The sequence below is a fragment of the Ranitomeya variabilis genome, chromosome 8 (assembly GCF_051348905.1).
Source record: "Ranitomeya variabilis isolate aRanVar5 chromosome 8, aRanVar5.hap1, whole genome shotgun sequence".
Taxonomy (NCBI): Eukaryota; Metazoa; Chordata; class Amphibia; order Anura; family Dendrobatidae; genus Ranitomeya; species Ranitomeya variabilis.
In genome coordinates, this window is record NC_135239.1 from 200,180,955 (window position 1) to 200,253,043 (window position 72,089).

The window sequence follows — 72,089 nt, forward strand, 5'->3', positions numbered from 1 at the left end:
TAAATACTTTTATTTTAAATAATTACAATTTATTTTATGATACAGACATGGCATAATATCAGACCGACAGGTTGTGTAAGGAATATTTGCCGACAATTTACTGACAACGAATTATTATCTAACGCTGCATTCTTTTATGACAGAGGATGAATGTTATAAAAGTTGATTTGATGAAATAGAAAAAACCTCGAAGACCTCACTGAGTAGAAGCAGAAACGTAGTTTCTTATGAAACTCTTGCATAACTTTAGTAAGCTATCCAAGCTTAGGGCAAAGAAATTGATAGATCAGAGAATTGAGTGCAGTTATTAAGTGCACATTTTGCATTAAATTAAGTTTTTCAAATGTACCCATGAAATCCTTCCCCATCTATGCTCTACGCACCGGTGGGCTCCAATCACCTATTATGGATTTTTTTTCTGCACCTTCACAGTCTATTATGGCTTCTACACGACTTCTTCACCCATAGATGCAAATTTCAGTGTTGCAGGTTGCAAAATACTCTTCCCAGAGTGGCCAACAAAGTTCCAAGTCAAGTTCCAGCCAGAAAACTCTACCGTGACTTTAATCATTTGCTTCTAAAGTGCAGGAGGAGGAAGGACTTACTCATACTCAAACTCATTCTCGGCCAACACACTCTTGACCCCACCAGTCTTCTTACTGTGCAAGACCAGGTTGGACAGGTTTCATCATATGTCTCAAATTGGCCAATCTTTAAGCATCCTACAGTTTCGGGCTGGTACATTCTCAGATCTCACCAAATAGGCAATGGCTCCTAAAGTCTCTGAGTTTCTTAACCAGTTTAGCAACTTTATTAATGGCAGCTCTACCTCTCTGTCTCCTCTTTGCATCCCTTTCACTCTCTCCTCTTATGTTGTCTATACTAGTGTCCTTTTCCCCAACTTCACTAAAACTTTTTGAGTCACTTAACCTCTCCATCGATACCCGTACTTAGACTAACTCCACTGACAATCTTAGCAGGTCCACAGTCATAGTTATCAGCATTCGTGTTAGGGACATTTTAGTCCCTTCCTGGAGCAACCTCAAGGATGTCCAAAATGCTTATTTCTCTGGGTTGGGTTAGTACAAACCCAACCTCATTAATGAATGTGATGGGATTGTCACAAATTCGAGACAGTTGGTATATATGCACAGGCTCTCCACATGGTCACTGCCACACTCCTTGCTCTACCACCAAAGGCTCATTACACCTCTTCTGACTTCTCATGTCAGCTATGCAGTGATAAATGTCTCTGCCACCTACTGTTCCCCTTTACTTTATAATGTCTTCAGTACTTTGTATCCAGTCTCCAGTCTTCTTCACAACACCTTATGTTCTCTTTTTCCATCCCTCCACAGACACCCACCACTTTGTGTCCTCTTGCCCAACCCTTCAAAAAAAATAACCCTTGATGCCTTCTGCATCTCCACCACCGGCTCTACAAAGGCTCGTGAACCTTTATTTTTCACCCCTTTCTTAAAGTTACATAAATAAAATCACAAAACCTTTGGGTTTAAAAGAACATACATTTTGTTGGAAAGTTCGAGCTGAATTCAATTGGGCGCGAACTGATTCGCTCATCACTCTTCGGAAACCATTACACGTGCGCGCTGTTGAACTTGGATGGAAGGCAGCTTTCTGTTTTACATAGAAGGCGAAATGTCCAGGAAAAGTAACATCATCTTCAGCTTTTACTTTCTGTTATCAGGTGTGTATATTCTATAGATCATATTGCTGAACTCTTACACACCTTTAGATGAAGTTATTAAGAAGCAAGGCTCAGGCTTGTGAGGTGCGGGGCTATGTAACACTCATTTGGGCAGGGCGTTCTGCGGGCTTGTGTAACCCTAGAGATGTTACATAAAGCAGGAGAGAGATGAGCTGACTCAGCACGTGCACTGGAGCGACTGTACAGTGCAGACCTCACTACCGTACACCAACAGGGCACTCCGCTACATATATTGTAGGTCAGCGGGAGGGGGTTAGGATTTCTTGTCCAGGCACATTTCAGCTCATCCTCTTGTCACCTAAAGCCATTGTACGACTGAAGACCTACTAAGAAATTAACAAATTCTTTTAACTAAATTCCAAACGCCTCGTACATCAAGCAGTGAATCTTCTTGAGCAGACGAGGAATACGAGGGGATACCATGGAAAAATCCCAAGGTACGTGTCCTATAGTCTCTACCACTGCGCCAATCTGCAACATGCATCCAGACGCCGGGGGAACATTCACTCATCCGAGAGGCTTCAATTTAATAAAATATTTCAGACTTTAAATATTCAAAGAATTTAGTCCTTGTAGCAATGTAAAGTTATATAAAATAGGAAATATACTCCAGAATGCAACATTATGAACTTCTATGTAGCTTTGTAATTCTTAAAAAATCTTGCAAAATTTTATTTATATGTAAAAACAGAAATCACCATCAACGTATGTTGAACAAAGTCACAGCACTGTGAAAAATATGTGGTTTTCTATTCACCTTTATAAAGTCTATCTATCTATTATCTATCATCTATCTATTTATCTATCTATCTATTATCTGTCTATCTATCTAACTATTGTCTATCTATTATCTATCTAATTTTCTATCTATTATCTATCTATTATCTATTTATTATCTATCTATAGAGCTATATTATCTGTCTATTATCTATTGATCTATTATCTATCTATTATCTATATATCTATTATCTATCTGTTATCTATTTATCTATCTATCTATTATCTGTCTATTATCTATTATCTATTATCTATCTATTATCTATTTATCTATCTATCTATCTATCTATCTATTATTTATCTATCTATTATGTATCTATTATCTATCTATTACCTATCTATCTGTATCACTTTATCATTAAGCGATTTTATTGACTGCTTCACAGATCAGTAGGAGACATACAATAAACCTTTTAGCTTTCCATAAATATTTTCCAGATATTATATTGAACTGTACTTCCTTGAGTGTCGTAATGCCACAATAATAATACAGCAAATAATCTCATTTTATCTGCACCATGAAAAGATACTGCGATTATTAAAAGTTCCTTTGTGTTATCAGTCACGTGGAATCTTACATTCTGCAAGGTGACATTACTAGTTTCCTTTCCTAATTCCATGATCAATTACTAGTCAGACAGATCCCCGCCCTAACTTTGATGAAATAGACTTTTTTGACAATGATACTAGATATTTTAGGGAATTACATCTTGGTTAGTTGTCATATGATCTTATGGGAAGTTTAAAATGTTTGCTCACCTTAAAGAGGTTGTCCAGGACTTTAATATTGATGGCCTATCCTCATCTGTTAGTGGTGTCGGGGGTGGCTGGAACTGATCAGTTACGCAGCTGCACAGCTCCATCGACTGCGTAGTGGCCGCGGCCACTTGTGTTGATTTGAATAGGGGGTGGATGTGCAGTACCAGCCGAGGCCACTATACAGTCGATGGCGCTGAACAGCCACTGCCAACACTGGTAACAGCTGATTAGTGGGAGTACCAGGTGTCGCATCACCACCGATCAGATATTGATGACCTATACTAAGATTAAATCATCGATGTAAAAGGCCTGGACAACTCCATTAAGCACTAAACATCTACATTACTAGAAACACTGGCAACACTGCAAATGCTGCATTAGTCTACAGGCCCAGAAAAGGCCTTCTCTTCAGCTGTTCGCAATAAACCTAGCCCTAAATATGGCTGATTAACCCCTCTCAGTACTTAGTATGCTGGAACATTTTTTACAGGTTCATATCACTGAGGCTAACATCCTTAGTGACACATATCTCCCCTCCAAGTATTTTACCAGTGACCTTCTCACAGTTCGTTGGGAATAAAAAATTAATATAGTCATGGATAACCCCTTTAAGAGCATATGTGGGGTCTTTACATTTATAAAATAAATAAAAAACACTCAAGTTTCTTCCATAGACACCCAGCTGGACCTCGTCACAGATTACCTTTCAAAAATCACACATTTATGTAACACCAATGATGGATTTCCTGAAGAGTTGAGAAGTCACCTGCGGAGAGCTTCCAATATTGTTGGGGAGATGAAAGCGTGTCCAAAGGCAGACGATCCAGGAGAAATTTGCTGGTAACATGCCATCACTGCCGTCTTTGATATTATGTTTAGTGTTTTTGTATTTTAGGTATGGCCGCCATACACATAAATGACAATTGGATGAACCCGACGATTTTGGTAAAACTAATTTTTGGCCATTCTGACGTTCCATCACATGTGTTTGAGGGTCTCTTGACTCTGAACCCAAATGGATGATGTTGTGGGAGAGCTGGGCATTTAACATCCAATACTCTCATTTTCGGGGTAGATAAGCCATTACTGTAGGATTCTGGTTTACGCCTCTCTCCCCACTGGAAACACACACTAGACTCCGGAGAAAGGTCTCCAAAACCAATGTTCAGCTGACAGTTATCTAGTGTTTCTCCAGCTTAAGTATTACACTAGGAAACAAGAAAATTAAAAGTATTTTTGGGAAGAGTCAGGGGAAGTTGGGGGCTTATTTATGGGCTGATGGACTGCACTAACAGACCAGTTACTTACAAAGGTGGAGGCTTGAGTTCATATTGGGAAAACATGGTGACATGTTCCTTTTAAGGCAATCTGATGCATAATATGGGAAGGGTAGTTGGGGTAAAGGGGCATTTGCTCCAGGTTTTGGTTCCCAAAATTTAATAACACTTTATCTTTTCTTCACTTTAGGCGCAGACGATCAGTGGTCAAAGAATGTGAAACCTCAGGTAGGTGAACCAAGTAGGTCAATTGCTCACACATATTAAGAAAGTCTATCAGCAGATTCCTCCCATGCATAGTGTATCTGTCCCACATTGGGGGGCTCATCACATGGGAATGTCACTGCGGGGGGCCCACAGCATGGGAAAGTCACTGCAGGAGACCCACAGCAAGGGAAAGTCACTGCGGGGGGCCCACAGCATGGGAATGTCACTGCAGGAGGCCTACAGCATGGGAATGTCACTGCAGGAGGCCCAAAGCATGGGAAAGTCACTGTGGGGGGCCCACAGCATGGGAATGTCTCTGTGGGGGGCCCACAGCATGGGAATGTCACTGTGGGGGGCCCACAGCATGAGAAAGTCACTGCAAGAGACCCACAGCATGGGAAAGTCACTACGGAGGGCCCACAGCATGGGAATGTCACTGCGGGAGGCCCACAATATGAGAAAGTCACTGCGGGGGGCCCACAGCATGGGAACGTCACTGCAGGAGGCCCACAGCATGGGAATGTCACTGCAAGGGGCCCACAGCATGGGAAAGTCACTGCAGGAGGCCCACAGCATGAGAAAGTCACTGCAGGGAGCCTACAGCATGGGAATGTAACTATGGGGGGCCCACAGCATAGGAATGTCACTGCAGGAGGCCCACAGCATGGGAAAGTCACTGCGGGGGGCCCACAGCATGAGAATGTCACTGTGGGGGGCCCACAGCATGGAAATGTTATTGCAGGAGGCCCACAGAATGGGAATGTCACTGCAGGAGGCCCACAGCATGGGAAAATCACTGTGGGGGCCCACAGCATGGGAATGTCTCTGTGGGGGGGCCCACAGCATGGGAATGTCACTGTGGAGGGCCCACAGCATGGGAAAGTCACTGCGTGAGACCCACAGCATGGGAAAGTCACTGCGTGAGACCCACAGCATGGGAAAGTCACTGCGGGAGGCCCACAGCATGGGCATGTCACTCTGGGGGGGCCCACAGCAATGGAATGTCACTGCGGGGGGCCCACAGCATGGGAATATCACTGCGGGAGGCCCACAACATGGGAAAGTCACTGCGGGGGGCCCACAGCATGGAAATGTCACTGCAGGAGGCCCACAGCATGGGAATAGATACAGAGAAGACAGGCTAACGGAGCGCCAGGCTGGCGGTCAGGGTAGATGTTGATTGAGAAAGGTCCGATGCAGCTCCTGCCGGGTGCCTCAGGAGAGGAATAAACAGTGAGTTGCAAGATACTCCGGTCACATGGGAGCACACAGGACACAGATGAAAGGATTTAAAGTTTCTTTGTTTATTGAAATCCACAACGCGTTTCGACGGAACAGCTCCGTCTTCATCAGGTGGCAGTATGTACTGCACTCAACTTGTGTAGAGTTTGTCAACTCAGCTGACTAGCGGTGGAATCTGCGTCTCTGCCAGACACACCGGGACGCTGACTTCCCCGGTTACTGAAGAAGTCCGTCCATTGTGGCCAAAACGTTTAATTTTGATGATTACATTAAATCACCTACAAACTCTACACAAGTTGAGTGCCTAAGTTTATTTTCTTCTATATATATGGTGTGGGACCCTACTTAGGCACCATGTCGGGTAGTGCATACTTTATTTAGCATTTACCTGTTATAAAGTCCACTACTTGTTTAGTGACAGGAGTCGGATTACACACCTGGCTTGGGACCACCCACTGGACACTTGAAATCTAACTTGCATAATTATTAAAATTTAATTTTCCCTGCAAATCAAGGTCTACCAGTGTTGGGAAATGTATGCATATACATGTGTTTAAGTCCACAACTTAGTGTTATTATTGAATGAATAATGGGAAATCTTTAGATACACTTGCTTTAATTAAAGGGAACCTGTCACCTGAATTTGGCGCGACCAGTTTTGGGTCATATGGGCGGGGTTTTCGGATGTTTGATTCACCCTTTCCTTACCCACTGGCTGCATGCTGGCCGCAATATTGGATTGAAGTTCATTCTCTGTCCTCCGGAGTACACGCCAGCGCAAGGTAATATTGCCTTACACAGGCGTGTACTCCGGAGGACAGAGCATGAACTTCAATCCAATATTGCGGCCAGCATGCAGCCAGCGGGTAAGGAAAGGGTGAATCAAACACCCGAAAACCCCGCCCATATGACCCAAAACTGGTCCTGCCAAATTCAGGTGATAGGTTCCCTTTAAAGGGGCAGTACGAGATTAGAAAAAAAAAAAAAGAAAAACACATGGCTGCTTTCATCTATAAATGCAATACCCTCTCTGTAAGTTGTGTATGGAATTACACTTAATGCAGCTGAGCTGCAATACCAGCCACCGCCCACGCAGAGAGGTGGCGCTGTTTCAAACTAATCCCATTAACTTCAATACAGTTTTATGTACCAAGACTTTCTGTCTCTTCGTAGCTAACCAGATATACAAAATGTTGATACAACTGACGAGATCAAGAGAAATTCTATATTTGCTCCATCGGTCAAATGACGACCTTGAAACTTTACTGGACCAGTTGCCAGAAGATGGTCGCTTGGTTGCCTGCGTTTCCAGTTTGGAACAGAATCATCCTTGGAAAGAGTCTTCTTGGGGGAACAAATTATGTATCAGAGTGGGAAAATCTAAGGACATCTTAAAGGTACGTGACATGAATTAAAATATCTGAATTATATTATTATAAAGCTTCAGTGTCCTACCTAATTAACATTATAGGTTTATTATATTACTAATTAATTCAATGGCAGACTTTTTGGACTGGTTTCTCAGGACTACAGATGGCCAAGGAAATTTTTTTATAATCTAAAAATCAGTTCTGACACTTAGCTGGTCCCCACTAATCTCTACCGCCAGATCCCATCTTGACACTGGAAAAGTTTGGAAATGTAAACTTACTCACTGAGCCATTTTTGGTGTCGAGACAGGACATATATATACATATATTTTGTTTTTTTTAGTGGCTACAAAAATCTGTACTTTGTAAAAAAAAAAAATTAAGGAGGAGAAGAGAGACCTGTAACTTTTTTACAATACCGTAGACCTGTATGTAAGCTTATTTTTGACTAGCGATCTGACATTTTTATTTTACCATTTATAACATGTTTTGGTTGCTTTTTTATTGCATTTTGTTGTGGGAGATGCTTCGACGAAAAAATGGCAATTTTTGGGTTTTGATATATTGTTTCTATATTTTATTTTAGAGTTAAATAATTTTAGAAAAGAATATATCGGACTTTCACACATGCGGTGATATCAAGAATGTTACTGCATATTGTTTAATTATAATAATAATAATAATTTTATTCATATAGCGCCAACATATTCCGCAGCGCTTTACTTTAATTGTGGAGTCTGGTATATTATATGTATACGGTGGGTCATAATCTCCCTCTAGAAGTTAGCAGCAAGAGTTTTTTGCATCAAGGAAGGGAAATAATTAAATCATTTATACCATATTTTCTCCACAATTTTAGATTTTTTGTAGATGGGAAAAGTGGACTCTTGACAGATTTACAGTAATTTGCACCAGAAATTGGAGTAACTTATAGTACAAATTTACTCCGGCTCCTAGGGGGTGTAGATTTCCATTTCTGGTCCAATCGGCAGGCTTAGGCAGGAAGGGGCGGGCCACCGCTATTCAGTTTTACTGTGAAATTGTAGCAACTTCTAGAGCAAATCTATGGATTAGATATTTAGATATTAGAAGTTTATTACAAGTCTTATTGATGCAAATGATTCTAGTACTAGTAAAGTTTCGGAATGTCTATGCAGGGATCTCTTTCTATCTTTAATTAAGTGGCTTCAACTTCTCATTCATTGGACCCTCATCTGCCACACCCCCGAGGAGCTACTGTGCCTGGAGGAAATGCTCACGCCAATCAGTCTGCCATGTGCCAAATTGTCATAAAACAATAAAATGCCCTTGCCAATATTTGTTGACCCACAACGGGAATATGTCAGAGGCTGAACCCTAAATCCGGCAAAATAGTTTGCCATTTTCTGTTCTGTTGTAACGGCAGGTACAAAAAAAAAAAAAGAAGTCAAAATTAAAAAGGAAGCCCACACTTAAAAATCAAGATTCAAGGGATGCAGAGCGAGCCTGGTTGTTTTGTTTTGGCGTCTTTATCCCGCACTCATTTCTGTAGTTTATGCTCTTCAATCTCAAGAGAGAGGAGCTTTAGATCTGGCACACCGCTAGCAAAGTCAGGACGTGCTTTTACAAAGTCAACAGCTCTGCATTTAGCGTTAAACTCGGGGAATAAATTATGCATGAAATTGTGGCGAATCCTCCAGATTGCAGAATTGCTCCTTTTGATATGAAAGGTTAATTCAGAAAAAAATAATAATGTAGAAATAGCTTCAGATTTGAGAAATAGGTAAAATGGTTTTTCAATTTTAAGAGCTATTAAAAAAATTAAAAAAATTGAATAGTGTATTGATTTTTACGGCCTTTTGGAGGAAAGTGAACAGTTACGTATCTGGACTTGAGATACAACTACTAGGTCTTGGTAAATGTCAATTTTGGGTCATTGTAAATCATCGCAAACATTATGTTTGAGTTTCCCTAATTACAAATCTCTCAGACTCAAATCTTCCACAAGCCCTACTCTCCGCTAGGTGGAGGCTCCTGCAAATGGATTTTATTTGCTCCCTTGATTTTCTTCGTTCCCTTGAAGCAGGTGCCTTCAAACCAAAAACATCCTTATTTTACAAAGTCATCCCCGATATTATGCAAAACTTCACTCAAGTTACAAAATGCTCACACACATACACGTATGTCTCTCTGGATATACTGTGAGACAAGAAGATTATTTGTATCTGGCAGGAAGGTTAAGAGGCAAGATATGCTTTCTTGGCTGAGGTTTGGTGGCCATTAGCTGTTCTTGAATGTCCTAACCCAGTGTTCCCCAACTCCGGTCCTCAAGAGCCACCAACAGGTCATGTTTTCAGGATTTCCTTAGTATTTCACAGGTGATAATTGCATCACCTGGACAGGCAAGCATTCAATCACCTGTGCAATACTAAGGAAATCCTGAAAACATGACCTGTTGGTGGCTCTTGAGGACAGGAATCGGGGAACACTGTTCTAACCCAAGATAAAATCAAGGCTATTCATGAATTTGCTTGGTTTGGTTTCCATCGTCAAGTCTGATGTAGTCTTGGGGTCAATAGACAGATGACCATCTGCCCATGCAACTGCCTTCAAGCCAAAGACTTCCTTCTCTTCAATGTCTTTCCAGATGGCAAAAGGGTTGCCCGTTGAAAACAAGTTATCACCTAAGTGATAATTTTCATTTATTCTTTGAATAGATGATAATTTAATGATGGGTTCGATTCCGACCTAATCGATTTGCACCGATCTGCAGAACGGCAAATTTTCATCCCGATAGGGCACTTTTATCGTCGTTAGAAGAGAGCAGAAAGTCAGATGCTTTACCATCACTTCATTCCTTCTTTAGGGGGCTGCCGTAAAAAGCTAAAAACATCGCTGAATAGCCCCATAAGGAATGAATGGAACGACGTTCGAGCATGTGTACTGCTGCTCCATTGTAATGGGAAAAAAAGAGTCCCATTTTGCTGATTGGTGTAACCCCACCGATCAAAATCCAGTGTATATGTGATAACTTATTTTTGCCCAACATCCCCGTTAAGGAAAGGTTCAGCTCCACTTGAATTCCATGATGTCCACAAACACACACATGCATTTCTCTGGACATGCTGCAGATCAAAATGGTATCTTGTTAGGCCAAGACATTATTTATTTCTTGTAGGAAGATTAATATGTCAGATTGGGTTTCTTGGCTGGCCTTTGGTGACCCTCAACTGTTCTTGAGCATCTTTAACCCAAGATAAATTCATGTAAATTCATGATGTTTTCCGTAGTCAAGCCTGATATAGTCTTTAGGTCAATAGCTGGATGACCTTGTGACCAAAGCAAGTGCTTTCAAGACAAAAACTTACTTCTTTTTAAAAGTCTTTCCAGATGTTAAGTAAAGGTTCATCTCTACATACATACATGTACATTTCTCTGGACAGATCCAAATGATACCTCCTTAGCCTAACACTTTATATCTAGCAGAAAGGTTAATATCCCAGTTTAAGTTTCCTGGCTGGACTTTGGTGACCCTCAGTTGTTCTTGAGTATCTTTAACCCAATGTAAATTCAAGGAAATTCATGCTGGTTTCCATAGTCCAGTCTGATACAATGCTGAGGTTATTTACTGGAAGCCCTTCTTTCCCAAACATGTGCCCTCAAGTCCCAAACGTCCTTCTTTTCAAAAATCTTTCCAGATGTTAAGTATAGCTTTATCTCCACACGCAGGGCCGTATTTGCCACTAGGCACTTGAGGGCACGTGCCTAGGGCGGCGGGATGCGGGGGGGTGTGCACTTGAGCTAGGTTTTTTCTTTCTTTTTTTTTTTTTTATAAAACTCCGGGGTCAAGTGCCCGCCCCCCCTCCTCCCTCCCTCCTTCCCGCCCCCTCCCTGAAGACGTAATACTCACCTTCCTCCAGCGGTGGCTGCAACTGCGTCTCAGCGCCGGCAGCTCGTCCTGTCTTCAGCGGTCACATGGTACCGCTCACTAAGGTGATGAATATGCACATACTCATCACCTTAATGAGCGCTACCACGTGACCGCTCATACAGGAAGGAAGACGCTGCAGAGATGCTGGGAAGTTCTGCGCCGCGCGGTGAGAGGTGAGTATGACAGGGAAGAAGGATGGGGGAGCCATACACGCAGGGGAGAAGGATGGGGGAGCCTTCCACGCAGGGGAGAAGGATGGGGGAGCCATGCACGCAGGGGAGAAGGATGGGGGAGCCATGCACGCAGGGGAGAAGGATGGGGGAGCCATGCACACAGGGGAGAAGGATGGGGGAGCCATGCACGCAGGGGAGAAGGATGGGGGAGCCATGCACGCAGGGGAGAAGGATGGGGGAGCCATGCACGCAGGGGAGAAGAATGGGGGAGCCATGCACTCAGGGGAGAAGAATGGGGGAGCCATGCACGCAGGGGAGAAGGATGGGGGAGCCATGCACACAGGGGAGAATGGGGGAGCCATGCACGCAGGGTGAGAGGATAGAGGAGCCATGCACGCAGGGTGAGAGGATAGAGGAGCCATGCACGCAGGGTGAGAGGATAGAGGAGCCATGCACGCAGGGTGGATGGGGGAGCCGTGCACGCAGGGTGGGAGGATGGGGGAGTCGTGCACGCAGGGTGGGAGGATGGGGGAGTCGTGCACGCAGGGTGGGAGGATGGGGGAGTCGTGCACGCAGGGTGGGAAGATGGGGGAGCCATGCATGCAGGGTGGGAATATGGGGGAGCCATGCACGCAGGGTGGGAAGATGGGGGAGCCATGCACACAGGGTGGGAGGATGGAGTATAAATATGGAGTATAAATACTGGGCCCTATAGGGGGGACACAGTGTGAGAGGACAGTGTGAAGAGGGGGCCGATATAGAAAGGAGAGGTCAGTGTGAAGAGTATGTACCATAAGAGGGACAGTGTGGGGGTCATATTTTGTGCAGACAATATAGTGAGGGGCAATTTTTTATTCAGGAGCATTATAATGACACTTGTATCTTTAAGGGTGTTATGTGGAGACTTTCTGCAAAAGAACGAAGAAGATGGAAGTCTGCAGAGACGGCTGTGGATGAGAAAACTCATCATGGGGTCTGGACAAGATGAAGAAAAGAAGAACGGCTCCAGAGGCGACGTCATCTATAAGGTACCTGGATGTAAATGTTATTTGTGATACTGACTAACTCTCATGTTTTTATTTATGTTAGGAGCATTAAAGGGGATGTCCAGGTTTGTGATGAGTCTGCAGTCATTCTTTGTGACTGCAGACTTCTGAATTCTCACAGTGCGCCCTGCACGCTGTCAGGATTCTCTCATGCTGGGGATTTACATTAATGCGGTCACATGCTGACTAGACATGTGTGGCCTCCGTCATTGAAAATGAACTGAGTGAGGCTGGGCATGTCTAGTCGGAATGTGGTCAGAAGTATACAAATCACATGCTTGTGCTGACATGACTGTCCACCGGCAAGGGAGAATCCTAAAAGTGTGCAGTGCATTAGCTGTGAGAATTCAGAAGCTGCGATGTCAGGATTCAGCTCTGCAGGTTCTAGCAGTCGTCACATGGACACTTCACTCATATGCGACTTTTACACTTATGGTCCTGTGACACCGAGCTTCTCTTCTGCTTCTCTCAGTTTTTCACTGAACATTTGAGCATTAGCGAGAGGAGCTCGTGGGCACATGACTGAGTGTGCAAATCGCATATGTCCTTGGCGGAGGGGGGGCACCAAAATGAATTCTTGCCCCTGGTGCCAGAAACCCTAGATACACCTCTGCCGGTATGCTTCTGTGAGCGGCGATTACGGGGTCCGGTGGAGGGAGGTCTGTGCACAGCGCAGCACAGGCAGTGAGGCAGGGACTGAGGGTGTGCACAGAGAGAATGGAGACCCAGAGACTGCCCGTCCCAGTCTGCGCCGTAGCCTGGAGCCCTCATTATATGTCAATGGAATATGTCAGTTAATAAATTGTTTCTCTAAAGCTTTATAGTGTAGTTTTAGGTCAGGGAGGGATGGATAGGGATGAGCTAGCACGGTGCAGGGACAGGTAGTGATGGCTACTTGTGGACATGTGCGGCAATTGCGGTTTTGCACTTACGGTGATACAAAAAACACTGCTAGCAGTGTTTTTTTCCATTGCTGCAAGTACCGCATTTGTCGGATTGCGGCAAAACCGCAAGTGCCGCACATGTCTGCAATTCCCATAGGGAATGAATGAGGCCGAACGCAGTGTTGCCGTAAGTGATCCGTTACTCGGCAGATGCGGAAAAACTGCCGGATCTGCTGCAAAAGGCGACTTTCACATCAGCGATTTTTGCCAAAGTCACTGCCGATAGTGTCATACTCACCAAAGGGGAGGCAGCACTAAAAGTGCCTAGGGCAGCAGAAACTCTAAATACGGCCCTGTCCACACGCATCTCTCTGGACTTACTACAGATTAAAATGATACCTTCTTTGGCAAAAACACTTTATATCTGACAGAAAGGTTAATATACCAGATTGGGTTTCTTGGCTGGACTTTTGTGACCCTCAGTTGTTCTTGAGTATCTTTAACCTAATGTAAATTCAAGGAAATTCATGCTGGTTTCCATAGTCAAGTCTGATACAATGTTGAGGTTAATTGCTGGAAGTTCTTCTATCCCAAACAAGTGCCCTCAAGCCTAAACTTCCAATCTTAGTATGCCAGATTGGATTTCTTAGCTGGCCTTTGGAGACCCTCAACTGTTCTTGAGCATCTTTAACCCAAGATAAATTCATAGAAATTCATGATGGTTTCTATAGTCAAGTCTGATATAGTCTTGAGGTCAATAGCTGGTTGAGCTTCTGTCCCAAGCAGGTGCCTCCAAGCATCAAACTTCCTTCTTTTAATAAGTCTTTCCAGATGTTACGTAAAGGTTCATCTCCACTTGAGTTACATAAAGGCCAACCACACGTACGCGTACTTACTCACTTATGTAAAGCTTTGTAGGTGGAGATCTCCAAAAGATATATTGTATGTAAATATTCTTGCATGATAACACCCAAGTAGCAATTCTGAGAAAACTACATGGAATGTCATCCATTTAATTACATTTGCCTAAGGTCAAAAAACTCCGAGCCATTATTTGACTGTGATTTTTTTATTCAATCAGTGAGGCCTCTCAGTTCGGAATAATTACATGATTATGGACCTGAAGTAATTATTTTTGTGGTTAATTAGCAATAATAAATAACCACTTCATTCCCACTCCTCACCCCGCTGACCTTCTTTATCCTAAACTTGACTTTTGCTATTCTGTAATTTAACGCCACTTTAGTCTAGCGGGAGGAAAAAGAAATGATGTACGGTCTTCCTAGTGGACGTAACTACATTTCCCCGCTTTGGTTCTGCTCGCAATCTACCCGAGTCTCCTTCATTATCGCGCGGCTCTTTCCATTTTCACACTTAATCAGGGTACATCTGTATTCTGTGTCTGTTTGTTGTCTTGCAGAAGTTAGCCGCTTCGGGCGAGCAATATGACATGGTGTTTATCGACGCTACGGAGGAGAATCCTATAAACTATTACAACCTGATTATGAACAGCAATATGCTAAAAATGGATGGTGTGATTTGCGTACAAAACGTTTCTGCAAACGAGACGAGAAGCCAGGAGCACGTCAATGATGAGATGGGATTAAGGTCCCAGGAAATGACAGATGTAATTAATGCAGACACCAGAGTGAAGCAGGTTAGTGCTATCAGGCAGGAATACAGAATGCAAAGCTCGGGTGTTGGGAAAGTAATTGAACAAACAGAAGGAAATATTTAATTTTAACAATCCAGTTAGGACAGATAGCTGCCTTTATTGCTTTTTTTATAATATGTCGCTATTAAAGGGGGACTCCAGATGACTTTTTTTTATTGCTGATTCTTATTTTTCAAATAATAATAGAGTAATATTCAAATTATTTGTATTAAATTATCTAATGTCTTCTGGTAGAAAATTGACAATGAAAATCTTTCTTTCGGGCAGCATGGGCAGAAAGTAGTCACGGCTGACCATGACTTTGGCAGGAAGTCAAGGCTATTAACATTGTTTCATTTGTTTGTAATGGAGTTAACCCCTGATGTTCCATACAAGAGGATTATTTTTAAATCTTCCTTTCCAGCGTAGATTATACTGGCTATAGCATCTTTAATTAGTAGACCCTGTCCATTGGCCGTGAGAGTAATCTCTGGCAAAAGGACAGAAGCCGTAAAAGCCGCCACTTATCAGATAGCTCTTCTTTTTTTTTATTAACCATCCGATGATGAAGCCATGCCAGGCTGGCTAATCAAAAGAAGAGCTGCGGATACCTTCAGACGAGAGACGATTCTCATGGATCCTGTTTAGTTAGTATCTGATTCTTGGTCAATTCGATAGCTGGGAACCCCGTTGGTTACAAGAATGGGGGTCTTGTTTCCTAAATGTGCTTTGATCAGCAGTTAAGCATGATCACTGACGCTCCATTCACAATCCTTGCGGCTGATGATGATAGCCATTCGCTTTACTAATTTATGCAAATATCGCCTTCAGAAAGGAAGAGGGCAAGAACTCTAGCGCCCCCTACTGGAAGTAGCAATCCCACAAGTCAATATAAACTTATTTAGAGGTCCTTTATGAGAGATATGATCCTAAGTTATGTTCAAAGGACCCTTAAAAGGGTCATATTGACTTGTGGGATTGCTACTTCCTTCCGGTATGGGGCACTAGAGTTCTTGCCCTCTTCCTTTCTGAAGACGACATTTGCATGCTTGATTTTCTAGCAGCAGCGTTCATGCTTGACTTTCTATTTAAGTGGGGGACACAGAACCCTGATTCTTGGGATCAACATTCAGAAACATATAATTAATTTTGCAAATAATAGAGATAACAAATGAATTTATCATTTTAACTCTATCCACCACTAGGGGGAGCCTAGAAGAAGATATTACTCAGACTGTATAAATCCACCTTGTGTGAGCTCCCCCTAGTGGTGGCTGCAGTCTGGCAGAATTTTATAATTTTATTCTGAGTACTCAGAATATTTGGAGCTCTGTATGATAAAAATGAACCTCCAACCCCTAAATATATATTATAAAACAGCAGATAATTCTAGATACATTTCTAGGGTTCAGAATATCCCGGTCTGTCTGTGCCGCCCCCACTCTGCCGCAGGGCCGAGGGGTACCCGGTACCGGGCCTCTGAGCTTCTGCTCTGGGGTTGTCACAGTGGCTAGGCCCGGTCCGTGACCCTGCCGAGGGGCGCACAGTCAGTAATGATAGAAGTAGATAGTGGTAGCGGTGGTGAGGCTGTAGTGATGCGGTGTAGTGGTGCGGTGCAGCAAATAACGAGGACACCAGGTTGCAGTCTCTTTACCTCTTTACTGATGATCTCTGGGTCCTCAGTCCAGAATCCAGATCACCAGGCTGCGCAAGTCCGGCCGGTCCAATGGCACCTCCAGAGTTCTCTTAACAGGTGGAAATCTGTGCCTTCCTTCTAGCGCTATGTGTTGCAGTCCTTCCCTGCTGTGCTTACGGAAAGTCCCCACAACTGTTGTGTCTGTTTCTTAAGTTCCCTCACAACTCGATTAGATGATCTTCTACTAATCTCCGTCCCTCCCTGATGTTGCGGTCAGGACGGCACCCGTTTGACGGGTAGGCTCGGAGCTCTTCCGGGACCCTAGAGTCGCCCCTCTCCACAAGTTGCCCCCCAAGACTGCATAGGTGATTAAGGTGAGACAGCCCGCCTGAGACTGACTGTCCTGCCGTAGGTTCGAAGTATTGCCTGAAGCTGTCTGTAGAAATACTTCCTTCGGCGTTCCGGCCACCGGTTGTTTGCGCCTCAGTAGGATGTTGCCTCAGTCTTACAGCACGACCCCTACTGGTATTCTCCTTCTTGCTTTGATCTCGTTTCTCACTCAGCACAATCTATCTCGCTTCCAGTCCCTTCTTGGGCACCGCCGCTATACTGTGCAGGCACGGTCCCGTTACGTTCGCTCAAGTTGCCAAGCCCCTGTCAGGATCCCACCCCTGACAGGGACCCTACCGAATCTTCTCCCGCAACACCCTCTGCCACAAGGTGTTGCCTGGTTCCCATCCAGTCAGCTTTCTCTCTAACTTCCTGCCTGACCCCCAGTTTTACCTGTGTGTGGAGAGTGGCCTAGTAAATAGAACCCTTAGCTCCCCCTGGAGGCCCGGCGGTGAAATGTATTGGTGTCTGTGATACCTGATCAGATGAACTCCTTCAGTGCCATCAGACGTACCATAGCTCCCCTTAGTGGCGGAGCCACAGTACTGCAACGACCAGGACTCTGGGGCGCTGCACTCCCCCCCGGTTAAATCCAGTACTCCGGGACTGGGAAGAAAACAACAATACAAGTTAGCAAAAAGACATACATTTAGTTGAGTGCAAATAACAACAAGTATACTTGAACAGAGCTTCCCTTTATGGGAGGTGAGGACACTTGAACGTTACAAACATGGTTAAATAACATAGCAACATGCTATAAATAACTTTTCTTACCCAACCGGGTATTCTACTTAGTACAAATTCTGGAACAATAATTTAACATTGCCTTTAAAGGACGTACACTCTAAATCCACTAAAGACCTTCTTATAATCACATTATAAGGCAATTTAACTTTTACATTCTCCTTCTTTAAATCTGCAGGACCGCATGTCCTATCGGCGCCAGACCTACTGCCTCTCCTTTCTTACAGGACCGCTCCTTTCAGCCCGAGCCTTCTGTCTTTTCAACTACTATACACAGTATAGAACATAACATACTTTCAGTTTAGGAATACTGAGCCATCTTCATATGGCTCCTAGGAGGACTCACTACCTAACCCCTACGGGTTCACTTTCTGTCCTCTGTAACACATTATTAACTCTTTCTTTACAATAAACTAGCTTTCTACGGAGGACTCAGGGTTCACCTTCTATCCCCATTTCTATCAACATTATCAACATTTTCTTAGAGCATTAACTTCTATCTTTACTTTCTTGCCAACAACTACGCAGGACAGTCTGTCTACCCCAACGGGCCTACTGCACCCTTCTTCCAGCTTTCACACTTTCTTCTACTGAACATTATCGGCATTTCTTTTACAATTAACTAGTTCAATACACATAACTTCTACATGTAAACATTATCATTTCCTTCCAAAGTGTCATTATCACTTTACTGTTCTAAGGCAGTATTTCCCATAAGTACACAGATGAACATCCCCTTTAAGAGGGGATCAAGTCTTTACGAGGTAGCATATCTTCTCAGGCTACCAGTCCTTACTCAGCAAAGGCTCCGGTGCGGTATCTTCGCAAAGAGTCTCTCTTTAAGTAAAACCAGTAGGGAGCGCCTTTAAGAAGATGCAAACTATTTACAATAAGTTTGTATCATGCACTGTTCATGATGGCGGCAGTTCTTGATAACAGGAAACAAAAGTAGAAAAACAAACCAAACAATAGGGATCCCGGGTCAACAAAGGGATCCCTTTAAGAGTTAACCCTAAACGGGTTCAGCAGCAAATCAGGAAACGAACAGTTAACTATTTACATTTTCGTGGTTTCGAGGTTTATCCTCATAGTAGGTTACAAGACATCAGCCGAAAGTGAACGCCTTCCAACTGTGTAGGCTTCAATCCTTGATCCATGGCTGATGTCGCGCCAGTGTCACTGGTGGATCTTCCCGGCGCAGTCAGACCACCTGAGGCCTGAACCTGAAGGCGGATTCTGGCTGCCAGCTCAGTTGCTGCAGTAAGACGTATGGTGGCAATGTTGGTGAGCTCTGCCACACCCGGTTCCATCATGGTTGAAGCAACAGATGCCACTCCCCCAAGTTCACAGCAGCGAACATTCCGGGCGTACCATCCGTACGCATTCCGATGACGGGTGTAGGTTACCTGATCCCCCTTTTGCAAGGGGTCACTATCTCGGCCGCAGCAGGGAGTTTTCACGTTGCAACTGGTAACGAAGACATCAGTAGGTAGCCCCGGCTCCTGTATGGAACCCCATCCCCTCTTCGGGTGGAAGGCCAACACAGTTCCCCGCTTTACCATGTCCTCCTTATCACACGTAGGTGGTTGTACTCTCGGCGGGTCAGTCAGTTCTGCCTCTTTTTGTCTTTTCCAATGTAGAATCAAGCATTGTCTGTATTGTTCCCAGGTAAGCACAGCAAGGGTGAACCCTTCTTCCCGAGCCCCATCTGGCCCAATCCGGGGGGTGTCCCACTGGAGGATCACCCCGTCTGGGCCCACGTCTATGGGTTCTCCCATCCTAGTCGGCAGCGGCGGCACCAGCTTCCCCATGGCGTCGGGGGGTAACACCACTAGTTCCGCCGAGAGGAGCCGGCTCTTACTGGGGTGAGGGTCGGTCGTGGGAGCGGGATCGAGCGGGGGAGCAGGGGCGTCTTCCGTACCTGCGCCTGATGTGGTTCCACCGATGTCGATCCGGTCCACTGACGAGGACACTGGAGTCGGCTGCTGCTCGGACCGCGGCTCCTCCAATACGGTCCCCGGATGCGGCTCCGCCTGCCGTGGTTCCTCCTCCGCTGACTCCGAGGTTGGGATGGGTAAGCTCAGCTCCGCTGCCGGTCCCAAGGACTTCGGGTCCTTCCGCTGTGGTGGACGCGGGTCCACCTCCGGTGGATGAGGGCAAGCCAGGATTGCTCCCTTCTCGTTCCGGCACTTGCTGTTCATCGCCATGGTCCGATAGTCGGTGGCAGTGCATGCATCGGACTCCGCCATTTCTCCAGGGCCGAGCTTCTCCGTCACCCGCTTCCCGCCGTTGCAAATCAGGGGGCGGTTCTCCTCGGTTCCTGGGTAGATCGTCCTCTCGCAGCAGGAGTCGGAGGGGGCGGTCGCCACTTCTCGCGCCGCTGTGGTAGTCTCCTCCCATGGCACGCCCTTCTTCTCCCTCTGCGCTCCCTGTGGCGCTGCAATGGCGGCGGCTTTTGGCGGGAACTTCTGGCGGTGAATGGCAATACACAGTTCTGGCAATAAAGTACAGTCCAAGCACAGTAAATCACAGTTCCAAGGCACACATGACCTGATTCTTCAGGCTTAAGTAAATCCTGTTCGTGACGCCAAGTTGTGGCGCCCCCACTCTGCCGCAGGGCTGAGGGGTACCCGGTACCGGGCCTCTGAACTTCTGCTCTGGGGTTGTCACGGTGGCTAGGCCCGGTCCGTGACCCTGCCGAGGGGCGCACAGTCAGTAATGATAGAAGTAGATAGTGGTAGCGGTGGTGAGGCTGTAGTGATGCGGTGTAGTGGTGCGGTGCAGCAAATAACGAGGACACCAGGTTGCAGTCTCTTTACCTCTTTACTGATGATCTCTGGGTCCTCAGTCCAGAATCCAGATCACCAGGCTGCGCAAGTCCGGCCGGTCCAATGGCACCTCCAGAGTTCTCTTAACAGGTGGAAATCTGTGCCTTCCTTCTAGCGCTATGTGTTGCAGTCCTTCCCTGCTGTGCTTACGGAAAGTCCCCACAACTGTTGTGTCTGTTTCTTAAGTTCCCTCACAACTCGATTAGATGATCTTCTACTAATCTCCGTCCCTCCCTGATGTTGCGGTCAGGACGGCACCCGTTTGACGGGTAGGCTCGGAGCTCTTCCGGGACCCTAGAGTCGCCCCTCTCCACAAGTTGCCCCCCAAGACTGCATAGGTGATTAAGGTGAGACAGCCCGCCTGAGACTGACTGTCCTGCCGTAGGTTCGAAGTATTGCCTGAAGCTGTCTGTAGAAATACTTCCTTCGGCGTTCCGGCCACCGGTTGTTTGCGCCTCAGTAGGATGTTGCCTCGGTCTTACAGCACGACCCCTACTGGTATTCTCCTTCTTGCTTTGATCTCGTTTCTCACTCAGCACAATCTATCTCGCTTCCAGTCCCTTCTTGGGCACCGCCGCTATACTGTGCAGGCACGGTCCCGTTACGTTCGCTCAAGTTGCCAAGCCCCTGTCAGGATCCCACCCCTGACAGGGACCCTACCGAATCTTCTCCCGCAACACCCTCTGCCACAAGGTGTTGCCTGGTTCCCATCCAGTCAGCTTTCTCTCTAACTTCCTGCCTGACCCCCAGTTTTACCTGTGTGTGGAGAGTGGCCTAGTAAATAGAACCCTTAGCTCCCCCTGGAGGCCCGGCGGTGAAATGTATTGGTGTCTGTGATACCTGATCAGATGAACTCCTTCAGTGCCATCAGACGTACCATAGCTCCCCTTAGTGGCGGAGCCACAGTACTGCAACGACCAGGACTCTGGGGCGCTGCATGTCTCCGGTGTCACAGTAATTGTATATCTTAAGACCCTTCTTTTTTTCTCTTTGTCTTCTAAAGGTAGCACTACCAGTAGAAGGGATTACTGTCATAAAACGATCACCTCCTTCTCGCTTGGCTGACACAATGGTAAGGATAAATGTCATTTACAAAGATAACAAAATAAAATCAACCCAAAATAAACTGAAACAAAAACATAATAGAGTCCAAAATGAAAAATTAATTCATATTTGTTTCTGTCTTAAAATGTGAATATTTAAAAATATTCCAAAATTATATTATCTGTCGAATTATTTTAAAATTAGCTGCATCTGTTTCTGAAAATAATGGAAAATCAAAAGTTGGTGGGGTCCAATGTTTCCTTAAAACCACTTTCATCTTTTTGACCCCCCCAATGATGAGGGTGAATAAAGTTCATTTTTTTAACAAGCTGCAGGGGACAAGGGTTTTCCAAAAAGAGAAAACCGCTTTAATGGCTACAAAACCGTGCTCAATACTGACCGTTATCTTCTTATCCAGAAAGAGATTGTAGCCGATGATGTTTTTCGACGACTTAATGGCCGCTATATCCTGGATCGTCTGCGCTTAGATGGAAAGGTCGCCTATGTCACCGGAGGAGGTCAGGGAATTGGACGAGCCTTCGCTCACGCTTTGGGGGAAGCTGGAGCCAAAGTGGCCGTCGTAGATATGGTGCTCGAAAAAGCCGAGGCGGTGGCCCATGAATTGCACCTAAAAGGTTGAGTATGTTGGATTTACATGTACAGTTGTGTGAAAAAGTCTTTGCCCCCTTCCTGATTTCCTATTCTTATGCATGTTAGTCACCCTTAAATGTTTCAGATCACCAAACCGGAGCGTTGTAGAAGACTCATCACAAAACGCTAGATTGCAGTTGCTGCTAAGGGTGGCCCGACCAGTTATTAGGTTTAGGCGGGAATCACTTTTTCACGCAGGACTCGGTAGGTTTGGATTTCTTTTTCCCTTATTTATAAAGACCTTCATTTATAAACTGCATTTTGTGATTATTTGTGTTATCTGTCTAATATTTACATTTGTTTGGTGATCTGAAACATTTAAGTGTGACAAACATGCAAAAGAATAGGAAATCAGGATAGGGGAAAAAGACTTTTTGACACCACTCGTGGGGGACTATTTAGTAGAAGTTATTGTGTGATTACATCATTATTTTGTAGATGTTTTAGCTTTTTTTCAGTATTTATTGAGTTCAAATTCATGTGTGAAAACTGTCAGCGCGCCAATGATGACAGGTCCCGTGTGAATGCTCAGGAATGCCGGGCTCTGTAACACCCGAATATGTGATCGTTGACACATAAGATTCTAAAGATCCTGAGTAACAAATTGTCTATGTGTGAAGAGCTGGTTCCCAGTATATATTAGTTTTCTCCATGTGTTTAGTGGTTTTTCACATTCGAGCACCTTTGAGATTGGGCTTCACACTGTCATGTGTCATGTGACGGCAATTCTTGGACAAGTTTTGCAACCAAAAACTTTCTGCAACTTGCAAACACCAACCAAAATGCAGACTAGTCACACGTGAGTCTTAGTCACAACCGGATTGCATCGAAGTTCATATCAAGTGAAAAAAAAACTAATTTGGAAACATTTGGGTCTCCGCACCAGACTGAAGGTCACAATGCTAACCCAAGGGGAATTATTAGATGCAATGTCACGGTGTGCGAATACAATCTCGATGTTACCTGGCACATAGCCAGATAATCACTTGTCAGTCACACCCGTAGCTGATGCTCAGAAGGAAACCAAAATGCTCTTAAAAAGCTGAAAAAGTAAAATTGCTATTAGTAGGAGAAGATCCGTCAACAGCAACTTGTTGGTAGTTTCCATGAGATACGAGGAAGAAGTGAAAACAGCAAGAAGAGAAATCACAAAGTCTTCGGATTTTACTCTTGCTGATTATCGAAACTGTAAGAACCTACAGGTAGCCAGCAATGTCTGATGCGCCTTCAGGTTCTTGATGCTACCTAGTGGTGGATTCAATAGTAGGGATGAGCGGACCAGTGGATGTTCGGGTCCGTCGGGTTTGACCAAACTTTAGTCCAAAGTTTGGTTTGGGTACCAGAACTGAACCTGAAACCTCATAGAAGTCAATTGGGACCCAAACTTTGCGGCTGTGAAAGGTCTTTGTTTCTCTGAACATCCAAACTCTGAACGCTAAAATGGACTTCCGGGAGAAGTCCGTGTTCGGAATTCAGCCATTGTCACGGATTGTTTGGATGTACCCCAAACTTTGCAGTTCGGGTTCGATCATTTCTATTCAAGAGAACAAGTCTCAGATGTTTCTGGCTTTGACTTCAAAAACTGCATCAAAAGCCTGAACATGAGAATAAACCCCAAAAATTCCAGTGATGATTGACAACCAATGGTGAATCCCCAAAGAAGGGAGTCCAGGCAGTTTATCCGGGGCTGAACCGCTCAGTCCCTCTCTGCGGTCAGCCAACTTCTTCCAGCATCCTACACAGCATTTTACACAGCAGACGCCACCAATAACGTCTGTGATCGGAGCTAAGTCTGACCACGGAAGGTTAACGTCTTAGATGCCATCATGACCAACAACCAAAGCATCTAAAGTGGTGGTTATGAGGCTTCATAGTAAAAGTCTAAACTGGGTGGTGGTAATTCGTACTTTTACTTTTAGTTCTCGTAAATTCTATGTCGACAATGTCGCTGCAACTTTATATTTCCTTTAATCTGACATCTAATAGTCTGAAAATTCCAATTCTGTGCAACACGCTTTGGAACAAAATTGCATGATTACTTGGAATACATTATGTTAATATTTTAATTTTGGCTCATATCTTACAAATACAAATTCTTAACTTTGAAAAATGTATAAACCATTTCATAATCCAGAATATTTGGTCGTCCAGAATCTGTCATTGGTGCCAGGTTAAAGTAATATTACTTTACCGCGGAATTGCTATTTATGCATTGATGTGTAGATCCATTGAATGCCTCCAATTGATCCATCAGAGCAGAGACCAAGATCATCCATATACTGATGTTTGCATGTGTCTCCTTAGTTTGCCTCTGTATGTCTGATAGTCTTCAATTTTCTAGACTTCTGAATTTCTAAATAATCTGATTCTAGGATTTAATTGATGGAATATGTAGGCTACTTAGCGTACCATTTGCTCCAACTTCTACATTTCTACACTTTTATGGATCATGCAATATTCAAACTTGACCACAAGGGGGCGACATTGCTCAATAAACTAGCTTTATATTTGCACATTGTTTAGTCAGAATAAAAAATAAGGTTAACCCCGTAAATAACACTCAGAGCGGACGCATGTGATAAAGTTTTATTTGACCATAAAGACGATTCTATACATATTTATGAATTATTGTTTTGGGTTTTTTTCCCGGAACTTTTCAATGCACCTAATTTCCTTATTTTGCAGGCATCCAATCTGTTGCTATGACAGCCGATATTAGCAAAGAAGAAGACGTGAAAAGAGTGGTGGACACAATTGTGACTAATTGGGGGAAAATTGACATCGCATGTAATAATGCGGGAATTAATATGAACTCGGCCAGTGAAAATACTACATTGGAGGAATGGGATAAAACATTTGATGTGAACTTACGTGGTTTGTTCATGTGCTGCCAGGTAAGAGTTAAAAATTAAATAACTTATTAATCAATTAGTTTATCTGTAGTACGAGGTCTTTTATATAGTATGTGTATAGTGATCACAGAATAAAAACCATACGTTTAACTACCGTAATTGTGACAATGATGGCAGCAGCAGGAGAAGATTGTGTTGATTTTGATGGAGGCAGTGACCTATCGGTGAAGCTAGAGCCGTGTGTGATTGAACTAGTATCATCAACTAAGTTTGGTGACATGTAGTAAGCTTGAGATGTAGTGGAATGTTTTATTAAAAGTGTACAAATCCACTTAGATTATGAGAATGATGGCAGCAGCAGGAGAAGAGAGTGATAATCTTGAGGGAGGCAGTGACCCGTTGGTGAAGAAAGGGCTGTAAGTGATAGAACCAGTATCATCGGCTAAGTTTGATTATCTATAGTAAGCCTGAGATGTAATGGAATGTTTTATGAGAAGTGTACAAATACAATTAGATAATAAGAATATAGGCAGCAGCAGGAGAAGAGTTTGCTGATCTTGAGGGAGGCAGTGACCCATTGGTGACATAGCTGTGAATGATAGAACAAGTATCATCATCTAAGTTTGGTGACATGTAGTAAGCCTTAGCTTTATTGAAATATTTTATAAAAGAAGTGTAAAATTCAATTAGATTATGAGAATAATGGCAGCAGTAGAAGAGGAGTGTGCAGATGTTGAGGGAGGCAGTGACCTATTGGTGAAGAAAGGGCTGTAAAAGCTAGTATCATGATGTAAGTTTGGAGATTTCTGGTAAGCCTGAGAGCTGCTGTAATAATTTATGAGAGAAGTCTGTAGATTCAATTAATCTATGAGAATATAGGCAGCAACATGAGAAGAGAGTGCTGATCTTGAGGGAGGCAGTGACCTGTTAGTGAAGACAGAGCTGTGAATGATAGAACTAGTATCATTATCTAAGTTTGGTGATGTGGTAAGCCTGAGATGTAGTGGAATATTTCATGAGAGAAGTGTACAGATCCAATTAGATGTTGAGAATGATGGCAGCAGCAGAAGATGAGTGTGCAGATCTTGAAGGAGGCAGTGACCTGTTGGTGAAGAAAAGTCTGTAAGTGATAGAACTAGTATCATTCATGATGCACTGTAAGTTTGGTGATGTGGTACACATGATATGTGATGTAACATGATATGAGAAAAGTGTGCAGATCCGATGAGATTATAAGAATGATGGCAGCAGCATGAGAAGAGAGTGTTGATCGTGAGGGAGGCAGTGACCTATTGCTGAAGACAGGGCTGTGAATGTTAGAACTAGTATCAACATCTAAGTTTGGTGACGTGGTAAGCCTGAGATGTAGTGGAATAGTTCATGAGAGAAGTGTACAGATCCTATTAGATTATAAGAATGATGGCAGCAGCAGAAGATGAGTGTGCAGATCTTGAAGGAGGCAGTGACCTGTTGGTGAAGAAAAGTCTGTAAGTGATAGAACTAGTATCATTCATGATGCACTGTAAGTTTGGTGATGTGGTACACATGATATGTGATGTAAAATGATAGGAGAAAAGTGTGCAGATCCGATTAGATTATGAGAATGATGTTGGCAGCAGGAGAGGAGTGTGTAGATCTTGAGGGAGGCAGTGACCTGTTGGCGAGCACAGGGCTGTAAGTAATAGAACTAGTATCACGATGCAAGTTTGGTGACGTGGTAACCATGAGATGTAGTGGAATATTTCATAAAAGAAGTGTACAGTTCAAATTAGATTATGCGAATGATGGCAGTAGTACGAGAGGAATGTCTTGAGGGAGATGGTGACTTCTTGATGAGGACAGGGTTATGAGAGATAGAACTGGTATCATGATGTAAGTTTGGTGACATATGATGAGCCTGATATGTAGTGGAATACTTTATGAGAGAGGTCTACTGATCTAATTAGATTATGAGAACGATGAACACTGCAGAAGAAGAGTATGCTGATGTTGATGGAACAAGTGACCTATTAGTGGAGAAAGGGCTGTAAGTGATAGAAATAGTCCTATGATATAAATTGGTGACACGTGAGAAGCCTGAAATAAAGTGGAATATTTAATACAAGAAGTATACAGATAAAATTAGATTATGAGAATGATGGCAGCAGTAGGAGAAGAGTGTACAAATCTTGAGAGAGGCAGTGACCTGTTGGTGAAGGAATGGCTGTGTGTGATATAGCCAGTATCCTTATGTAAGTTTGGAAACACGTGGTAAGTCTGAGGTGTGTACAGATCCAATTTGATTATTATGAGAATGTAGGCAGCAGCAGGAGAAGAGTGTGCTGATCTTGAGGGAGGTAGTAACTTGGTGAAGAAAGCTCGGCGAGTGATAGAACCAGTATCATGATATAAGTTTGATGATATCTGGTAAGCCTGAGATGTAGTTAAATATTTTATGAGAGAAGGGTACAGATCAAATTTGATTTTGAGAATATAGGCAGCAGCAGGAGAAGAGTGTGCTGATTTTGAGGCAGTGATCTGTTAGTGTGGACAATCTTGCATAAGACAGAACTAGTATTATGTTGTAAGTTTGTAGACAAGTGTTAACCCTGAAATGTAGTGTCATATTTTATGGAAGAAGTATACAGACCAAGTTAGATTATCAGAATAATGGCAGCAGCAGCAGACGAGTGTGCAGATGTTGAAGAAGACAGTGACCTGTTTGTGAGCCCTGGGCTGTGAGTGACAGGACTAGTAGCACGATGTTAGTTTGGAGAATTAAGGTATGCCAGGGATATAGTAAGGTATTTAATAAAAGTAGAGTACACATCCAATTAGATTATGAGAATGATGGCAGCAACAGGAGAAGAGTGTTCTGATCTTATTGAAGACAGTGAACTGTTCACTAGTATGATGGATTGGTTTATACGTGTAACAGGCAATTGTAGTGTTATCATTTTTCTAGGATTAGCAAACTCGTAAGCAATGAGAAGGCAGCACAGGGAGAGGAGTGGGTTGATTTTGAGGGAAAGCAGTGACCTGTCCATTGATATGATTATGTTAGTAGGAAAAACTGCATGTGATAGAGGTATAGTCATAATTCAGATGGGGATTTAAAAAAACAAGAACAAAACACTTTAACCAAAAATATAATAATAGTGGTGACAGCAGCAGTACTGTAGTGTTCTGATTTTTTTGTTTGTCAGTGACCTATTAATTTATGTTATTACATTAGCAACACAAGACTGCACTTGAAGGAATGCAATGTCATGATCTGGCTGGGTATAGAAAGCTTGTAACCAACTGGATCATGAGATTAAAGTCTGCAGCAAAAGTAAAGCATGCTGATTTTGCGGAGGGGGGATCAGTGACTTGACCACATTTAACTGAGTTAGTGCGGGGTGTGAGTTGAGCTATGTAGCTGAGCTAGTGCAGGGTGTGAGTTAGTGCCATGTTCCTACTGTGGGTTAAAACCCAGAATTAAATTGTGAAAGCAGTGGGGGAGGAGTGTTCTGATCTTGTGCCTGCAGTGACTTGTTCACTTGCATAAATATCTTAAAGATAAGAGTATGTTGATTCTATGGGAGTCAGTGACCTGTTCATACAGTACATACAGTGATATATAAAGTTTGGGCGCCCCTGGTCCAGTATACTGTTATTGTGAACAGTTAAGCAAGTTGAAGATGAAATGATCTCTAAAACACCTAAAGTTGAAGATGACACATTTCCTTTGCATTTTAGGCAAAAAAATTTTTTTTCATCTTTTACATTTTAAAAATTACAAAAAGGAAAATGGGCCAATGCAGACGTTTGGGCATCCTTGGAGAGCTGCGTAATCAGATAACTTTGACCAAGGTTTCAGACTTGAATTACTCTGTTAGGGTTAAGGCTTGTTCACCATCATCATTAGGAAAACCCGGCCTCCTCTAACCTTGTGCCGAAAAACAGCAGTGATGGGTTCTTCTAAGCAGCTACCTAGCACTCTGAAAATTTAAATGGTGGAGGCCCACAAAGCAGGAGGTTATAAGAAGATAGCAAAGCGATTTCAAGTTGTCCTTTCCTCAATTCAAAATGTTATTAAGAAATGGCCATTACCAGGAGCAGTGGAGGTCAAGATAAGGTCTGGAAGACCAAGCAAAATTTCATTGAGAGTTGCTCGTAGGATTGCTGGAGAGGAAAATTAGAACCCCTGCTTGACTGCAAAAGACCTTCAGAAAGATTTAGCAAACTCTGGAGTTGTGGTACATTATTCTACTGTTCAGAGACACCTGTACAAATATGGCCTTCATGGAAAAGTCATCAGAAGAAAACCTCTCCTGCATCCTCACCATATAATTCAGTGTTCGAAGTATGCAAAAGAACATCTATATAAGCCTGATTCATTTTGGAAACAAGTCCTGTGAGAGGTTAAAATAGAACTCTTTGGCCACAATGGTCAAAGGTATGTGTGGAGAAAAAAGGGCACAGAATTTCAGAAAAAGAACATCTCACCAATCATTAAGCATGAAGGTGGATCAATCATGCTTTGGGGTTGCATTGCAGCCAATGGTACGTGGAACATTTCACGGGTAGAAGGAAGAATGGATTCAATGAAATTTCAATAAATTCTTGATGCAAACATAACACCATCTGTAAAAAAGCTGAAGCTGAAAAGAGGATGGTTTCTACAAATGGATAATGATTCTAAACACACGTCACAATCCACAACAGACAACCTCAAAAGGCACAAGCTGAAGGTTTTACAATGGCCCTCACAGTCCCCTGATCTGAACATCATTGAAAATCTGTGACTGGACTTCAAAATAGCAGAGAATGCAAGATGACCCAGGAATCTCACAGAACTGGAAGAATTTTCCAAGGAAGAATGGATGAAAATCCCTCAAACAAGAATCAAAAGACTCTTGTCTAGCTACAAAAAGTGTTTACAAGCTGTGATACTTTCAAAAGGGGGTGCTACTATGTGCTAACCATGCAGAGGACGCAAACTTTTGTATCGACCCATTTTCCTTTTTGTAATTTTTAAAACGTAAGAGATGAAAATATATTTTCTATTTTTTGCCTAAAATACAAAGGAAATGTGTCATCTTGAACTTTAGGCCTTTTATAGATCATTTCATCTTCAACTTAACTGTTGACAATAGCAGTAATTTTGGCCAAGGGTGCCCAAACTTTTACATGCCACCATGGGAATATATTATTGAGGACAGCGCTGCATAAAATGAGACAGTCTCAAGAATTGAATGGAGATAGAAACCCATTTAATCACAAATAAATATGATGACAGCAGCAGGAGAAGAGCGTGTTGATTTTATGGGAGGCAGTGATCTGCTCATACATATAAATCTAATAATGAGGACAGTGCTGAATAAAACGAGGCAGTATCAAGAATTGAATGGAGAAAGAAACCCAATTAATCACAAGCAAGATGGCAGCAGCAGGAGAGGAGTGTGTTGATTTTATGGGAGGCAGTGATCTGCTCATACATGTAAATCTAATAGTGAGGGTGCTGCATGAAATGAAGCAGCGTCAAGAATTGACTGGAGATAGAAACCACAAATAATATTACAGCAGCGGGAGAAGAGCGGGTTGTTCTTGTCTAGGGCAGTGACTTGTCCAATTGAATGATTTCTTTTTATATTTTTGATTTTTATTGGCTGTTTTTGTGGGCGAAAAATGGGGTCCAACATGACTGTTTGACTTTTGACATCAATTTATATAATGTGGAACCACATGGGATCATTTAACCCATTCTATTCAAGAATACATAAATACAAACTAGTGTGAATATAAAACTCCACCAGAACAGACAAGGTTGGAATTAATGTATACATTACCGGTTTGTTTTCTTCCAGCATTCTCCACTCGGCATAATTGGCAAAATAATGAATAATTTTTAGAGCACTTTTAGTTAATTAATGGAGCACTGATAAGTGAACCCTTTAAGTGTTATCGGGTGGGGCCCGGTTTGAAGGCGCAACAGATCTGCAGTATTAACGGGCTCGTTCAGCGCTCCTCTGATGCTAAGTAAATTAATACTTTAAATACACTTTGAAGTGTGGCCTTTCTCTGCCGTTGCCTAATCGTTAATTAGGATTAACAACTGAAACTGCTAATTAATTTGGAGGTTTCTCATTTTTCATTGATAAATCTATAGAATGGGATTGGTCGAGACCAACTTCAAAGGGAGTTAAACTCAGGTATCGTTTCTTACTATTAGACCGCACTCACTTTGGGCATTTTACTAAGAATCACCCCCCTGTGTTGTATTAGTGATGGTCAAAATTTAAAATTTAATTTTTTTTTATTTCGCAGCTTTTCATTTCGTTTTTTTGTACTGACCTTTCTGTTGCCATTCTCATTGGTTTTAAAGGAGAAAAAAAGGAATAAAAAAAACAACAAAAAAAATATCAAAGAGACTCTTAGGCCTCCTTCACACTTCCTGGTAATTTCTGTACAGGAAAAACCAGTACTGGTGAGATCTGTGGTCCATGACCGTGTGCCATGTACGTATGTGACAGCCATGTATCCGTTTGCTGCCCATATGTCCGTATTTCACACCTGTGTGCCATCTGTGTGGCAAGTACCGGCACCTGGGAAAAGCAGTACAGTTCATGCTGATCCCAGGTGCCGGCGGCTGAGATTAGCATGACCAGAAGACAATGGTGGGAGTTGTATTCAGCACCTGCTGTGTAACTCCTGTGTTAAATAAAGAATTAAATGACAGTTGTCATAACCAGCAGAGGGAAAGCCCACAGCTGGGGGCTAATGTTAATAATCTGGGACAATACCCTATAAGGTTCCCAGGCTATTAATAACAGGTCACAGCCAACATCAGCCCTCAGCCACCCCCAAAATGGTGCATCCATAAGATCTGGCAGTTAGCCTCGCACTTCCCACTTTCCCTGTGGTGTTGGAAAGTGGGGTAATAGGGTTGGGGTTATCACCTTTGTATTGCAGGTAACATGAAGTTCAGGTGTTAGTAATGGAGAGGCGTCTATAAGGCTCCTCCATCAATAATCTCATAGTAAGTTTTGTAAATAAGCACACCGCAAGAATATTTATTTGAAATAATACAAAACACCCTGTTTAACACATTTATTTAAAAATAAAAAACACAGTTATACTCACCTTATGCCTATTCCATTGAAGCCCTTGTCACCTGTAAAAAAAAAAAAATTATAAGCGATCATATCCCTCACTTGTCCAATGTGAAGATAATCCATACTGTCCCAAGCCATAATCCATCTGGTTTACAACCTGAACGGTGACATGATGCAACTGTTCACACTGAAACCCAGGACGCAATGAGCTGCTGCGAGCGCAGCTTCGGTGACCAGCAGTGACGTCATAGAGGTTACTGTCGGTCACTGAACGTGTGTTCTCAGGCTCGCAAAGCAAAACGTAAAAAAAAATTGCCAAAAGGTAAAAATATAAAAAACGCCCCCCCCCCCCCCCAAACACTATAAAACATGCTATTCTAAACTTATTAATCAGCTTATTCCAGATTCTTGCCCTAAGGCCCAAATTGACCAAAAATTAAAAATTACACAAAATATTATATTGTTTATATCAAATATTTCTAGACAGATATATTAAAGGGTTATTCCTAAAAATAAACCCTGGTCATTAAAAAGTTATTCCCATATACATTGAATTGGGGATAATATTTTTTTGGGGGTGATTAGCGAATAGCCCTTTAAGTCTAAAACCAGAAAATGGATCAAATTTGGGTGCAGATCTAAGCCTTCTCATATCCCCTCTTTCACATGCAGTTTGCTATAAAAACTGATATAAGAACATTTTAGAATTTTTACAACTTTTTTAAATTTTTAATACTTATTTTTATTAATTTATTTTTACTTATTTATTAATTTTGTGTGAGACCTTTTCTCAATCAAATGGATTTTTTTTAATAAAAGATTTTGGAGCAGTGCATAATGGTAATATCATTTTCCTTAAGGGGGTCATGTGTCATTTCTGTAATTCTTTTCATAGGCTGCTGGCCGCATAATGCTGAGTCAGGGATATGGGAAGATAATTAATACCGCGTCTATGGCAAGTTTAATAGGTGAGTGATGAGAGTTGACAGTCGGGCTTTGGAATTCATAGTTTAATTAGTAATCATGCCATCTGATTTAATTAAGCATGTATCAGAAAGTGGTAAATCACTGACACTATGAAGCAGGTCAGAAAATATATTAGCAAACATTTAGGGCCTTCTTAACCTGTTTGCAGCGGCGCACCTGTGCAGACCGAGGCGGGTGGCTCAGTGATACGGTGTCCTGCGCACATAGGCGGATAGGGACTGGACAAGTGAGCTACAGAAAAGGATAGGCAAAAATCTACAATAAAAGTGAAGAATATGAACAATGTGAATGTTCTACTAATGAAGTGATCGGAATACGAGTCTGATAGATTACTGTCATGTATCGGGTGGAAGGACATCAGCACCGCAACAAAGGAAAAGTGAGGGAGCAGACTACATGGCTGTGTAGGCTCCGACATTAGAATTTAGTGCATCTGTGTCAGCTGATGTGTACGAACTTTACAGGGTGTAACTACTATGAGACCTCGCTGTGCTACATGGTGAAAATAATGCTTTATCCATTATCTATCCATCTATTATCTATCTATCTATTATCTATCCACTATCTATCTATCTATCTATCTATCTATCTATCTATCTATCTATCTATCTATCATCTCTCTATTATCTACCTATTATCTATCATCTCTTTATCTATCATCTATCTATCATCTATCTATCTATCTATCTATATATCTATCTATCATCTATTATCTATCTATCTATCTATCTATTATCTATCTATCTATCTATCTATCTATCTATCTATCTATCTATCTATCATCTCTCTATTATCTATCATCTCTTTATCTATCATCTATCTATCATCTATCTATCTATCTATATATCTATCTATCATCTATTATCTATCTATCTATTATCTATCTATCTATCTATCTATCTATCTATCTATTATCTATCTATCTATCTATTATCTATCTATCATCTATTATCTATCTATCCATCTATCTATCTATCTATCTATCTATCTATCTATCTATCTATTATCTATCTATCATCTATTATCTATCTATTATCTATCTATCTATCAATCTATTATCTATCTATTATACATCTATCTATCATCTATTATCTATCTATCTATCTATCTATCTATCTATTATCTATCTATCCATCTATTATCTATCTATCCATCTATTATCTATCTATTATCTATCTATCTATCTATTATCTTTCTATCTATCTATCTATCTATTATCTATCTATCTATTATCTATCTATTATCTATCTATCCATCTATTATCTATCTATCCATCTATTATCTATCTATTATCTATCTATCCATCTATTATCTATCTATCCATCTATTATCTATCTATTATCTATCTATCTATCTATCTATCATCTATTATCTATCTATTATCTATCTATCTATCTATTATCTATCTATCTATCTATCTATCATCTATCTATCTATCTATCTATCTATCTATCTATCTATTATCTATCTATCTATTATCTATCTATCTCTCTATCTATCATCTATCTATCTATCTATCTATCTATCTATCTATCTATCTATCTATCTATTATCTATCATCTATCTATCTATCTATCTATCTATCTATCTATCTATCTATCTATCTATTATCCATCTATCTACTATTATCTATCTATTTATCTATCTATATCTGTATATAAGATTGCTTTATTAGTTTGGTACAGTATGTGAAAGATTATATTAAATACTGATGTCACACGGATGCTGGTGAGGAATAAATCGCACACTCGCTTCGCATTCACATGACGGAAGTAGAGCCACACAGATTCCACTTTTCCACCTTTTCCGGAGAAACGTCGGAGCTATTATTTAGGCGCTAATGTGAACGCGCCCTTGCACTGATATACCCTCTCCTCTTATGACGCTATGTACGACCCTCGCGCCTATGAGTACAGGTCCTGGCCGCCGCCGGTAGGTCACACAGACCTGGCACATTGAGCGAGAATTATGTGCAATATTTGTCTAGTACGTTTCTCCGCGCTCCAGACTGTATCGCCAGTTGTTAAACCTCTTTATAGCTGCCAACAGGTGCCTGGACCGGCCGCGCCGTATCAGCGGTGTCGTCCGAGAGCCAATAAACCATTGTAACATATGGAGAAAAATCCCGACTGCTGAGCTAATCTGGAAGGCAGTTACTTTCTGGTGATCCGAGGCCCATGGAACAAAAATTGATCAATTACACAAATTAAGCATAGCCCTTCAGGAATTTATTTTATTGGTCTGGACATCTGTTTCAGTATTGTCCAAATCCAAAAATCAAACGGTGCTTTGAGCTGCCAAGTTAGGCAAGAAAATCTAACGGCCATAAAACTACAACACAAAACCACTAAGTTAATATTACATCCATCTGCTGAATGTTATATAAATATGCAGCCTTTTTTTATTTTCTTTGGGAATACCATTTATTTTTACAGTGCCCAGTATGACATTCGACAGCATTCTGTGCAGTTTATTACAAAGCGACTATAAACGTTTCTTCAAAAATGCATTTATAATTGTGTTACGAGTCCTTGGTTAAGTGTCTGCGCCACCTGTCCTATTTATAATTAAAAGCAGAAATTTTTTTTCCCTTCCAATTTTTTTGGGAGAGTTAAAATACTCAGGACAAGGACTCTAAAAAATAAAAAAAAGGTTGCAATTATAATTTTTAGAGAAGTCGTTAACTAATGATTTAAGAGGGCCTGGCTGTGACTTTACGGGTGGAAATTATTACAAGGTATTGAGAGTTGTTAAAGGTAAATGCGCACCTTATAAATAATTAAGAATCGAAATGAGTTGACTTAGTGGTTACGGCCGAGTTCACACATGGGGGGGAGGAGATGATGGTGTATGGAGAAACGGACAAGAACTGCGATGTGGGACACGAAAACTTCTTCTGGCCAGCTTAGATCTGATCTTTGTTGATCAACCAAAAAAAAACGTTAGTATCTTACCGACTCAATAGATTTTCAGAATCTGTTTTGCATGTGGATTTTTTAGCGGATTTTGTTGCAGATTTCGCCCCTTTTTTATCCCCTGGGGCAAATAGACACGGATTCTGCGCAAAGAACTGATATGTTTTGTAAAAAAATTTGGTCAAGATTCTCCACAAAAAAAAGTATCATATGGATGAAATTAAAGGGTTGTCTGGTAAAAAAAAAAGCACTCATTACCTTTCCAAAGGATAACTTGATCTGTGGGGGTCCGACTACTGGGACTTTCATGGACTGTCTGAACGCCGCTCCTTTAATACCCTACTGGATTGGTGAATACCGAATTCGAGCTCTATAATGAATGAACGGAGCAGCCGTCGGGCATCTGACCTGTCGATCCATTCTAAGGGCGCATTCCAACGTCTGTACAAATCGGTCTGCAGTCGGACTGCAATGCACGGACTGGCCGCACGTCTCCCGACACCGAGATATTTCTATGAATAAATCACGCTCGGGTCAGGAGAGCCGCAACCATTGAGGTCCGATTTGTACAGACGTCTGAAGGCGCACTAAAAGCAATAAAAGTGCTCCATCAGGGATAAAAAAAAATTCTGTTCTGCCGATTGATGCAGGTCTACCTTTCGACAGGTGCGGTGGTGTTGTTGGAAGAAAGCAGCCATGGTTTTCTAATCTAATAGGACCTCTTGGCGCTCAACTTTAACACATTCTGATTGTAGAATGGCCTCCTCTTTTCGGGCCAAAAAAGTCTCAAGAAGTCCAATAGTTTCCAAAGCTTCGATGCCACCCAATGGACTTTATATAAAAATATAGGGTCCCGGAGCACATGCTGGGATTTGGAGTCTAGAGATCTAAGTGATCTTCAGCTTCTCTGCTCCATCGCCATAGTCCTCCGGAGACTTATCCTTCACATTTTTAAAGCATCTCTGAAAATAAGAAGCTGTTATGAGGGCTGACTTGAGACGAGTCTAGTGAAATGCTGAATGAGTTTTCTGAAAAGCTACGAGGGAGCTCATGACTATTCTGTAAATGTGTTTAATAAAATGTGTGTTTAGCAGCTCGCCGCCACGGGGAAAATCTAGAAGGATGAGGTTGCTACAGAATCTTTCAACGAAAAAAAAAAGTCTGTTTTTGCAAATCTTGTTAGAGAGAAGCAGTAGATTATGGTCGTAACTCTTCTACTGCCAAGAGAAAGAAATGGACTCTAAAGGCAAAGACAAAATAAAATCGCACCACCAATTTATACATGAGTTATATCTGATCCTCTAAAATAAAAACTGCCCAAACTCGAAAAACTGCTCATCCATGATTCATGTTTGGCTATACATCTAGTCATCTTCTGAACTTATCAATCAAAGGACAATCAGGGGCAAATGCTCAAACGGGACAGATAACCCAGACTATACTTACTGATACAAATTTCACCCAGGACTGTAAAATCGGAGCCAGAGTGTGGGAAAAATAGAAGAATCAGAATCAATATCTTGGTTTACCAACTCCTCCGCCTTGACTACACCCCATCATTTTGAGTAAAATTTGATCTGAAGAACAGTCTATGAATTATCAAGTCGTAGCTTGTATCTACGGTGGTCTAGGGGGTATGAAAATGGGTGATATTTAAAGAGGTTATCCAAAATTAATCGGTTATCTTTAGGTTAGGTTTAAATGTATGTTTGAAGGGGATTCGCCCCTTGAGATCCCCACTGATCATAGGAACAAAGGTCGTCTATGTGAATGGAGTAGTAGTGCGCATGCGTAGCGCACTACTCTGCTCACTGTCTATGAGAGCGGTGGTCATACAACCGTGTTACCATTCCCAGAGATCCATCCATGGTGAATGAAGAGGAGGTCATTCATGAGCAATACTACTCAATTCACACACAGGCATGGGACCCATTATCAGTTGAATCTTACTTATCCCAGGGATCATATATTTATCGCCTACCCTGTGGATAGGAGATATGTATGCAGCCACTAAAAAAAAGGTTGCACTGCCAAGTACAGTCACTCCAAAATGACCTGCAGTACTAGGGACAGTTGGGTCGCCCGCCAGGGCCTGGGGTACTCAGCACCGGGTCCGGTTGCTCTTAAAGGGAATGTCACGGAGGTTGCGACCCGGTCCGTTCCCTGGGTGCCCAACTAAAGGGGGTCGATCTTTAAAGGGGTTTTTGAATAAAGTTTGTTGTGACGCCACCTATGGTGTTCGGTCAGTGGGGACCGACACCGCTTAAAGGGGTCCTCTGGGATGATGGTATGGCGGCTAGATGGTGACGCTTCCCACAGGTGAAGCGGGGTCCCCAGAGCTCCCAAGGTGTGTGGCAAGGATGTTGTATGCCGACAAATAACAGAGGACACAGGGTTGCAGTCTTTACCTGGTTTACTGAGATGGTATTCAGCCTCAGTCCAGGGTACCAGTAACAGGTGTAGCTGGAGTCCAGGCAGCCCGCAAATAGGTAAGGATCCCTTTGGCAGGTCAGGTTAGGGGCCTTCCACTTCTGAGCTGGTTTCTGGTCCCTTGCTGCCTGTAGTACCTAGCAAAGTACCCTTTTCTTTCACTCCTGTCCTGGGACAGCACCTGCATGGCAGGCAGCTTGAGCTGTTCACTTGGGGTGTCTGGCATGGTGACTCCAGGCTCTAAATTGCTGCTGTGGTGTGAGCAACTCATGTATAGTCCTATGCCCTCCAGTTCTGCTATGGGGCTTGCAGCTCCCCACAGCCTCAGGCTCCCGGTACCCGGTTTCTGCTCTCTGGCTCAAGGAGGCCCACACACAGCCTCCTCTAGCCCTTGATCTCTCTTTTGCTCCTTTGCCTTCACTGTCTGCTCCAGACTAAACTAACTCCTCCTCCAGACCAGGATGGATATCAGGGAAGTTCCCCTAAAACAGGGTTTTGAGCTCCCCCTTCTGGCCTGGAGTTAGAATGTGTTGTGTACAGCTTACCTGCCAAAGGAATCCCTCTTGTTTCCAGGCATAGCACTACCCTCCCCGAGAGGAAGGCAGCACTACTGTGGTACCCGAACTCCTGGGGTGCCACTCAGTCACTCCAAAATGACCTGCAGTACTAGGGACAGTCACTACAAAATAACCTCAGCACTAGGGACAGTCACTACAAAAGGAGCTGCAGTACTAGGGACAGTCACTACAAAAGGAGCTGCAGTACTAGGGACAGTCACTACAAAAGGAGCTGTAATACCAGTTGCAGCCACAAGAAATGTGTGCCAAGTAAACTATGATGGGATAATGGCACTCACCGGACTACACTGTGGTTCCCTTTTCAGCTGAGACTAGTTAGACCACATAGGAAAATGGAAGTAACAATGGCTATCGAACATTGTATCTTGCCATTATGGGCTACATGATGTTTATAATTGATGGATATACCATCAAGTATACATCCAAGATTGAGTGATAGGAAGACAAGTGACCGGTTTGTAGAATATGGCTACCTCATTGTCGTTCTGAAGGTCTGACCATGTATCACTCATATAGACCTTCTCAAATAAACTCTGTAATTAGTATCTAATCCTAAATAAATGGTTCCTCCTCCATTATTCTTATAGTACCACACCCTCAGAAGCAGTTGGCGTACAACACCTCAAAGGCTGGAGTTGTGAAATTAACTCAAACGTTGGGAACAGAATGGATTGACAGAGGTGTGAGAGTCAACTGCATATCACCGTAAGTACTTGTGGGAATGGAAATTATTGAGCAAGATCCTCCACCATTTTGTTAGCCCAATGTTTTGATTTTTTTTGGGGGGGGGTTCCTTGAGTTGAATTTCAGTGAAGTCTAACAAGTTCCCAAAGGTCTACGTCAAACATTATCCAAGAGGGAATTACTGAATCCATTTTCACATAAACCTTTACTTGTTAGAATTTTTTTAAATATCATTCCAGAGACAGACATATAGAATTGTAGATAATACAAATAGTCAAAGTCAAATGGTAAAACATTTTAGATCCACAGTCGAAAACAATTTTTTGCTGCTACATAAAAACTGTTCTTCGCGAAACCTGTGAAGAGTTCAATGTCTGAGATACGAAAAAAATTGCACTTTCTGTCCCATTCAGAGCAGGAAATCCCAACATGGCCTGAAGCACCAACGATCAACTGAGTAAAATGAGACAATTGGCATTCTGCAAAAACTGTCTTGTCCATCTGTGAATATATAGGGAGGGAAAATAAAGGAAGTGGCTTAATCTGGGACATCAGGTCCTCAAATTGTGCCAAAATTTAGGTACAAAAATTGATGCAAATTAAGCCAAACAATAGGTGGTTCAAAGTTAGACAAAGGTTCCTAAATGTGTGCAAAATGTATCATCCCACTTGAGACATTGACTAATTTTCACACTGTCTAATTTAAATCTCCACTATGTAAATATTGACAGGAGTAGTATATCTGTCCCATGATCGTGAATGTGGTAATTAAACTGATTTGTGTCACCATATCCTTGTCCAAGCATTAATTTACGGACTCCTTATTCCTATTATTGGAAATTAGTAAAGGATAACTCTGAGGATGGATTTTTCCTGTTGCCTAAATTTTTGTCAAAGTTGTGTCTATGAAAAGGAAAACTACCGTATAGTTTTGCCTAGAAGTAAATCAAATTGACTTTGAATTTTACCGAAATTTTGGATTCACCCAAAAGTCTGCCATTTTGCTGGATTCCAAAGGGCTGGAGAGGGCTTAAAAAAATACAAATTGTAACAGTTGCTCTTTTTACTGTCTCTCGATGCAGCTTCCGGTCCTCCGTTTCTCTTCTATGTGTCACCAGTCTTTTTTCGTCTTCAAAGTGGTCTTCGCCGGTGCTTCAGGAGCTGACAATAGTCTTGGAACACCTTGATGAAGGGCAAAGCATGTCATGATGTTGTGAGAGGTGCTGAGCACCACTGTGAAGACAGACGATGAAAGGAAGCACGTAGAAGAGGACCAGAGGAGAAGACAAGGAGCTGCGTAGAGGGATAGCTAAGAGCCTGGGAGAGGTGAGTACATTTTTTTTTACATTTTATTATTCTTTGGGATCTGGAGAGACCTCAAAGCATAATAAGGCACATCCCATTTGGACCAAATAAATTTGATGTAACTTTGAGCTAATCTGCATTCATCGACTTCGGAGTCCTTTGTGGAATGTGTATTCTAAACAGTAAATTTTTCTTCGCTCAGCATAGTCAAGTCTATGATGTACGTGCCAAAAAGATACAGGAACAAGCCATCAGATTCATAGTTATGACCCAAAACGCCATTGCTTACTGTATTGTATCATTGCCATCAACAATTAGAGGAGCCAAACAATAAAGTAACATCGACGTTCCGATTCCGACATAGACCTTTCCCCAAATGATGAGCTTAGGACACATAAATTCTGAAAGAAGAAGAAACTCTAATTACTAATTGTGCGTTGCTCTTATTATTTATTTTTCTTCTAGGAAAGGTTTTCATTTTTTTTACTAAATGAAATTCTGGCGTGGGAAATAAATCACTAATAGGCTGTTAGCACAGCACAGTCAATACACCAGCACATTAGTACGTTGGCACTTGCTGTAGGTAATCTGGAAATAATTCAAATGATTCTTGCCTACGAAGATGCACAATGGCAGCTCTCCAAATTAAAAAAAACACAACCGAGGAATTTCTGCACTGACTTTTCGTCCAAAGACTTCTTCACACAAAATCTTCGTCTCCGAGAATGCCAGAATTTTGGTAGCATCTTTGTAGGCATTCTGTATGATGAAGATTCAATAGCCCCGTTGGAGCTTGCAATCTAATTGTCGTTGCTTTGGCTTTGGTAGGAGTTTTAAAGGTGACACGACGTTGTCAAGCGATTAGTGGTCATTAGGAGAAATGGGGGTATTGGCTTTGTACTGATCCGTTAAAACAATTTGCAGATGAGGCCAAAAATTCTCATTGGCCTATTAAGCTCCAAATTGGTTTGCAAATGAGAATGAATGCGTATTTTATGTTATGACATTTGGGACCGTTCAGATTCGTTGTATCGTACAAGTTGGAACATTTACAAAAAGTGTAAACTTAGTTAAAATTAAGCTTTAGAGTCACAAACGGGTTGTTTGGTTTAGAATAGAATTTTTTTAAAAAATACCCAATTTAGTGTTTCCTAAGTGGGGTAATCTGACCCTCACGGTCACGACCTCTATCTATGAAGTACGAAAGTTTCAAAGAGCATCTCTCTCTCTTTGAAGGACCCAGCACATCTGTGTTTAGACATACAGTTAATTGATTTCAACGGGAAGCATGTAATACCTAATTTCTCCTGTGGAGGCACTGTAGGGGATTCAAGCATCTACTGCTAGATTGCAGCTAATCGCTGGAGGTCTCAGCAGCAGTACATCTTGAGATTATCTTACTATTTGGGAATACTTCTGAGAAAAAGGGCATTATCTAATGCGGACAAATCTTTTAAAGGTGCATTCAATGGAATATGTTAAGGTAAAAATGATTGCATGTAAAATATGTATTGATATTAACAAAAGGAAGGTGAAATGTTGTTATGTAAGAACATGTATCAAGTGTTTGGACCCACTTATTGAGGAGCTAAAGACTTACCAATGTAAAAGGTCATTTGATGATGCACCATTCTAGTCTCAGAACGTTGTCCAAGCATAAAGTGCCAGAAGAATAGACCGGTCACTTCTTTGAATCGCTTGATGTTTTTAAAAACTTGGAGTGGTTTAAAATACTTTCATAAGACTGAACATGTGCACAGTGAGTAATTTTTAGATAGACATTATTTTAATAGTTTTTTTCAGGTGGTTTCCGTGTCGTAATGTATAGGGATGAGTGGACCAGTCGATGTTCGGGTTCTTCGGGTTTGACTGAACTGTAGTCCAAAGTTCGGTTTGGGTATGAGAACTCTACCCGAATCCCATAGAATTCAATGGTGACCTGAACTTTAGTGCTGTAAAATTGTCGTAGTAAGGGCCACCAGGGGGCTGCCAAAGAAAGCAGACTTTCTCTCTTCTGTTCTCCTAGAACTCCGAACACTAAAGTAGACTTCCGGGGAAAAGTCCTTGTTTGGAGTTCAGCATCGGACACTAGGTGTCTGATGCAAACCCCGAACTTTACAGTTCAGGTTCACTCACCTCTAGTCATGTGCATATATAACCACTATGCAAAAATGTTTGAGTGTTTAAAGGAGGATTTACAGAGTTTCCACTCTAAAAAAAACCCTCACGGAAAACTCTTCAAAACCACTTTAGAAAGCAAAAACCCCTCCAAAAACTCACCTAAAACAGCAGAGTTTCCTGTTTGAAAAATTAATAGTTTTTGAAAGCCTCAAAAAACTCTCTGTGTACCTCGCCTTATGGTGGTCCTCCTGTCTTTCCCATACTTAGTGACCCGCAATGGTGGTTGAAGGCCATATACGGTAACTCCATCCAGATGTTTGGTGCAAAAAGGAGAAAAAGAGAAATTGTACACGAGGTTAAAAAAAGAGCTTCCATTTAACTTGAGTAAAGATCGATATATATTAACAATCACAAGGAATAAATTATTGTACTTCTTTTGAATCTTCTTTCTTCTACATAAGAATACTTCATTTCCACTTCACTGCTGAATAATAAAAATGGGAGGACAATATTTCCTCATCGTATTATATTTTTGAAATAATTATTTGCCGTCGCCCGGTTTTGCTCTGATGAAGCAGTTTGTTTGAACATCACTAGTCATTAGGTAATGTCAACACCACTTTCAGAATATTTTACTAGGAAACAAATCAGGGACATTATCTAGTGGTACGTGGCCAAAATGATATATTATTCAAAGTGTTGGAGGCCGCGGCCAGTATTAGCGCTTTTGGATAGTAATGGAAACACAAGCTTACGCTGCAGTAAAGCTGGTTGGTGTGTGATGGATGAACTATCGGGAGGAAAACCTGGCAGGAGAATGGTTAAAAAAATGCATGTGGTGTCAGCAGGAGAGCTTTTACAGGACAGGATCCCAACACCATTAGCAAAGTGTTATTAGCTTAGTAATTATAGTGCTTCTTATAAACAAATAATGCCTCCCGAGTAGGGATGAGCGGACCCGTGGAAGTTCCGATTGTGGTATGTGACTCAAACTTTATTTCAAAGTTCGGTTTGTGGACCAGAATTGTAGCCGAACTTGAACCAGGACCTGAATCCAATTGAAAACAATGGAGACCCGAACTTTTGAGCTGGGAAATTCTCTCTTTCTCTCCTGGACTTCCCCGGAACTCCGAAGATTGCATCGGACTTCTGGCAGAATTCCGTATTCAGTGTTTAGCACCGGACACTAACTGTCCGGTGCGAACCTGAAACTTTTAAGTTCGGGTTAGCTCATCTTTACTTCCGAGTGTCGCCTTGAAACCAGTAATGATCCTCCACCCTAAAACAAATAATATCACCCGAGTGCCTTCTTAAAACAAATAATGCCCCCGATTACCTCCATAAAATAAATGTTGCCCAAATAAAACAAATAATCCTCACTGAATGCTCCATTGAAACACATCATGGCTCCTTTAAACAGATACTGCCCTCTGAAGACTCCATTAAAACAAATAATGCCCCTTGAATGCCCTTTTTAGAAAGTATTAATACATCTTTACTTCTGCCTTAAAAAGTAATGATGGCCTCTGAGTGCCTCCTCCAAAAGTTATAATGACCAGTAATAATGTCACTTTTGTGTCACCCCCTACAAAAAAAAGTTTACACTCACCTAATCTGAGCACACTTCTGCTCTTCAGAAAGGCGGCATAATATGGTGACATTATTGCTTCTGTGCATCTCTGCCATCTACGCCATGTTTGGTTTTTGTTCTGGATCTAACCGTATCGGCATCATGTCGACACCCATACAGTTCAAAGTGGCGCTTGCCTTGAGATCCTTGGGCATTAAGTCCAAGGCAAGTAAATTGGCTCTAGAAGCACTACTGCTACTTTGTTTTTTCTTCCTCTTACCAAGGCAACCTAAATCACATGTGTCCAACTTGGGGATCATGGGCCAAATATTGCAACCCACATCATTTGGGAAAGTGGAGAGCTGGTCCTTCTGTGTCCACCGCCTGTGAGTTGCTGAGCAGAGTAGCTTGAAGGTTCGTGTCAGTTCTCAAAATTCTATATGGCACACGCACCCTGTGCTAGCGGCACCTTCTCTGCCAAGCGCTGACTGTGAGTCGCCCGCCTGGGCCATGGGGTACTCGGCAACGGGTTTGGTCGCTCTTAAAGGGGATGTCACTGTGGCTGTGACCCAGTCCATGGCCCTGGGCGCTCACTTAAAGGGGAAAGGTCATTTAAGGGGAATTGTGAATAAAGTCTATTGTTCGTGACACCACCTGTGGTTTTCGGTCAGTAGGGACCAACGCCACTTGAAGGGGTCCTGTGGGGTGATGGTATGGCAGCCAGATGGTGACGCTTCCCACAGGTGTAGTGGGGGCCCCAGGGCTCCCAAGGTGAGGGCTGCAATGATGGTGTATGCCATGTCCATCTCAGTCCAGGGTACCAGGTACAGGTGTCGCGGTGGTCCGGCCGGCCTGGAGGCAATAGATGAATCCCTTTTCCAGTTGAGATCCGTGAGCCTTTCCTACTAATGCTGGTATGCGAGGTCCCTGCTGCCTGAAGCTTGCTGGCAAGGTACCCCTTCTTTCCCCTGTCCTTGGACAGGTACCTGTATGGCAGGCAGCTTGAGCCGTTTTACAGGGTCTCTATCATGACCCGGGCTCTTCAGGTGCTGCTGCGTCTTCAGGTGTGGTGTGGGCAAATCACATACAGTTCTTAGCCCTCCGGTTCTGTCGTGCATCCTGGACAGCGACACGACCTCAGGCTCCCGGTGCCCGGTTTCTGCGTTCTGGCTCTGAGAGTGCCCGGTCGTAGTTCCCCTCTGAGCCCTTTATCTCTCCTCTGCTCCTTCCCTCAGTAGCTCTCCCACATTCAACCCCTCGGGTTCTCCTTCCTTCCTAGAGCTGCAGCTCAATCCAGGCTGTACGGCTCTGCTGTCTGCACTCAGTTCCAGACTTCCTTCTCCGTCCACTGTCTCTCTCCGACTGACTAACTAACTCCTCCTCCAGACCAGGATATCTCTCTGAGGGAAGCTCCCCTGAATCCGGGTTCAGAGCTCCCCCTTCTGGCCTGGGTTTGGAATGTGTTGTGTGTGGGTGCCTTACCTGGTAAAGAGGATCCCCTTTGCTCCAAGCATGATATTACCCTCCCCGAAAGGAAGGCAACATCACTGTAACAACTGGTGATCTAGGGTTTTACATGTGCCCTACGTCGGACCACCCAACCAGCAGTTTCCAGATGCTGTTCATAAGTTCAATAGTTTAAGTATTTTTTAACTGCCTCGGGTTTCCAAAGACCAAGAATTTTAAGGGTTTGCCCACTACTAGGACAACCCCTTCTTGATCCAAATGTTTGGCTCCCATAAAATATTAAAGCTTATACTCACCTCCCGTGCCGCCGTTGTTCCTCCAATGTTGGCACTCGTGGCCCCAGGGTTTGAGTGTGGTTGTTGTGACATGTGACGCCGGCACCCAATCAACGCTGACGTCACTGTCCCCACCTTCGGACAAATCGATCATGAAGAGGTCCAGGCTACTGCTGTGGTCAGAATTGTTCTTCCTGCTCAATTCGACAGGAAGCGAGGACAGTGACACCAGCCCTGACTGGGTGCCAGCATCATGTGTCACAACAACTGCATGGGAGCCCTGGGAGACGGAGTGTGGACATCATAGGAACAGCGCCAGCACAGCTTTATTATTTTCTGGGGGCCGAGCGATGGGTATGAGAAGACATTGTCCAAGTAGTGGACAGCTTCTTTAACCCCTTAAGCACCAGGGGTGTTTCAGTTTCTGTTTTTTGCTCCCCTTCTTCCCAGAGCCATAACTTTGTTATTTTTCCGTCAAAATGGCCATATGAGAGTTTGTTTTTTGCGGGTCGAGTTGTACTTTTGAACAGCCCCATTTTTTTAACCATATCATGTACTGTAAAACGAAAAAAAAATTCAAAGTGTGGTGAAAATGCAAAAAAGTGCAATTCCACAATTGTTTTTTTTCTGCCATGTTCACTAAATGCTAAAACTGACCTGCCATTATTATTCTCCAGGTCGTTACGAGTTCGTAGATAGTAAGTAACCCCTCAAATGAGGAAAAGTCAATTAATCACAAGTTTCAGATCCGCATAATAAATAATCTGCTGGGTCTCAAATTTCATTTCGGGTCATATGGACCCAAACAGAACAACAGGGTTAAAAAACGCTATTGATTTCTTTGTTGTTTAATGGCGTAAAAGAAAAAAATTACTGGAAAATGCCAGTAAAAAAGACGCCACCCAAAAATGCAAAAAGTTTGAAAGAAAGCTCAGGAAATGATCTCCCCACCCCCAAAAAAAATTAAATAAGGCTATGTTCACACCTTGTGTTTTTGTTGCGTTTTTTTTTTTTTCGGCAGGCAAAACCTGGTAAAAGAAGCTGCTTACAAAAAGTAGGTTTTGCTGTGTTCTTTTGCCCAATTTTTGTTGTCATTTGGGCATGCTGATAAAGTTTAGTGCCCCCCCAAAAAAAATTATGATGCAACTTCCTTAAGGTATTTGCCCCAAAAATGCAGCAAAACTTAATACCTGCGTTTTTTGCTGCGTTTTCGCACTTACTGAAAAAAAAGCTGAAAGAAGTGACATGCTGCAGTTTAAAAAAAAAACAAAAACGCAGCAGTTTTCCAAATCAGTCAGGAAAAATAATCAATTTGTGTGCATGTCATTTCTGAAATCTCATACTTTGCTGGTACTATAAAACACGGCTTAAAATTTGCAATAAAAAAAAGCAGCAAAAAAAATAAAAATAAAATAGATAATAAAAATAAAACGTAGCAAAAAAAAGGCAACGTTAAAACGCTTAGGAAAAGGCATCTTCCTCTTGAAAAAAAAAAAAAAAATCGCCGCGTTTTCCCACCTGAAAAGACGTCGTGGGCACATACCCTTGGATGATTTTATTAAATGAGACCCAAGGCGTTGTCAAATCCATACGGTAAGCGCATCCCCCTCTCTCTTTCGGGATCACCGTTGCGTGGCCTCGGCTTGAATTAAACCGAAGACGTTCCGAAAGGAGAGATTTTTTTTTTTTCCTTTTCAATATATTTGTTCATTTCATATTTGTCGCCGGTTTGTTTGCTAATTTTCATTTGCAGGCGTCACTTCTCGCAGCTAACTGGGCGCCTCAATGGGCCACTGATTTCTTTGAAATGACAGGCTGTAAATATGCATAAAAAAAGCATTGCAATTAGCGCGTGTGTGGTTCAGTGCTGCTTGATTTCATTGGCAAGTTTACCCACTGTGTTGATAAGCTACATTATCTAGAAAATTGGCCGCTGAAAAACAGCACCTTTGATTGCCAGCGAAAGTTTCAGATAACAGGGTGCTGAAGGGAATTATAATTGAGGTTGAATATGTTAACCGGGGTGTCACATGCTCCTTAGAAGCGCTAATTTATCAGCATGTTGGAATTTTTATTAACATTTGGAAAGCGTCCCTGCCACACTAATGAACTACAATTGGCAGTTCGGATTTTAGTTACTGTCATCTATAAGAAGTTAAATGGAATTTCATTGTCGGCACAGATATGTAAATTTATTTGTTCCGGGGGCTACACAAATTATACATTGCACACAACACAAATATGACGCCGAGGAGAGATAGCGCCAATCAGTGTCAGCTCCATCCATGCCTGCCCGCCTGCCTGCCCGCCTGCCTCCGCCGCCGCCGGTGAAATTGAAGTTTTATTGTGTCCGGTTCTCATTAATAAAATGGGATGTTAATGCCGTTTTGTACATTTTAATGGGAAATCATTGTTTTAATCGAGGTTGTCAAGGCTGGAGGGGGGTTGGAGGCTCAGTAGAGGAGATCGGAGTCCCCCTCCCGGCCGTACTGAGGCTTGTAGTTTATTATATGCTTAGGAAACTGGCCATTGTTTTAGGGGAGGATGGGAAAAGAGGAATTTGCGGGGTGGGAAGGGGACAAGGGGCTTGGGACGTTTTTTGGCAATTTAGGCAAATCAATCGATTCCAAACTAATCGAAATTCCGACCAAAGTTTGGATGATCGTGAATCTGAATTTTTGGGGGATTCGATTTAGCCACCATTCTACTGGCGGGAAGAGGTAAAAAAAACCCTTATACTCATTCTCCAAACACCACCACCTCCAGTCTCTCCCGTTTTTCCCGTTCCGGGCCATTGGTGCTGCCATTCTTCAGTAGGTCCCATGATGGTAGCTGCTAAGCATTCTTGTGTTGTCACACACTACTTGTAATCTTTACTCAGTGTTGTAACGCTTCCTCTCCCCATCTTAATTTCTAAGCGGTGACATTCTCTCACTATACAGATTCACCCTAAAATGGCTGCTGCATTCCCTGCCTTGGCTTTTATACAGGATGTGATAGTAACTTCTGATTGGCTGTGCTTCACCATGTTATGTGATAACTGCAAGGCATTGTGAGGAAACCTATACAGCAGCCACTGAGGTCATACGAGCCTTCTCTGACTGATTTAATCTTCAGATATGTGTAAAATGGCAGAGTAATATTTTTTTGGGAATTTGTGAAAATTGAGTTGCAAAATGTTCAAATTTGCCGGATCCAACAAATTTCTTAAATTCAACAAATTTGATTTGCATTTGCGGGCATGCATGTTTACCGTCGCTCCATTCACATGGGGGGACACATTCTTGAGACAATACAGGTTGGGCCATTTATATGGATACACCTGGGTGGGCCATGTATATGGATACACCTAAATAAAATGGGAATGGTTGGTGATATCAACTTCCTGTTTGTAGCACATTAGTATATGGGAGGGGGAAAACTTTTCAAGATGGGTGGTGACCATGGCGGCCATTTTGAAGTTGGCCATTTTGGATAAAACTTTATAAATGGCCCACCCAGGTGTATCCATATAAATGGCCCACCCTGTACATTTATCACATACACCATGTACACATCACCCTGCATTATCCGCCATTTAAAAGCCTTTAAGAATTGATTCTTTGAGTTTTGAAATTTTGCCAAATTTATGAGAATCAAAGGGAAATTGATTATCGACCGGATGAATTAATTTGTTCACTTCTTCCTCCATTGATTAATTCTTTTGCATTTTTAAGATCTCTGTTTGCTATAGTGAAGTGAATGGGAACCTCGTGTCCTGCCGGGGTGACAGACCCCTCCTTAGTGCCGTTCTGTATTTTTTTTTTATTGGCTTTTTTTTATTGAACTGGTCCATAGTGAAATGTCTATTTATCTGATATCATTACTACATAATTTATTTTGCAGAGTGGAATCAGGAATAAGTAATGAGCTATAAATGATGATGTGATTGCAGCGGGAGATATTTCGCCGTGCTCAGCAGACTTCCTGTCCGGTTGATCTAGTGTAGCACATATCAACCAATCATTATTTATTTATTATATCCTATATACTTTACATAAAATATCATTATTAGTATTATTACAATTTATTACACCTTATTACATTACCAATTATTATAATATAATAATAATAATAATTTTTATTTATATAGCGCCAACATATTCCGCAGCGCTTTACAAATTATAGAGGGAACTTGTACAGACAATAGACATTACAGCATAACAGAAATCACAGTTCAAAACAGATACCAGGAGGAATGAGGGCCCTGCTCGCAAGCTTACAACCTATGAGGAAAAGGGGAGACACGAGAGGTGGATGGTGACAATTGCTTTAGTTATTTGGACCATCCATAGTGTAAGGCTCGGGTGTTCATGTAAAGCTGCATGAACCAGTTAACTGCCTAAGTATGTAGCAGTACAGACATAGAGTGCTATTAACTGTATAAAGTGTATGAGAACATGATGCGAGGAACCGGATTATGGTTTAAGTTTTTTTTTTTTTTTTATTAGGCAACACAGGAATAGTTAGGTTAATGTGTTGAGGCGGTAGGCCAATCTGAACAAATGAGTTTTTAGGGCACGCTTAAAACTGTGGGGATTGGGGATTAATCATATTAACCTGGGTAGCGCATTCCAAAGAATCGGCGCAGCACGTGTAAAGTCTTGGAGACGGGAGTGGGAGGTTCTGATTATTGAGGATGCTAACCTGAGGTCATTAGCGGAGCGGAGGGCACGGGTAGGGTGGTAGACTGAGACCAGAGAGGAGATGTAGGCTAGTGCTGAGCCATGGAGTGCTTTGTGGATGAGGGTAGTAGTTTTGTACTGGATTCTGGAGTGGATGGGTAGCCAGTGTAATGACTGGCACAAGGTAGAGGCATCGGTGTAACGGTTGGTGAGGAATATAATCCTAGCAGCAGCATTCAGGACAGATTGGAGCGGGGAGAGTTTGGTAAGAGGGAGGCCGATTAGTAGAGAGTAGGGTTGAGCGACTTTTATTTTTATAGGATCGAGTCGAGTTTCACGAAACCCGACTTTCTCAAAAGTCGGGTCGAGTGAAATCGGCCGATCCTATAAAAAAGTCGGAGTCGGGGTCGGCCGAAACACGAAACCCAATACAGTGCAATGGGATACTATGGTTCCCAGGGTCTGAAGGAGAGGAAACTCTCCTTCAGGCCCTGGGATCCATATTAATGTGTAAAATAAAGAATTAAAATAAAAAATATTGATATACTCACCTCTCCGACGCAGCCTGGACCTTACCGCTGGTAACCGGCAGCCTTCTTTGCTTAAAATGAGTGCGTTCAGGGCCTTCCATGACGTCACGGCTTGTGATTGGTCGCGGCAGCTCATGTGATCGCCACGCGACCAATCACAAGCTGTGACGTAATTCTCAGGTCCTAAATTCCTAATTCTAGGAATTTAGGACCTGAGAATTACGTCACGGCTTGTGATTGGTCGCGTGGCGGTCACATGGGCGGCGGCGACCAATCACAAGCCGTGACGTCATCTAAGGCCCTGAACGCGCTCATTCTTAGGAAGGAAGGCTGCCGGAAAGAAGCCGAGGGTGAGTATATTCCTATTAGGTATATACTCACCCTCGGACGCGCCCTGCTTCTTTCCGGCAGCCTTCCTTCTTAAGAATGAGCGCGTTCAGGGCCTTAGATGACGTCATGGCTTGTGATTGGTCGCGGCCGCCCATGTGACCGCCACGCGACCAATCACAAGCCGTGACGTAATTCTCAGGTCCTAAATTCCTAGAATTAGGAATTTAGGACCTGAGAATTACGTCACGGCTTGTGATTGGTCGCGTGGCGGTCACATGAGCGGCCGCGACCAATCACAAGCCGTGACGTCATGGAAGGCCCTGAACGCGCTCATTTTAAGCAAAGAAGGCTGCCGGTTACCAGCGGTAAGGTCCAGGCTGCGTTGGAGAGGTGAGTATATCAATATTTTTTATTTTAATTCTTTATTTTACACTTAAATGTGGATTCCGATACCGATTTCCGATATCGCAAACATATCGGAACTCGGTATCAGAATTCCGATTCCAGATTCAGAAGATCGCCGACCTCATGGCCGACCCCACACAGGGGTCGGGTCGGGTTTCATGAAACCCGACTTTGCCAAAAGTCGGCGACTTCTGAAAATGGACGACCCGTTTCGCTCAACCCTAGTAGAGAGTTACAATGATCCAGACGAGAATGAATAAGTGAGACAGTAAGAGTTTTTGCAGAGTCGAAAGTAAGAAAAGGGCGAATTCTAGAAATGTTTTTGAGATGCAGATAAGAAGAGCGAGCCAGTGATCGGATGTGAGGGGTGAATGAAAGCTCGGAATCAAGTATGACCCCAAGGCAGCGGGCATGTTGCTGTGGAGTAATGGTGGAACCGCACACGGAGATGGCAATGTCAGGCAAAGGTAGGTTAGTAGAGGGGGAGAACACGAGGAGTTCAGTTTTTGACAGGTTCAGTTTCAGATAGAGGGAGGACATGATGTTAGAGACAGCGGTAAGACAATCACTGGTGTTTTCTAAAAAGGTCGGCGTGATATCAGAAGTGTATAATTGGGTGTCGTCAGCATAGAGATGGTACTGGAACCCAAATCTACTGATTGTTTGTCCAATAGGGGCAGTATACAAAGAGAAGAGGAGGGGGCCTAGGACTGATCCTTGAGGAACCCCAACAGTAAGGGGAAGGTGAGAGGAGGGGGAACCAGCAAAACATACAGTGAAGGATCGGTCAGAGAGATAGGAGGAGAACCAAGAGAGAACGGTGTCCTTGAGGCCGATGGAGCGGAGCATAGTGAGGAGGAGCTGATGATCCACAGTGTCGAATGCTGCGGAGAGATCCAAGAGAATTAGCATGGAGTAGTGACCATTAGATTTAGCTGGTAGTAGGTCATTAGAGAATTTAGTGAGGGCAGTTTCAGTAGAATGTAAAGAGCGGAAACCAGATTGAAGAGGGTCGAGAAGAGAGTTATCTTAGAGATAGCAGATAAGACAGGAGTGGACCAGGCGTTCGAGGAGTTTAGAGATGAAGGGAAGATTAGAGACAGGTCTATAATTAGCGGCACAATTTTGGCCGAGGGATGGTTTTTTAAGTAATGGATGTATGATGGCATGCTTAAATGAGGAGAGAAAAATACCGGAAGAGGGAGAAAGGATGAATATTTTTGTTAGGTGAGAGGTGACAGCCGGGGAAAGGGACTGGAGGAGATGTGACAGAATGGGGTCACTGGTGCAAATGGTCGGGCGAGAAGATGCAAGGAGCCTGATTACTTCTTCTGTAACTGGTTCAAAGTCAGAGAGTGAACTAGATGCAGTGGGGGAAGGAGGACAGTGCATGGTATGAAGGGATTGGGAGATAATTTCCTGTCGATTGTGGTCAATTTTTTCTTTGAAGTAATTGGCCTGATCGTCAGCGCGGAGATCCGTGGTTGGGCCCTGCACTCTTGGGTTGAGTAGGGACTGGAAAGTGTCAAAGAGTTGTTTAGGGTTTTTGGACAGCGAGGTGATGAGGGTGTTGAATTAGGTTTGTTTGGAGAGGTGAAGGGCAGAGTTGTATGTTTTTAACATGAACTTATAATGGATGAAATCTTCGGGTAGATTAGATTTTCTCCACAGACGTTCAGCGCACCTGGAGCACCACTGCAGGAAACGTGTTTGCAGCGTGTGCCACGGTTGTCGCCGTCTGTGCCGAGTTGTTCTATGTATAGGAGGTGCCGCTTCATCCAGGGCACTTTGCAGGGTTTCATTGTAATGCTTCAGAGCAGAATCAGGACATGAGATGGAGGAGATAAGGGCCAATGATGACTGCAAGTTCTTCATAAGTTTCTGGGTGTTAATGGCCTGTATGTTTCTATAAGTGTGGAAAGTGGGGGTGACCTGAGCGGGATGGCAGTTCTTGATAGAGAATGAAAGAAGGTTGTGGTCAGAGAGCGGGAGAGGGGAGTTTGTGAAATCATCCACTGAGCAAAGCCGGGAGAAGACCAAGTCGAGGGAGTTTCTATTTTCATGCATTGGAGAGTTAGTATACTGTGAGAGGCCGAAAGAGGAGGTTAGAGATAAAAGGTGAGAAGCAGATGGGGAGAGGGGAGAAGCAATGGGGATGTTGAAATCACCCATGATGAGGGTGGGGGTGTCACAGGAGAGAAAGTGTGGAAGCCAGGTGGCAAAGTGATCCAGGAACTGATGAGAGGGGCCGGGAGGACGATACACCACCGCCACTCGCATGGAGAAGGGGATGTAGAGTCTGAGAGCATGGACCTCAAAGGAAGGGAAGACAAGTGAGGGTACTTGGGGGATAACTTGGAAGGTACATTTGGGTGAAAGGAGCAAACCAACGCCTCCACCTGCTCTGTTGTCCGATCTTGGGGTATGAGAGAAGTGTAGTCCACCATATGAAAGAGCAGCAGCAGCGGTGGTGTCTGACTGCTGGATCCAGGTTTCAGTAAGAGCCAGGAGATTAAGAGAATTAGAAAGGAAGAAGTCATGAATGAAGTAGAGTTTATTACACAGAGCGAGAATTCCAAAGGGCACAATTGAAAGGGCAGAAGGCATGCATGGAATATTAATAAGGTTAGAGGGGTTTCTGGGTGTAGCAGTTGGGAGGTTTGACTGGCTATAACATGGGGGGCCGGGGTTGGGAGAGATGTCTGTTGTGAACTCTGCTAGCAGGCTCCCTCTTGTGGTCACAACTGGTACTGTGTGAGTGTTGTCTTTGGGCTCCCTCTGGTGGTTTTCTTTGTTCTCCTGTGGGTTTGTGGCTGGATCAGCTGCCTCGTTATCCACCAGTGAGGTTTTCTATTTAGCTCAGCTGCAACTTCACTTGTTGCCTGCTGTCAATGTGTTCAGACCCATTCTGATTTCATCTGACTACGTTTGGTCTCAGTCTTTCCAAGACAAGCTAAGTTTTGCTTTTCAGTTTCTTACTCATCAGTTATCAATATGTGTTCTGTGTATGATGAGTTTAATCCAGCTCGCTAACATGTGATTTTCTGCTTGCTGGTAGCTCTGGGGTTCAGACTTGCTCCCCTCACACCGTTAGTTGGTGTGAGGGACTTGCGCATTGTCTGAGTGGATTTTTAGAGGGTTTTTTACTGACCGCATAGATCCCTTTCTATTTTCTGCTATCTAGTATTAGCGGGCCTCCTTTGCTGAATCTGATTCATCTCTGTGTTTGTACTTTCCCCTTAACTCACCGTTATTATCTGTGGGGGGCTTTCTATATCTTTGGGGTCATTTCCCAGAGGCAAGGGAGGTCTTGCTTTCTCTCTAGGAGTAGTCAGTTTCTCAGGCCGTGACGAGACGTCTAGGATTTTAGGGACGTTCCACGGCTACTTATAGTTGTGTGTGGTTAGGATCAGGTATGCGGTCAGTCCAGTTACCACCTCCCAGAGCTGGTCTATTGTTTAGTACTTAGCTGGTCTGGTTTTCGGATCCTCTGCCACTGGGATCATAACAGATGTCTCCAGCAACTAGGAGAAGGAGGATAGAAAGAGTGAGCAGATGGTTAAGTGATTTGTGAGAACGTCTCTTGTGTTGGATGGTGGGACTGAATGGATCTGCGCTGTTAAGCAATGTGAACAGAGCATGAGTGCTATACATAGGAGAGGCAAGGACAGAGGGGACGATATATTATTATTATATTGTTTATTAATTTTTTGCAAAATATAAACTATTGTTATCTGTCATCGGCCTTTTGGAAAGAGGTATAACTTTTACAGCTTCAAGCTACAAACATTAGAACAGGTTTTTTATGCTAATTTAACTCAATGTCCCAAACTAATTGCTATTTTTAGTAAATAATGGTGATTTATTTTTTTTGCTTATTTCTTGTCGTCTTTTTGTGAAAATGAATCCCACCCAAAGGCATAAATGAAGTGGGTGCAAGGTTTGCAATTGCACTGATACCCAGGAAACTATGGGGTGGGCCCAAAAGGTCTTTTTGGCCCATATGAGATGGCTAATGCCATTAAGGACCCATAATAATTGGTGGCCCTGTTAGAGATTCGGTATTGGGGTCCATGAACTGGGGCGTAACTACAGTAAGTTCAGGGGTTGCAATCACACAAAAGTCCCTTTTGCCTATATAAAAAGACCCATGCTATTATAGACTTGCAAAAATGGGGGGCCCGGTAGTGCTTTTGCATTGGGGCCCACGAGTTTCAATTTACGTCACTGCCCATGAGCTTCAGATTACACCCCTGCTCACACCACCCAGTACTATTGGGACTCTAACAGTTCTAGATTAATGGGGCTTTTGTCTACCATACCCATGTGTGCCAAAAAAGAGCTGCAGCTTGTGCTTCAGAGCTGCTCTTCCTACAAAAACTATTCAATTAAGTTGACACCATCGTTAGCCATACTGAAGTCGTTGGGTCTTGCAGTCATCTGGTGACCCATCACAGATGCCGTAATGTAGCCAAATCCATGAGATGGCCCACGTGCAACCTGAAGGATTTAGTGATTTAAAAAAAACCTTCTATAAAAGAAAAGAATAATCCCAATATTTTTTCTGAAAATCATTTAGAGTTTTGTTTTTCTTTGTTGCAGGGGCATCGTGGATACGCCGCTTATCCATTCAGAAGCCTTGAAGCCGCTGGTAGCACGCTGGGTGTCCGACATCCCTGCTGGGAGGCTGGCACAAGTGACAGATCTACAAGCTGCCGTGGTGTACTTGGCGTCAGAGGCTTCGGACTATGTGACCGGACACAATTTAGTTATTGATGGGGGGCAGAGTCTGTGGTAGCGATTGTTAAAATAAGGTAGCATCCTTTCTAATATGGAGGGGCAAGTTTACTGTCAATTCAAAGAGGATGTGTCTATACCAGGAATTAAGTGCTTAAAAGTCATGTCAAAAGTAGGCAGTTTTTGGTCTTCTTTTATTTCCACTGTTCCCCTGAGTAATACGCTTTTTGTCTTTTTTAAATCCGCCATACGGTTCCAGAGATATAAGCCTTTTTCATTTAGTTATTCTGGTATTTACAAGGGGGCAGTGCAGAGTAGCCTAAAGACACGCCCCAGAGGAACCTTTGAACCACGCCCCTTTGTAAAAACTTTAAAAAGTAGTGCTAAACGAAAACACCCATATCTCTGGAATAGTATGGTGGATTTTTAAAAGAAAAACAGAATATTTATTGGTAGCAGTGAGGGAATAAAGTAAGAACAAAAACTTTCCACTTTTGATCTGGTGACAGGTTCTCTTTAAAATTAATTTAGTTTTCAATTTTAATTTTTTGTAAACAATTTAAAAAAGAAAAACGGTATTCGTACAGTGTATTTACTTTCAGATTAGGAGTTTTAGACTCTGTTCACACCTGTTTAGTGATGTCTGTTACTAAGTGAAGGCGCAGTTCTGTGCTGACCCATCCTACAAACTCCTACATCCTACATCCTTAAACTCTGATTGCAATTTCTGACATTACGGCTGCAAAAGTTTTGCAACATGTCACACTAATTGGGATGACCACGTCTCCTGAAAATTTGTACCAGCCAGATTCACTCAAAATGGCTTGTAGACATTATCCAGAACTAATAAAATTTGTTGCAAATTGAAAGTGTCCCAGCAATGTGTCGCTTTCGATGCGGCTTACTAAAGTTTTGATAAAATCATAGTTTTATCAGCAGAAGAACTACAAACCTGCTACTGTATTATCCAACCACACCCCCAGCACTGATTGGCTGCTTTCTGCAAAGCGTACACAGAAAGTGGCCAATCAGTGGTGTGGGCGGGGTTATACAGAGCTCAGCATGCAGAGAACTGATAAATCTGCTGCAGATAAAACAGGAATTTTATCAAAACTACAGCACGCAGACCCGTAAGTGATACATTACTGGAATCAGGGTCTATGCCCCTACATCATCCTGCTCTCAGATGAGGTATTAAAAACCTGGTGACAGACTCTCTTTAAATTCAGCTGGTTGCAGGTCCTGAAGCAGCTGGAAGTGCACTATGTACACTGTTGTGAAATTGGATTTTGGGCTCCCCCGGTGGCCACTGGTGGAATTGAACTTGTGTGCATCATCTCCTCTGTTCACCTGTTCCCATCAGGATGTGGGAGTCGCTATTTAACCTTGCTCCTCTGTCACTTCCATGCCGGTCAACATTGTAATCAGAAGCCTTTCTGTGCATGTTCCTGCTACCAGACAACTTCCAGCTAAGTCGGACTTTTGTCCTTGTTTGTTTTTTGCATTTTGTTCCAGTTCACAGCTGCAGTTTCGTTTCTGTGTCTGGAAAGCTCTTGTGATCTGAAATTGCCACTCTGATGTTATGAGTTAATACTAGAGTCTTAAAGTAATTTCAGGATGGTGTATTGATAGGGTTTTCAGCTGACCATGAAAGTACCCTTTCTGTCTTCCTGCTATCTAGTAAGCGGACCTCGATTTTGCTAAACCTATTTTCATACTACGTTTGTCATTTTCATCTTAAATCACCGCCAATATATGTGGGGGCCTCTGTCTGCCTTTCGGGGAAATTTCTCTAGAGGTGAGCCAGGACTATGTTTTCCTCTGCCAGGATTAGTTAGTCCTCCGGCCGGCGCTGGGCGTCTAGGGATAAAACGCAGGCTACGCTACCCGGCTACTGTTAGTTGTGCGGCAGGTTTAGTTCATGGTCAGTTTAAGTTTCCATCCTTCCAAGAGCTAGTTCCTATGTATGCTGGGCTATGTTCTCTTGCCATTGAGAACCATAACAGTTTGACCGGCCCACAAAGGGTTAAATTAATTGGCAGAGAAAGGAGAGAAAAAAGAAGTCTGCTGAAATTTTTTTTTTTTTTTTTTTTTCCTTCAGTTCTGAGTGTGCTTTCAATTGAATCACTTGCAAGTCTGCCTATATTGCAGCCTTCCTCTCTCTCTCTCCTTCTAATCCTGGAATGGCTCTGTGTTCACCTGTTTAAAATGGATATTCAGAGTTTAGCTGCAGGTTTGAATAATCTCACCACGAAAGTTCAAAATTTACAAGATTTTGTTGTTCATGTTCCTATATCTGAACCTAGAATTCCTTTGCCTGAATTTTTCTCGGGGAATAGATCTTGCTTTCAAAATTTCAAAAATAATTGCAAGTTGTTTTTGTCCCTGAAATCTCGCTCTGCTGGAGATCCTGCTCAGCAGGTCAGGATTGTGATTTCCTTGCTCCGGGGCGACCCTCAAGATTGGGCTTTTGCATTGGCTCCAGGGGATCCTGCGTTGCTCAATGTGGATGCGTTTTTTCTGGCCTTGGGGTTGCTTTATGAGGAACCTCATTTAGAGCTTCAGGCGGAAAAAGCCTTGATGTCCCTATCTCAGGGGCAAGATGAAGTTGAAATATACTGCCAAAAATTCCGTAAATGGTCTGTGCTTACTCAGTGGAATGAGTGCGCCCTGGCGGCGAATTTCAGAGAGGGTCTCTCTGATGCCGTTAAGGATGTTATGGTGGGGTTCCCTGTGCCTGCGGGTCTGAATGAGTCCATGACAATGGCTATCCAGATCGATAGACGTCTGCGGGAGCGCAAACCTGTGCACCATTTGGCGGTGTCTACTGAGAAGACGCCAGAGAATATGCAATGTGATAGAATTCTGTCCAGAAGCGAACGGCAGAATTTTAGACGAAAAAATGGGTTGTGCTTTTATTGTGGTGATTCAACTCATGTTATATCAGCATGCTCTAAGCGTACTAAGAAGCTTGATAAGTCAGTTTCAATTGGCACTTTTCAGTCTAAGTTTATTCTATCTGTGACCCTGATTTGTTCTTTATCATCTATTACCGCGGATGCCTATGTCGACTCTGGCGCCGCTTTGAGTCTTATGGATTGGTCCTTTGCCAAACGCTGTGGGTATGATTTAGAGCCTCTTGAAACTCCTATACCTGTGAAGGGGATTGACTCCACCCCATTGGCTAGTAATAAACCACAATACTGGACACAAGTAACTATGCGAATTAATCCGGATCATCAGGAGATTATTCGCTTTCTTGTGCTGTATAATCTACATGATGTGTTGGTGCTTGGATTGCCATGGCTGCAATCTCATAACCCAGTCCTCGACTGGAACGCTATGTCTGTGTTAAGCTGGGGATGTAAGGGGATGCATGGGGACGTACCTTTGGTTTCCATTTCGTCATCTATTCCCTCTGAGATTCCTGAATTCTTGTCTGACTATCGTGACGTTTTTGAAGAACCTAAGCTTGGTTCATTACCTCCGCACCGGGAGTGCGATTGTGCCATAGATTTGATTCCGGGTAGTAAATACCCTAAGGGTCGTTTATTTAATCTGTCTGTGCCTGAACATGCTGCTATGCGAGAATATATAAAGGAGTCCTTGGAAAAGGGACATATTCGTCCTTCGTCATCTCCCTTAGGAGCCGGTTTTTTCTTTGTGTCTAAGAAAGATGGCTCTTTGAGGCCGTGTATTGATTATCGGCTTTTGAATAAAATCACGGTTAAATATCAATATCCGTTGCCACTGCTGACTGATTTGTTTGCTCGCATAAAGGGGGCCAAGTGGTTCTCTAAGATAGATCTCCGTGGGGCGTATAATTTGGTGCGAATTAAGCAGGGGGATGAGTGGAAAACCGCATTTAATACGCCCGAGGGCCACTTTGAGTATTTGGTGATGCCTTTTGGCCTTTCAAATGCCCCTTCAGTCTTTCAGTCCTTTATGCATGACATTTTCCGTGATTATTTGGATAAATTTATGATCGTGTATCTGGATGATATTCTGATTTTTTCGGATGACTGGGACTCTCATGTCCAGCAGGTCAGGAGGGTTTTTCAGGTTTTGCGGTCTAATTCCTTGTGTGTGAAGGGTTCTAAGTGCGTTTTTGGGGTTCAAAAGATTTCCTTCTTGGGATACATTTTTTCCCCCTCTTCCATCGAGATGGATCCTGTCAAGGTTCGGGCTATTTGTGATTGGACGCAACCCTCTTCTCTTAAGAGTCTTCAGAAATTTTTGGGCTTTGCTAACTTTTATCGTCGATTTATTGCTGGTTTTTCTGATGTTGTTAAACCATTGACTGATTTGACTAAGAAGGGTGCTGATGTTGCTGATTGGTCCCCTGCTGCTGTGGAGGCCTTTCGGGAGCTTAAGCGCCGCTTTTCTTCCGCCCCTGTGTTGCGTCAGCCTGATGTTGCTCTTCCTTTTCAGGTTGAGGTCGACGCTTCTGAAATCGGAGCTGGGGCGGTTTTGTCGCAAAGAAGTTCCGACTGCTCCGTGATGAAACCTTGTGCTTTTTTTTCTCGTAAATTTTCGCCCGCCGAGCGGAATTATGATATTGGGAATCGGGAGCTTTTGGCCATGAAGTGGGCTTTTGAGGAGTGGCGTCATTGGCTTGAGGGGGCTAGACATCAGGTGGTGGTATTGACCGACCACAAAAATTTAATTTATCTTGAGTCCGCCAGACGCCTGAATCCTAGACAGGCGCGCTGGTCGTTGTTTTTCTCTCGGTTTAATTTTGTGGTGTCATACCTACCGGGTTCTAAGAATGTTAAGGCGGATGCCCTTTCTAGGAGTTTTGAGCCTGACTCCCCTGGTAATTCTGAACCTACAGGTATCCTTAAGGATGGAGTGATATTGTCTGCCGTTTCTCCAGACCTGCGGCGGGCCTTGCAGGATTTTCAGGCGGATAGACCTGATCGTTGCCCACCTGGTAGACTGTTTGTTCCTGATGATTGGACCAGTAAAGTCATTTCTGAGGTTCATTCTTCTGCGTTGGCAGGTCATCCTGGAATCTTTGGTACCAGGGATTTGGTGGCAAGGTCCTTCTGGTGGCCTTCCCTGTCACGAGATGTACGAGGCTTTGTGCAGTCTTGTGACGTTTGTGCTCGGGCCAAGCCTTGTTGTTCTCGGGCTAGTGGATTGTTGTTGCCCTTGCCTATCCCGAAGAGGCCTTGGACGCACATCTCGATGGATTTTATTTCGGATCTTCCTGTTTCTCAGAAGATGTCTGTCATCTGGGTGGTGTGTGACCGTTTCTCTAAGATGGTCCATTTGGTTCCCCTGCCTAAGTTGCCTTCTTCTTCCGAGTTGGTTCCTCTGTTTTTTCAAAATGTGGTTCGTTTGCATGGTATTCCGGAGAATATCGTTTCTGACAGAGGAACCCAATTCGTGTCTAGATTTTGGCGGGCATTCTGTGCTAGGATGGGCATAGATTTGTCTTTCTCGTCTGCTTTCCATCCTCAGACTAATGGCCAGACCGAGCGGACGAATCAGACTTTGGAGACATATTTGAGGTGTTTTGTGTCTGCAGATCAGGATGATTGGGTTGCTTTTTTGCCTTTAGCGGAGTTTGCCCTCAATAATCGGGCCAGCTCTGCCACCTTGGTGTCCCCTTTTTTCTGTAATTCGGGGTTTCATCCTCGATTTTCCTCCGGTCAGGTGGAATCTTCGGATTGTCCTGGAGTGGATGCTGTGGTGGAGAGGTTGCATCAGATTTGGGGGCAGGTGGTGGACAATTTGAAGTTGTCCCAGGAGAAGACTCAGCTTTTTGCCAACCGCCGGCGTCGGGTTGGTCCTCGGCTTTGTGTCGGGGACTTGGTGTGGTTGTCTTCTCGTTTTGTCCCTATGAGGGTTTCTTCTCCTAAGTTTAAGCCTCGGTTCATCGGCCCGTACAAGATATTGGAGATTCTTAACCCTGTGTCCTTCCGTTTGGACCTCCCTGCATCTTTTTCTATTCATAATGTTTTTCATCGGTCATTGTTGCGCAGGTATGAGGTACCGGTTGTGCCTTCCGTTGAGCCTCCTGCTCCGGTGTTGGTTGAGGGCGAGTTGGAGTACGTTGTGGAAAAAATCTTGGACTCCCGTGTTTCCAGACGGAAACTCCAGTATCTGGTCAAATGGAAGGGATACGGTCAGGAGGATAATTCTTGGGTGACTGCCTCTGATGTTCATGCCTCCGATCTGGTCCGTGCCTTTCATAGGGCTCATCCTGATCGCCCTGGTGGTTCTGGTGAGGGTTCGGTGCCCCCTCCTTGAGGGGGGGGTACTGTTGTGAAATTGGATTTTGGGCTCCCCCGGTGGCCACTGGTGGAATTGAACTTGTGTGCATCATCCCCTCTGTTCACCTGTTCCCATCAGGATGTGGGAGTCGCTATTTAACCTTGCTCCTCTGTCACTTCCATGCCGGTCAACATTGTAATCAGAAGCCTTTCTGTGCATGTTCCTGCTACCAGACAACTTCCAGCTAAGTCGGACTTTTGTCCTTGTTTGTTTTTTGCATTTTGTTCCAGTTCACAGCTGCAGTTTCGTTTCTGTGTCTGGAAAGCTCTTGTGATCTGAAATTGCCACTCTGATGTTATGAGTTAATACTAGAGTCTTAAAGTAATTTCAGGATGGTGTATTGATAGGGTTTTCAGCTGACCATGAAAGTACCCTTTCTGTCTTCCTGCTATCTAGTAAGCGGACCTCGATTTTGCTAAACCTATTTTCATACTACGTTTGTCATTTTCATCTTAAATCACCGCCAATATATGTGGGGGCCTCTGTCTGCCTTTCGGGGAAATTTCTCTAGAGGTGAGCCAGGACTATGTTTTCCTCTGCCAGGATTAGTTAGTCCTCCGGCCGGCGCTGGGCGTCTAGGGATAAAACGCAGGCTACGCTACCCGGCTACTGTTAGTTGTGCGGCAGGTTTAGTCTAATTTGTCATTCAATCCTTTATAGAAAGCAAGAAGCATTTTGGAAAAAAAAGTATAAGTAGAAATAAGTTTTGTAACTTTTTTAATGCATTTTGTGTTGCAACATTAAAGAGAGTCCAACTATGAAGAGCAGGATCAGAGTCACTTCTGTCTAGTAAATCTGAGATAATCAGGAGCCTCACATGGTGTATTCCTGACACAAAGCTCCAAATCCACTGCATAGACATAGAATTTCTGTAAATGCTGGCTGCCTCCAGTCACCCCTAGGGGGAGCTGAAGAGCTTGCTGCAGACTTTTGAACTGATCAATGAAGCAGTATACATTAAGCTCATTAGCTCCCTCTGGTGGACAGTGCATGCAGCCAGCATATTAATCATAGAATTTTTTCAGCCCCTAAAGTAACAAATCAGTGTAAGTTTACACCTACAAAGGACACAATTATAAAAGCCGGAGATTCACTTTAAGTAAATCTTGAACATTTCTCTTTTTTAAAACTTTTTTTTCCACCTTTAATAATTTCTTTAGGGATATTATTATTTCATAAACTGACTTCCTGGTGGGAAAAAAAGTCAGGAAAAGCAGAGATGCAGTGTAAAGCAGAGGGGAAAGTAAGACGTCCTTTATGTTTGTGATTGAGCCCTTGGCGTAGCTTTGCCACCGCCTCTGTGACAACTCCAGCCATAGAATACAGGCTGCCATAAATGTCGCTAATTGTATATAGTGAATTTATGTCCCCAGACGTTTAGTATTAGAATTATTTGCTGGACAGATTCATATAATAAAGAATTGCAGTTTTCTTATATAAAAGCCTCCAAATCCGAGCCTTTAATGGAGACTAGATGCCTTTCTACATATCTCCTCTAGGGGGCAACCTTTGCCTATTTTCTAATGATATCGTCCTTGGCCTTTTTTTTTATTTTACCATTTCTTTAACTTTTACAATACTGTATCATCGTGTAAGTCAGCACCTCGGATATTTGTCTGGAAGTTTTTAACATTAATGTCAAATATCTCATAATGATAAAAAAAAAAGATAATAGTCCCATACCCAAGGGGCCGGGGCCGCATTTAAGGAAAAAAACCCATAGCTTTTAATGCTAATTAACGCAATAATCCTTCCATGCCAAATTGCCTTAAACTTAACAAAAAAAAGAAAATGAAATGCTTGATTTTGCATAATAGAACCTTCTTTCTCGTCTGTTAGGTGAGTATAATATTGTTCAGACCTGGTTCACAAAAACGTTTTTGGGGCGTCCTTGACGTGAACGTAAAAGTATTGAAACGGATTAATTTGTGCTTAATTTGGGGAAAGACGCGTGTCCATATTTGCCCCATCTTGATTTGGATTTTTCGTATTTGTGATGTATCAATTTTAATCTTTATACCTTTTTTTCTGGTGTTGTCCTTCTTTAGGTTTATATATATATATTTAGTTAAATGTTCTCTACATTTGGCCAACTCTACTTGTCCATTATCAATAAGCTAATCACAAAGTGTCCTCCAGCTTGAATCGCCAGCGATCACCTGTAATCTATGGTAAAACCAAGTGTTTGGTTTCCCAACAGCTCCACCACATGGGGAAATTAGGTATTACATTGCGCTCATTCAAATCAATGGTTTACGTTTGTTTGCTAGAACAGAACAAGTCCTCCAGAGCGAAAGATGCTCTTTGTACCACTCTTTCCTTTAAGAGATGACGATACTTTTAAACCAACCTCTTTAAAGGGGTTTTCCCCTCTGGATTACCCCAAATTATATGAAAAGTCTACTAATGACAAGTTTACTTCTGCAGTCATCCATATTGATTAGTGTTAAATTTGTGGAGGGTAGTTAGACCCTCCTTGAAATCAAAGAATGTCTTGCATATTTCATGAACAAGTTGGGTCCTGATAAGGAGGACTTGCAGTTTGCAATGGTCCTCCAATCTCACTTAGTAGCTCCCACCCCTTTAATTACAATTTTATACCCCTAACAGGGTCATGTCAATAAGGATTGTCCAAAGCTTTAATTTCATGGTGTTTTTGGATCCCATGGTGGCTACCGGCTCAAACTCACTATTCCAGGGTTTCAATTTGTGAAAAAAAGTCATCAGCTAATTCTGGAATACCTCTTTAAATGATGTAATTCTAGCAGAAAGCTAGAGGGCGCTATTGTACCTCCTACTCAACACCCTGTACCCCCAAATCTTCCTTCTGAAGGTATTCGTAAGAGCAAGTGGTTTTATGGAGGAAGTCACATCGCCACTCTTGAGCAGTGTAAACGTTTAGACCGCCCCTGCTTACATATTCAGGAAGCTCAGGGGCGGTCCCTTGTTAATGGCCAATAACAGATTCCTTGATACGAAAAACAATTTTACTAAGCTATTTCTTCTAAACTAGAACTTATATTTGTGTTAAATTCAACCCAGGTGATTTCTGAATTTTGTTTTTTAATCTATAGCAATATCTCCATGCAATCTCAGAATCCCCCGTCAGTTATTTTAATAATTACATTTATTATGTTTCTAATTTATTTGATGATATATCCATCAAAAAATAATTTCTGTCTAAATCGTGTAATACAAAAAATTAATATTTAAAAAAAATTATAAAAAAATTATACAAATACTTAACTGCAATAATATTTATATGTCATTTTTCAACTTAATTTAATATTTAATTTTAAAGATTTGTTAATGTAAATATGAAAATTAATTTCTGGGAAATTGTAAAATGTGGCAACATTAAGGAGGGATTTCCAAAACATGAATTTTGTTTCATTTTTGAGTATTAACACCTTAATTTTAATGTTTGATTCATATTTTCAATTACGTCCCTCTATAAATGTTTTCTTCCTTTTCCCCATGGTCCAATCCCCTCCTCATGTGGTGACTGAAGACATATGCAGCCGATATCCTCCACATTTTATATAAAACACTTCTCATACAGTGGACCCGTTCTTCACCCTCCTCTATGTGCAGATATATTATGGAGGTCCTCACCTTCCCCCTCTAGAGCGAGAACAAGAGTCTGACACAATCTTTATTTTTTTTTGCATTTTTTCCTATTTTATTTAAATTAAAATTTGTGAAAATTGCAAAGGAAATTCTTATTCCCACTGGAGACATTTTTGCACCTCGCAGTGCGGCCTGGTAATGACAAGTGGACGGGAGGCGGTGGCCTCATAGGGGGTCTGGTGTTAATAGGATGGAGGCGGATGGCAATAGCTATAGACGAGGGATTCCTGATCTCCTCATATCCTGTCACCGAGGGATGATAATTACTAAAGGCCGAAAAACCATCCAGAGCACTGACCTGATAGGAAGATTAATATCGTACCTGAGTCATAAACATCAAATAGGGGAATGTCCTTCTATCTATCTATCTATCTATCTATCTATCTATCTATCTATCTATCTATCTATCTATCTATCTATCATCTATCTATCTATCTATCTATCATCTATCATCTATCTATCTATCTATCTATCTATCTATCTATCTATCTATCATCTATCTATCTATCATCTATCATCTATCTATCTATCTATCTATCTATCTATCTATCTATCTATCTATCTATCTATCTATCTATTTATTATATATCTATTATCTATCTATCTATTATCTATCTATCTATCTATTATCTATCTATCTATCTATCTATCTATCTATCTATCATCTATCATCTATCTATCTATCTATCTATTATATATCTATTATCTATCTATCTATCGATCATCCATCTATTATCTATCTATCTATCTATCTATCTATCTATCTATTATATATCTATTATCTATCTATCTATCTATTATCTATCTATCTATCTATTATCTATTTATCTATCTATCTATCTATCTATCTATCTAATGGAAAAAAAAGGAACAGCACAAAGTCTATACTTATCTTCGGGTGCAAAGCCCAAGCAACCCGTCCCTTGGTTGCTCTCAGTCCATATAAATTACAAAAACGGGCAGCACTCCATGTTCAAAGGAAAAACAGCAGGTCTTTATTGAGCCCACATCTCCACGCAACGTTTCGGCTCTGACTGAGCCTTTCTCAAGCCATCTATCTATCTATCTATTATATATCTATTATCTATCTATCTATTATCTATCTATCTATCTATCATCTATCTATCTATTATATATCTATTATCTATCTGCTATGTATTATCTCTCTATTATCTCTCTGTTATCTATCTATTATCTATCTATTTATCTATTATCTATCTGCTATGTATTATCTATCTATTATCTATCTATCGATCATCTATCTATTATCTATCTATCTATTATCTATCTGCTATGTATTATCTCTCTATTATCTCTCTATTATCTATCTATCTATCTATCTATCTATCTATCTATTATCTATCTATCTATCTATCTATCATCTATCTATCTATTATATATCTATTATCTATCTATCTATTATCTATCTGCTATATATTATCTCTCTATTATCTCTCTATTATCTATCTATTATCTATCTATTTATCTATTATCTATCTATCTATTATCTATCTATCGATCATCTATCTATTATCTATCTATCTATTATCTATCTGCTATATATTATCTCTCTATTATCTCTCTATTATCTCTCTATTATCTATCTATCTATCTATCTATCTATCTATCTATCTATCTATCTATCTATCTATCTGAATCAGTTCACTGTAAAGCACAGTTGCAGTCACTTTTTTGAGCTGGCAGTAGACTTTGCACAGACTGCGCCATGGCCTGTTCTCATATGATAAATCTGCTCTCATTTCCTTTCTATAAGACCTTTTTTGTTTTTTAACAGCTTTGTTTGCTCACCCACAATCTGTGCCCTTATTTACACCCCTCCCCCAGTTATTGTTTGTTCACAGTGCAAAAAATAGAACACAAATGCAGTTTCCTAACAGGTTCTTAGAAGTTTTCTAATATTAGGCCGCAATAAAGTCTTTTACAGATAAACCCTCGTGGATTGCTCAGCTTTCTCCTGCAGTCCCATAGAGAATGAATGGATTGGTGGCCGAGTGTTGCCATAGAGTCATAGAATCGTAGAATGTTAGAATTGGAAGGGACCTCCGGGGTCATCATGTCCAACCCTCTGCTCAATGCAGGAGTCACTAAACCATCTCAGACAGATGTCTGTCCAGCCTCTGTTTGAAGACTTCCATTGAAGGAGAACTCACCACCTCTCGTGGCAGCCTGTTCCACTCATTGATCTCCCTCACTATGAAAACGTTTATCTAACATCTAATCTGTATCTTCTCCCTTTCAGTTTCATTCCATTACTTCTCGTGTTTCCATGTGCAAATGATAATAATGATGATCCCTCTACACTGTGACAGCCCTCCAGATATTTTTGTAGACAGCTATGAAGTCTTCTCTTTTTCTTTTTTGGAAGCTAAACATTCCCAGATCCTTTAACTGTCCCTCGTAGGACATACTTTGCAGTCCGCTCACCAGCAGTAATTTTAAAAGTTTGGAACTTTTAAAAAAAACATTTTGTTTTCTGCCATCATCATCAGAGTACCCATAACTTTTTTATTCTGTCATCGATGGGGCTATGTCAGGGTTACTCTTTGTGGAGCACGCAGTAATTTTTATTTGTACTATTTTGGGGTAGATAGGATGTTTTGATCATTTTGTATTTCATTTTTTTGGGGGGAGAAGGTGCAGTTTCCCCAAAATAGCAATTCTGACAATTCCATTTTTCTATCTTCCATACTGGTTAAATAAACTTTGATTGTTAAATGTCATGCTGTGGTGGTCTTCGGCAAGGAAAGGGGGGACCTCAAACTGTCCCTGGAACTGGGACCCTGACTATCCCTGTCTCGGGGGTACTCTTGAAGGTAGAGAGGCCTGAGTCTCTGACCTTACTGTGCTCCTGTTAAACCCTGATCTGTCTCCTCCCCAACCCCATGAGGCCTGGGACAGAAATGTAAGGCAAACCAGACAGAAAGACAGAACAGGGATAACAGGAACAAACATACAAACACTCACCAAAGACAGAGAGGTATATAGAGAAGGATAGGAATGTACCAACCAAATGGGAACAGGACAATGAGGAAAGCATACACCCAAAAACAGCACACAACAATCTCGAGTATCAACAACGATCTCCTATTCAGCACAGCGTCTCCAAGGAGCTAGGAAGCAAAGCTTTCACTGGCAAGGCAGAGAAGGTTGGGCCAGGTTTTATAGGGAGAGGAAATGATCAGATCAGTAGCAGCTGAAATGGAGCTGCAAGTTTCTGACCAGCATAGAAAGGGTCCTTAACCTGTTCAGCACCAAAGGAAGCCAAATCCATTTAATATGTGACACAAACAGACCGGCTAAATGGAAAATCTGCGATTTCCAATACATAGTGATCTTCTATCCTCAGATCTCCCAGGAGGACGTGACACACCAGTTACATTTAGACTTTTATACATTTTATGTTATTGGATACATAAATAACACATGCATTTTGTTTTTAAAATGTACAACTTTTTACAAACTTTTAAAGAGTCCTACGTGTGTGATTATATATTCCCTTTCATATAGTGTATCATATATGGTAATCTCTTATGAAGCCCAGTGGCACCAAGATGTTGGCAACGAGATCTTTAGGTAGCAGTCACATCCCATGCCTGGAAGAGGTTGATCCAGAAATAGCGCCACACATGTCTTGTGGGTTGAGTCTGGTATTGCAGCTTGGACTATATTGATATGAATGGGATTTAGCTATAATTCAACCGCTACAAGGAAGCTAATGAGTTTTTCTTACCCTTTTTTAGGTTTTTACCCAGATTTTATATGATTGAGCTACAACCATGTTGTGTTGCACAAACTATGACTGCCTTAGCATGCTGGGAATAGTAGTGCCACAACAACGGGAAAGTCAATAGTGATCCCCGACGTAAATCATATAGTCAAGATTTTACTTCCAGTCCATTAACCATCACTGACATTTACTTTATCTTTTCTACAAACTGTGGTTTACACAAACACCTGAGCAGAATTTACGTTATTTGCAGACTACCTCCGAACAAGCCATTCCCTAAAAAGTATCACATGAAGGTAAAATAAACATCATGTATCGAACTCTCGTCTTATATGGTAAAATTCAAGTCCTGCATTAAAATACCTTTTTTTGTGGAAACCGTATGTAAACTCCTGGGACATATTTATGTCTGGATTGTTAAACTTTATATAAATACTTAAGTCAGAACTTGTGACCTGAAACATCTGCGGAAAGTGCAGTAATTCATTAATTGTACAGGACAAACGAGGAAGGAACACGGTAACCGACATCTAGTAATTCGGAGTATACCGGTAAAATTTGCTGACAATAATCAATGGAAATCGCTTTGGGAAACGTAGCACTCGATGCAACTGATCTATATACATAAGAAAAAAACTAAATGAGCATGTATGCAAAGACCATTGTAGTGCCGCTTGTCCAGAAACGGCTGTCGTCCTTGGATAAGTTTCTATGAGTTTTCCACATTTTGCCACTGGGATTTTTGCCCATTCCTCCAGGCAAAACTGCTCCAGCTCCTTCACATTAGATGGTTTCCTCTGGTGAACAGCAATGTTCAAGACTGACCACAGATTCTACATTGAATTAAGGTCTGGGCTGTGACTAAGCCACTCTAAAACATTTACACGTTTCCCTTTAAACCACTCAAGTATTGCTTTGGCAGTATGCTTTGGCTCATTGTCTTGTTGAAAAGTGAACCTCCATCCCAGTCTCACATGACTGACAGATTGAAAGAGGTTTTACTCAAGAATATCCCTATCCTTCGCACTATCCATCTTCCCCTCAATTCAAACCATTTTTCCTGTCTCTGCTGCCAAAAAACAACCCCACAGCATGATGCTGCCACCACCATGTTTCACTGTGGGGATAGTGTTCTTGGGGTAATGAGTTGTGTTTAGTGTTGAGCGATACCGTCCGATA

General features: G+C 42.4%; 1 protein-coding gene across 3 annotated transcripts; it reads left to right on the forward strand.

Moving 5' to 3' along the window:
- The first annotated feature begins 1,874 nt into the window (after nucleotides 1-1,874).
- LOC143787418 (uncharacterized) lies at nucleotides 1,875-57,618 on the forward strand. Of its 3 annotated transcripts, XM_077276131.1 has the most exons (11): nucleotides 1,877-2,166; nucleotides 3,940-4,105; nucleotides 4,733-4,770; nucleotides 7,165-7,388; nucleotides 14,795-15,031; nucleotides 21,630-21,698; nucleotides 22,089-22,305; nucleotides 25,007-25,215; nucleotides 33,148-33,220; nucleotides 39,750-39,867; nucleotides 57,116-57,618. In XM_077276131.1, exons 1-11 carry the CDS (start codon nucleotides 2,151-2,153, stop codon nucleotides 57,309-57,311), a joined length of 1,563 nt encoding a protein of 520 aa, XP_077132246.1. In that variant the 5' UTR covers nucleotides 1,877-2,150; the 3' UTR covers nucleotides 57,312-57,618. The 3 variants fall into 3 exon arrangements, with proteins under 3 accessions (XP_077132247.1, XP_077132248.1, XP_077132246.1); XM_077276133.1 differs by lacking the exon at nucleotides 39,750-39,867 and having other exon boundaries at nucleotides 1,876-2,166; nucleotides 57,116-57,301; XM_077276132.1 differs by lacking the exons at nucleotides 33,148-33,220; nucleotides 39,750-39,867 and having other exon boundaries at nucleotides 1,875-2,166.
- Nucleotides 57,619-72,089: the final 14,471 nt, after the last annotated feature.

Bases quoted from the DNA above. Each gene is read 5' to 3' on its own strand.
- LOC143787418 (XM_077276131.1), top strand. The intron at 25,216-33,147 runs GTAAGAGTTAAA...TTCTTTTCATAG, and splicing joins GTTTGTTCATGTGCTGCCAG to GCTGCTGGCCGCATAATGCT. The intron at 39,868-57,115 runs GTAAGTACTTGT...TCTTTGTTGCAG, and splicing joins AGAGTCAACTGCATATCACC to GGGCATCGTGGATACGCCGC.